Source organism: Entelurus aequoreus, linkage group LG17 (genome assembly GCF_033978785.1).
Source record: "Entelurus aequoreus isolate RoL-2023_Sb linkage group LG17, RoL_Eaeq_v1.1, whole genome shotgun sequence".
In the NCBI taxonomy this organism is placed as follows: Eukaryota; Metazoa; Chordata; class Actinopteri; order Syngnathiformes; family Syngnathidae; genus Entelurus; species Entelurus aequoreus.
This window is the reverse complement of record NC_084747.1, coordinates 27,283,598-27,355,686: the sequence shown is the minus strand read 5'-3', so window position 1 is coordinate 27,355,686 and position 72,089 is coordinate 27,283,598. Positions and strand designations below refer to the sequence as shown.

Genomic DNA, 72,089 nt, shown 5'->3' with positions numbered 1-72,089 from the left:
GTTCTTTTCCTCTTTGGTCCGGAGGACACGACGTCCACAGTTTCCAAAAACAATTTGAAATGTGGACTCGTCAGAACACTTTTCCACTTTGTATCAGTCCATCTTAGATGAGCTCAGGCCCGGCGAAGCCGACGGCGTTTCTGGGTGTTGTTGATAAAGGGTTTTCGCCTTGCATAGGAGAGTTTTAACTTGCACTTACAGATGTAGCGACCAACTGTAGTTACTGACAGTGGGTTTCTGAAGTGTTCCTGAGCCCATGTGGTGATATCCTTTACACACTGATGTCGCTTGTTGATGCAGTACAGCCTGAGGGATCGAAGGTCACAGGCTTAGCTGCTTATGTGCAGTGATTTCTCCAGATTCTCTGAACCCTTTGATGATATTACGGACCGTAGATGGTGAAATCCCTAAATTCCTTGCAATAGTTGGTTGAGAAAGGTTTTTCTTAAACTGTTCAACAATTTGCTCACGCATTTGTTGACAAAGTGGTGACCCTCGCCCCATCCTTGTTTGTGAATGACTGAGCATTTCATGGAATCTACTTTTATACCCAATCATGGCACCCACCTGTTCCCAATTTGCCTGTTCACCTGTGGGATGTTCCAAATTAGTGTTTGATGAGCATTCCTCAACTTTATCAGTATTTATTGCCACCTTTCCCTACTTCTTTGTCACGTGCTGCTGGCATGAAATTCTAAAGTTAATGATTATTTGCACAAAAAAAAATGTTTATCAGTTTGAACATCAAATATGTTGTCTTTGTAGCATATTCAACTGGATATGGGTTGAAAATGATTTGCAAATCATTGTATTCCGTTTATATTTACATCTAACACAATTTCCCAACTCATATGGAAACGGGGTTTGTACTTCAATATCACTAATCCTTGTCTCCATGGAGACAAATCAAGTACGATTATTTCAAGTACCAACCCTGTAGTGCGTGTGATAGCTCTACATGCTTCACTTCACACAGCAGCACATTGGAGCCATAATAGTGGATGAGTATAAACGTATCTATAGTTGACAAAGTCAACACAAGATTTCATTATGTCCTATCATTAAGACAACCATATTAACTTTGAACACACTGATCACATGTGAATGAAGGGCATACTCAGTCAACAGCCATACATGTCACACTAAGGGTGGCCGTATGAACAACGCCAACACTGTCATAAACATGTGCCATAGAGTGAAACCACACTAAACAACAATGACAAAACACATTTTGGGAGAATATTTGGACCACAGCATAAACACTACAGAACAAATTCCCAGAATTCTCTGCAGCACCATCTCTTCCGGGACGCTACAATATAAACAAACGCCATTGGTGGATCTGCACCTAACATCCACTGTGATGATACCAAGTACAATAGCGTATCTAGTCGATACTACTATGATTACATCGATATTTTTTATCATCTTAAAATCTTTTTTCCTTTTTTTACAATTCATATTATGTTTATAAACTCAGGAAATATGTACCTGGACACATGGGGACTTTGAATATGGCCAATGTATGATCCTGTAACTACTTGGTATCGGATTGATACCCAAATTTGTGGTATCATCCAAAACTAAGCTAACAATAGCGTGCTTACAGTTAGGATTAGTGAAGCACCAAATGAGGAGTATACCTGCTAAATTATCTAAGAAAATATAGCATGCTAATGTTGGCATGCTAAAATGCTAACTGTAACATACAACAAGTAACACAAATGTATTACTCTGAGGTGTGTAAACTACCTGAAAAAGGTGTTCAAAAATGCTAGCCTGCTAACGTAAGCATGCATCAAGTACCAAAATATGACTCAGGTGTTAGCTTAAAAAAAGCTAGCATATTAACATCAGCATGCTAACTGGTATCATTCGTCAAGAAAAAGTGTTTGACGCTGAGGCTGCAAAACTAGCCAAAAAGCTAGCATGTTAATAACAGAATGCTAACAATTGTGCCGCGGTACATTAAATCAGTGTTTTTCAACCTTTTCTGAGCCAAGGCACATGTTTTTCATCGAAAAAATCCAGAGGAACACCGCTAGCAGAAAACATTAAAAAATGAAACTCAGCAGCCAATATTGACAATAAAAAGTCGTTCTCGCAATTGTTGGATATGAATTTGAACCATAACCACCCATGCATCACTATAGCTCTTGTCTCAAAGTACTGTCACGACCTGTCACATCACGCCGTGACTTATTTTGAGTTGTTTGGTGTTTTCCTGTGTGTAGTGTTTTAGTTCTTGTCTTGCGATCCTATTTTGGTGTTGATTGTCATATACGGATGTACTTTGTGGACGCCGTCTGCTCCGCACGCTGTAAGTCTTTGCTTTCGTCCAGCATCCTGCTGTTTACTTTGCAGCCAGTTCAGTTTTAGCTTCGTTTTGCATAGCCATCCCTAAGCTTCAATGCCTTTTCTTAGCGGCACTCGCCTTTTGTTTATTTTTTGGTTGAAGCAGTAGATACCTTTTTACCTGCACGCTGCCTCCCGCATGTTGTGATCAGGACAAACCGTGTTCCCGACATCTATAAAGCAATTAGCTACCTGCTACCACCTACTGATATGCCGAGCTCCAGACAGTACAGACACTCAACAACGGCACATTATTTGCGGATTATAATTACTGGTTTGCATAAAATATGTTTAACCCAAATAGGTGGAATTACGTAATGTCCCACGGCACACCAAACAGTATCTCATGGTACACTAGTTGAAAAACACTGCATTAAATAAATAGCTAGGGGCCACAAATGGCCCCCGGGCCACAGTTTGGACACCCCTGTGCTATTGTGACAAATATAACAGGCTTCCCATAAGAATGCCAATGCTAATAGCTAGCGAGATTGGTTTCTACGAATCGAAAATATAGCACGCTAATGTTGGCATGCCAAAATGCTAAATGTAACATACAACAAGTAACACAAATTTATTATTCTGAGGTGTGTAAACTACCTGAAAAATGTGTTAAAAAAGGCTAGCCTGCTAACGTAAGCATGCATCAAGTACAAAATGTGACTCAGGTGTTAGCTTAAAAAAAGATAGCATATTAACATCAGCATGCTAACTGGTATCATTCGTCAACAAAAAGTATTTGACGCTGAGGCGTATACCTGCAAAACTAGCCAAAAGGGTAGCATGTTAACAGAATGCTAAAAATTGTGTACCGTGAGATTATGTTATTTCACCTATTTGGTTTAAAAACATTTTTTGCAAACCAATCCGCAAATAATGTGCCGTTGTTGAGTGTCCGTGTTGTCTACAGATCGGCAGAGTAACCGTATAATACTCTTCCATATCAGTAGGTGGCAGCTGGTAGCTAATTGCTTTGTAGATGTCGGGAACATGGTTTGTCCTGATCACAATATGTGGGAGGCAGCGTGCAGGTAAAAAGGTATCTAATGTTTAAAACAAAAATAAACAAAAGGCGAGTGCCGCTACTAAACTAAACTAAACTAAAACTGAACTGGCTGCAAAGTAAACAAAAACAGAATGCTGGACGACAGCAAAGACTTACAGCGTGTGGAGCAGACGGCATCCACAAAGTACATCCGTACATGACATGACAATCAACAATGTCAACACAAAAAAGGATAGCGTCCGCACAACTTAAATACTCTTGATTGCGATAACAAAGCAGGCGCGGAGAATAGCGCTCAAAGGTAGACATGAAACTGCTACAGGAAAACACCTACAAAACAGGAAAAGCCACCAAAAATAGGAGCGCAAGACACTACACACAGGAAAACACCAAAAACTTCAAAATAAGTCACGGCGTGATGTGACAGGTCGTGACGGTACACCTACTTTGAGACAAAAGCTATAGTGATGCATGCTTGGTTATGGTTTAAATTCATATCCAACAATTGCGAGAACGTTTTTTTATTTGTCAACATCGGCTGCTGAGTTTCATTTTTTCAATGATTTCTGCTGGTGGTGTGCCTCCGGACTTTTTTTTATGAAAATAATGTGCCTTGGCTCAGAAAAGGTTGAAAAACACTGCATTAAAATTAGAGATGTACGATAAATGCTTTAAAATGTAATATCAGAAATTATCGGTATCGTTTTTTTTTATTATCGGTATAATTTTTTTTTTTTTTTTTTTTTATTAAATCAACATAAAAAACACAAGATACACTTACACCAACCCAAAAAAACTCCCTCCCCCATATACACTCATTCACACAAAAGGGTTCTTTCTTTCTGTTATTAATATTCTGGTTCCTACATTATATATCAATATATATCAATACAGTCTGCAGGGATACAGTCCGTGCTGCTGGTCCACTAATAGTACTAACCTTTAACAGCCCTTTGAGACTTTTGTGATTTAGGGCTAAATAAATAAACATTGATTGATTGATTGATTGATTGAACCTTTAACAGTTAATTTTACTAATTTTCATTAATTACTAGTTTCTATGTAACTGTTTTTATATTGTTTTACTTTCTTTTTTATTCAAGAAAATGTTTTTAATTTATTTATCTTATTTTATTAATTTTTTTAAAAATGACCTTATCTTCACCATACCTGGTTGTCCAAATTAGGCATAATAATGACTGCATATATCGGTATCGGTTGATATCGGTAATTTTTTTCTGTCTTGCCTCTGGTGAGGGCGGTCGCATCTTTCTCCGCTCCCTCCTTCCCTGCTTGCTCTCTTTGTTTTTTGTCTTGTCTGAACTATTTTGAAGCCTCTTTTCTTGAGCTGTCCTCAAATCTAAACATCAAAATGAATTTGATCAACTGGACTCTCGACGCAATTGACACAGTCTTTTCGACAAGGAAAAGAGGCTCGGGGGAGCCTGGCTGCCCTGATGGAACCATTGCTGCGGGGTACGTGAGAGATTCCTGGAATACTTGGAGAATCATGTGCCTCTCAGTCCTTTCCATCGAGGACGTGGAAGACATCTACCTATTTGGAGCTGTGATCGCAGGGCATTTGCTGATTGGGCTGGGCATTGCTCTGGTGTATCGTCAAATTCGGAAGACGATGGCAGCCACTCAAGGGGCCAACAGGCTGTTCAACGCAATGGAAGGATTGGGTCGTGCTGTGGGATCACAGACTGGAGCGATTGCTGATTTGAATCGCAAGGTAGATTCCATCTTGATGATGTTACAGAAAGAATAAATTGGAATTGTCAGAGCCAGCATATAGAGCAGGAATGTCATTGTTTTGACTGCTCGAAGAAAAAACAACATCTTAATCTACGATTTGACTCCCTCGAATGGCCTTGAGGAACAGGCTGTTTGAAAACACTCCCCCGAGGACTCCTCAAAGATGGACGCTTTTGACCTTTCCCTTTTTTTCAAAAGCACCTGGGTCGGACTCTTGAACTCTTGAACTCTTGGGGCCGGCCTCGGCCCATAAAGACAATCCAACATCTCACCCAAGTTAATTGGGCATACATGCACGCACATACCCCTCCCCAAATCAACGCCTTCACCACTGCTTTATTCCTCCGGGGTTGTGGGGGCTGAGCAGCGCTCAACAGCAGCTGCTGGCCTCCAAGGTCCTGTTGGATGACTCTGTTGCGAGTTGTTGTGATTAAATGTACCTTGTTTATGTGTGCCATGCTATGTGAGGTTTTTTTCCTCGGACTCAGTCTGGACCATTCCTGAGGGTCCAGCCTCAGACTGATATTTTTTTTTACTTCCCCCCTCCCCCAATGTCACCTTTTTCCCACCTTTTTAAGGAGCGCCTAAGTGAGGCTGATCCGTTGGCGGTCCCGTCTTGTCTCCCTGTAACGTATGTCTGCTCTTAGCGGGATTGTGCCGAAAATGTAATTTCAGTTCTTATGTGTCTTGTACATGTAAGAATGGACAATAAAGCTGATTGATTGATTGATTGATTGATAAAGGCCTACTGAAATTAGATTTTCTTATTCAAACGGGGATAGCAGGTCCATTCTATGTGTCATACTTGATCATTTCGCGATATTGCCATATTTTTGCTGAAAGGATTTAGTAGAGAACATCGACGATAAAGTTCGCAACTTTTGGTCGCTGATAAAAAAGCCTTGCCTGTACCGGAAGTAGCGTGACGTCACAGGTTGTGGAGCTCCTCACATCTGCACATTGTTTACAATCATGGCCACCAGCAGCGAGAGCGATTCGGACCGAGAAAGCGACGATTACCCCATTAATTTGAGCGAGGATGAAAGATTTGTGGATGAGGAAAGTGAGAGTGAAGGATTAGAGGGCAGTGGAAGCGATTCAGATAGGGAAGATGCTGTGAGAGGCGGGTGGGACCTGATATTCAGCTGGGAATGACTAAAACAGTAAATAAAAACAAGACATATATATACTCTATTAGCCACAACACAACCAGGCTTATATTTAATATGCCACAAATTAATCCCGCATAACAAACACCTCCCCCCTCCCGTCCATATAACCCGCCAATACAAATCAAACACCCGCACAACACACTCAATCCCACAGCCCAAAGTACCGTTCACCTCCGCAAAGTTCATACAGCACATATATTTCCCCAAAGTCCCCAAAGTTACGTACGTGACATGCACATAGCGGCACGCACGTACGGGCAAGCGATCAAATGTTTGGAAGCCGCAGCTGCGTACTCACGGTAGCGCGTATCCAACTCAAAGTCCTCCTGGTAAGAGTCTCTGTTGTCCCACTTCTCCACAGGCCAATGGTAAAGCTTGACTGTCATATTTCGGGAATGTAAACAATGAAACACCGGCTACGTGTTTGTGTTGCTGCAGCCGGCCGCTAATACACCGCTTCCCACCTACAGATTTCTTCTTTGCTGTCTTCATTGTTCTTTAAACAAATAGCAAAAGATTCACCAACACAGATGTCCAGAATACTGTGGAATTTTGCGATGAAAACAGACGACTTAATAGCTGGCCACAATGCTGTCCCAAAATGTCCGCTACAATCCGTGACGTCACGCGCAAACGTCATCATACCGAGACGTTTTCAGCAGGACATTTCCCGGGAAATTTAAAATTGCACTTTACTAATCTAACCCGGCCGTATTGGCATGTGTTGCAATGTTAAGATTTCATCATTGATATATAAACTATCAGACTCCGTGGTCGGTAGTAGTGAGTTTCAGTAGGCCTTTAGTTGGACAATATCGGAGTATCGGATATCGACAAAAAAGCCATTATCGGAAATCCCTAATTAAAATAAATGACCCCCGGGCCACAGTTTGAACACCCCTTGTGCTATTGTGACAAATACCACAGGTTTCCCATTAAGAATGCCAATGCTAATAGCTAGCGAGATTGGTTTCTACGAATCGATAGAAGAAATATAGTCAGGAATAACTGAACTGTAACACCTTACGGCTGTTAAATGGATTTGGAAGCATTTTGGGTAATGAGCTAGCTTACCTGGCATTTTTTGGGGGGGGGGCGGCGGGGTAGTCACGTGACCATCACGTGACAAACACTTTTCACTTAAAAGTGTTTGTCACGTGACGGTCAAGGAGTTAAATAAGGAGTCGTGTACTCACCTCAATGCGGGAGAAGATAATAACTTGAATTATTGATGATGAATCCACAACAGGAGGCAGCGATGTTGTCTCTCTCACTTTGCCGGGAAAGTAGGCTGTCGCGCGGGTGAACGTCTCATGTTGTCCCCGGGAGAACATCCATCAACACGACTAACACAAACAGGCTGGGACGCCACTCCTCCCGCCGTGCGGGTGCGCGCGCGCGTCCGCGAGAACTGTTGCATTGTCGGGAGTGGGCGGATGGATGCAAATGTCGACACTAGCATCGACACCGATGGCAGTGTCAGTATTGGATATAGAATGGTATCGCATGTTATATGTATAAATATGTTTTTTTCTTTATTTATCACAAATACTGTGGGTTTGTTTTTTTTTCACAAATATGTTGTTGTTGGTTTTTTTTTCACAAACATATTTATTTTTTTACAGAGGTTTTTTTCCCCACAAATATGTTTTTTGATTCCAAAAATTGTTTCTAAAAAATGTGTTTAGTTTTCACAAATACGTTTGTATATTTTTTCACAAATGTTTTTTTCACAAATATTTTGTTTGATTTTCACAAATCTGTTTTTATTCTCCACAAATATGTCGTGTAAATTATTTACAAATAGTATTTTTTTATTTCCACAAATATGTATTTAAAAATGTTCAAAATCATGTTTGTTTGTTTTTTTCCATAAATAGGCTTTTTAAATTCACAATTTTTTTGGTGTTTATTTTTCACAAATAGGTTTTTATATTTTTCACAAATGTTTGTTTCACAAATATTTTGTTTTTTCACGAATCTGTTTTTATTCTCCACAAATATGTCGTTTAAATTATTTACAAATATTTTTTTATTTATTTCCACAAATATGTTTTTCTAATGTTTTACAATTATGTTTTTTATTTTTCACAAATGTTTATTTTTTTACAGAGGTTTTTTTTTGCCCACAAATATACTTTTTAATTCCACAATTTTTTTTGTGTTTATTTTTCCACAAATACGTTTTTATATTTTTTCACAAATGTTTGTTTCATTTTTACCGACATGTTTTTATTTTTCACAAACGTTTTTTTCACAAATATTTTGTTTTATTTTCACGAATCTGTTTTTATTCTCCACAAATATGTTGTGTAAATTATTTACAAATAGTTATTTTTTTTATTTCCACAAATATGTTTTTAAACTTTTTCACAATTATGTTTTTTTATTTTTCACAAATATGTTTTTTATTTTTCACAAATAGGATTATTTTTTTACAGAGGTTTTTTTTTCCACAAATATGCTTTTTAATTCCACAATTTTTTTGTGTTTATTTTTCACAAATACGTTTTTATATTTTTTCACAAATGTTTGTTTTATTTTTACCAACATGTTTTTATTTTTCACAAATGTTTTTTTCACAAATATTTTGTTTTATTTTCACAAATCTGTCTTTATTCTCCTCAAATATGTTGTTTAAATTATTTACAAATATTTTTTATTTTTTATTTCCACAAATATGTTTTTCAAATTGGCAGCACGGTGGCTCAGGGGTTAGTGCATGTGCCTCACAATACGAAGGTCCTGAGAAGTCCTGAGTTCAATCCCGGGCTCGGGATCTTTTTCTCCCCGTGACTGCGTGGGTTCCCTCCGGGTACTCCGGCTTCCTCCCACCTCCAAAGACATGCACCTGGGGATAGGTTGATTGGCAACACTAAATTGGCCCTAGTGTGTGAATGTGAGTGTGAATGTTGTCTGTCTATTTGTGTTGGCCCTGTGATGAAGTGGCGACTTGTAGAAATGGATGGATGGATGTTTTTCAAATTTTGTACAATTATGTTTTTAATTTTTCACAAATACGTTTATTGTTTTACAGAGTTGGGTTTTTTTTTCCATAAATATGCTTTTTAATCGGGTAGCACGGTGGAAGAGGGGTTAGTGTGTCTGCCTCACAATACGAAGGTCCTGGGTTCGATCCTGCGCTCGGGATCTTTCTGTGTGGAGTTTGGATGTTCTCCCCGTGACTGCGTGGGTTCCCTCCGGGTACTCTGGCTACAGAGGGTTTTTTTCCCACAAATATGCTTTTTAATTCCACAATTTTTTTGTGTTTATTTTTCACAAATACGTTTTTATATTTTTTCACAAATGTTTGTTTTATTTTTACTGACATGTTTTTATTTTTCACAAATGTTTTTTTCACAAATATTTAGTTTTATTTTCACGAATCTGTTTTTATTCTCCACAAATATGTCGTTTAAATTATTTACAACTATTTTTTTTTATTTCCACAAATGTTTTTCAAATTTTTCACAATTATGTTTTTTATTTTTCACAAATATGTTTATTTTTTTACAGAGCTTTTTTTTTCAACAAATATTTTTTTTGATTCCACATTTTTTTTCACAAAAATGTGTTTATTTTTCACAAATATGTTTTTGTATTTTTCACAAATGTTTTATTTATTTTTGATAAATGTTTTTTAAAACATTTTTTACAAATGTTTTTATTTGTATTCTTCACAAACATGTTTATTTTTGTTTTGTTTTTTATTTAATTTTACAAAACTGTTTTGTAATTTTTCCACAAATATGTTTTTAATTTTTGACAAATATTTTAATTTTTTGACAAATATCTTTATTTTTGACAAATATGTTTTGTATGTTTCTAATTTTTTTTTCCCACAAATGTTTTTATTAAATGTTTTTTTTTCACAAAAGTCTTTCGAATTTTTTGCAAATGTGTTTTTTTTTATTATTCACAAATGTTTATTCTTACAAATAATATATATATATTTTTTCACAAATGTTTATTTCTATAAAGGAGTTTTTTTATTTTTCACAAATATGTTTATTTTTAAAAATAAGTTTATTTTTCACAAATGTTTTTTGTTTTTTTTCACAAGTACGTTTTTTCTTTTTTTTCTTTAGTGATTTGTTGTTTACGTTGTTACATTATTGTTGTATTGCAAAGGTGTCCAAAGTGGGCACTGGGGGCCATTTGCGGCCCGCAGTTCATTTTTTATCGGCCCGCGGCATATTTTAAAAATACTATTACAAAAAAGAAACAGAAAAAGAGCAAACATGTGAAATGTAACTGGAAAAGTTGCAATATTAACTATATTAGACACAAATCTGCCATGCAGTTTTTGGTATTGCTCAAAAAATAATAAAAATGTATAATTGACGAATAGATCTGAAGTTGATTTTGACATTTAAACAATGAAAGTAAAATAATATATATTGATACGTGACTTAAATTTAACACTTTTATAAATGGGGGCCTTGTCAAGACATGTATTAAGTCTGATTTTTTTTTATGTCATTGTTTAAAAAATAAGAAATTAATCAAATTCAATGTTATGAATTATTGACCTATTTAAAGCTTCAATTACTTCAAGTCAAATATTCCACTTTGAAATATGTTTTGCCCCACGACCCCGAAAGGGACAAGCGTTAGAAAATGGATGGATGGAAATATGTTTTGGGGAAATATTACATATTTTGACATAAAAAACAGGGTTTCCTTTGACAAAAAGGGCATAAAACTTTAAAAAAAATAAACTCTATCAATGGTTAATAGATCTGAAATTGCGCTATGGTGCAGGATCTCCTCCCCAACACAGAGGTGACACTCCACCCTTTTACGGGCGAGAACCATGGACTTGGACTTGGAGGTGCTGATTCTCATCCAGGTCGCTTCACACTCGGCTGGGAACCGATCCAGTGAGAGCTGAAGATCCGGGCCAGATGAAGCCATCAGGACCACATCATCTGCAAAAAGCAGAGACCTAATCCTGCAGCCAGCAAACCGGATCCCCTCAATGCCCAGACTGCGCCTAGAAACTATGTCCATAAAAGTTATGAACAGAATCAGTGACAAAGGGCAGCCCTCACAGAAAACGGATCCGTCTTACTGCCGGCAATGCGGACCAAGCTCTGACACGATCACATAGGGAGCGGACCGCCACAATCAGACAGTCCAATACCCCGTGCTCTCTGAGCTCTCCCCACAGGACTTCCTGAGGAACACGGTCTTAAGCCTTCTACAAGTCTACTAAACCATGTAAACTGGTTGGGCAAACTTCCATGCACCCTCAAGGATCCTGCCGAGAGTATAAAGTTGGTGCACAGTTCCACGACCTGGCCAAAAACCACACTGCTCCTCCTGAATCCGAGGTTTGACTATCTGGCATAGCCTCCTCTCCAGCACATCTGAATAGACTTTACCGGGAAGGCTGAAGAGTGTGATCCCATGATATTTGGAACACACCCTCCTGTTTCCCTTCTTAAAGAGAGGAACCACCATCACGGTCTGCCAATCCAGGGGTACCGCCCCAGATGTCCATGCAATGCTGCAGAGTCTTATCAACCTCGACAGCAACCACAGCATCCAGAGCCTTAAAGAACTCCGCCGGATCTGAGCCACCCCCGGGGCCCTGCCACCGAGGAAATTCTTAACAACCTCAGCCCCAGAAATAGGAGAACCCACCGTGAGTCCCCAAGCAGTGTTTTCCATTGGAAGATGTGTAGGAGGGATTGAGGAGGTCTTCGAAGTATTGCTTCCACTGATCCACAACATCCCCAGTCGACATCAGCAGCACACCATCCCCACCATATACGGTGTTGACAGTGCGCTGCTCCCCCCTCCTGAGGCAGCGGATGGTGGTACAAAATCGCTTTGAAGCCGTCCGGAAGTCGTTCATGGCTTCTCTGAACTCCTCTTTTGTCCGGGTTTTTGCCTCTGCAACCGCCAAAGCCGCACACCTCTTGGCCTGTCTGTACCTGTCCGCTGCCTCCAGAGTCCCATGAGCCAAAAGGACCCGATAGGACTCCTCCTTCAGCTTGACGGCATCCCTCACCGGCGGGTTCTGGGATTATCGCCACAGCAGGCACCGACCACCTTGCGGCTACAGCTCCGATCGGCTGCCTCGAAAATAGAGGCATGGAAAATGGTCCACTCGGACTCAATATCCTGCGCCTCTCTCGTAACATGTTTTCAAAGTTCAACCGGAGGTGGGAATTCAAACTCTCTCTGACAGAAGACTTTACCAGACGTTCCCAGCAGACCCTCACCAAGCGTTTGGGCCTGCCAGGAATGTCCGGCATCCTCCGCCACCATCGGAGTTGACTCACCACCGGTTGAAAGCTCCGCCCCTCTCTTCACGCGAGTGTCCAAAACTTGAGAGCCCAAATACGATAATACAACCACAAAGTCGATCATCGAACTGTGGCCTAGGGTGTCCTGGTACCAAGTGCACATATGGACACCCTTATGTTTGAAGATGGTGTTTGCTATGGACAATCTGGGAAGAGCACAAAAGTCCGATAACAAAACACCACTTTGGTTTAGATCAGGGCGGCCGTTTCTCCCAATCACGCCTCTCCAGGTCTTACTGTCGTTGCCAACCCTAAGTCCCCCAGTAGAACAAGAGAATCACTGGAGGGAGCACTTTCCAGTACTCCCTCTCGAGACTCCAAAAAGGGCAGGTACTCTGAACTGCTGTTTGGTGCGTAAGAACAGGCAACAGTCAGGCCCCATCCCCTCACCCGAAGGTGGAGGAAGCTACCCTTTTGTCCACCACTCCAACATGCAGGTTCTGAGCTACGGGGTAACAAATATTGCCAAACCTGCCCGTCGCCTCTCACTGCTGGCAACGCCGGTGTGAAAGAGAGTCCAGCCCCTCTCGAGAGGACTGGTTCCCGAACCCTTGCTGTGCGTCGAAGTAAGACCAACTAGATCTTCACTACCTCGCGCACCACCTCAGGCTCCTTCCTCTCCAGTGAAGTGGCGTTCCACGTCCCAGAGCTAGCTTCTGTAGCTGAGGATCGGACCGCAAAGGGCCCGGCCTTCAACTGCCGCCCAGCTCTCAGAGCACTCGACTTCTATACCCCCTCTTATGGGTGGTAAGCCCATTGGAGGGGATCTCCATGATGCCTCTTCGGGCTGTGCCCTGCCAGGCCCCAGGCCCTCGCCATCGAGCCCCCCCTCCAGGCCTGGCTTCAGGTGGGGGGGGGTGCCCGGTGACCCGCGTCCGGGCGAGGGAAACTTTGGTCCTCGAATTCGGATGTGAATCTACCTTTTTGTGCAGCCTACATATCGTTAATAGGATCAAAATTTCAGCTTTTTATCATTACATTACATTTTTTTGTCCTTCTGGGCCGCACTTTGGACATCCCTCTTCCAAAAGGATTCCAACGACCGACAATGTTAGATTTTGCTCAAACAATTTTATTCAATAAAAGGAAAATACATTTGTACATCTTATTGCCTAAAACCTTTTCCCGCTTTTATTCTAAATTACAATCATGGTCAACAAAAAATAATAATTCAATTATTTTAGAAAAGTTAACATAAATGATCAGTATTGGTATCGGCACCTTTGCCCAAGTTTTCCCCAGCAAGAATGACTATTGTTTCAAATTTAAACTCTCATGCAAGGACAATATGAATAAACAAAGGCAAGAACTGAAAAATACCCGTCTCATCACGCCAGTGTCGATGCGATACGGACAGTCGCCTTGATATCAATGCTGTGGATATTTGGGTCCAATTACTGAAGCAGAGATTCAAGCCTGCAGACAAATGTTTGGTGACTGAAACGGATTAGACTCTTCGAGAAAATACATGTGTTGATGAGATGTGTCTAGACAACACAGCACACGGTTGGAGGGGTGTGTGTGTGTGTGTGTGTGTGTGTTCTTGTATTTCTACACTTCTTGAGACATCAAGAAGGAAAAGTACCTTCCATTTGAGGACCGGTGAACTAGTTAGGACATAAATCATAGTCCCAATACGGAAAACCATTACATCTAATAAAGAATGGCTCATTTGCACCCCTGGGTGTGAAATCTATCAAAACGAGGGTGGTCCCAAAAAGGAGGGATTTTTCAAATTGACTGCGTGTCGGTTTTAAAAGTGCTCCCCCGTCTGGTCAACATATAAAATGACAAGTGTGGACAAGTCGCCACCTCATCACAGGGCCAACACAGATAGACAGACAACGTTCACACTCACATTCACACACTAGGGACCATTTAGTGTTGCCAATCAACCTATCCCCAGGTGCATTCCAAAATTAATTAAAAAAAAAAAATGTATATAGAGACATACTGTAATAACTTGAAGTGAATAATGAAGATGAAAAACCAATTACAAACAAAAAATAAAAAAAATAAAAAATAATTAACCTAAAGCAGTCTTTTCCTCACAATGTGTCGACTTTTTTTAAAATAAAATTGGGAACAATTTCTCATATTCTTTCTGTTTCTGTAATATTGCAACATTTTTTCGTGAAATTATTACTTTTTAATGTAAAATTATTACTTTTTAATGCAAAGTGGTGACATTTGTCATCAAAAATTCTGACTTTTATCCCAATATTGCCAATTTTTTTGGTTGTTCTCGTAAACTAGTGACATTTTTTGAGCAAAATGATGACTTTTGTCATAATTTTGCCAAGTAAAATTCAGATTATTATTATAACATTGCCAAAATGCTAGTTTTCTTATAAAATTGTGACTTTTGGTCGAGTAAAATTACGACTCTTTTCATAACATTGCCAAAATGTTAAGCTTTTCTTGTAAAATTGCCACTGTTATCGAGTAAAATTCCAACTTTTATCATAATATTGCACAAACGTTCAGTTTTTCTTGTAAAATTTGGACTTGCGTTGAGTAAAATGACGACTTTTATTGTAATACTGCCAGAATTCTAAGTTTTTCTTGTGAAATTGTGACCTTTTTCTTGTGAAATTCCAAATAATTTTTCACAACAAGCTGTTTTATATTTGCATAGTATGTATATATTATTAATGTTGTAAATACTAATCTTTATATATCTAGAAAGGGTGGTCCTAAAGAGGTAGGCATTATTCGGAGGTCTCAAGAAGGTAACAAATACAAGAGTGTGTGTGTGTGTGTGTGTGTGTGTGTACGTTCTGGCAATGCTTACTTAATGGGGACGTCGCTCTGTTTACAAAGTCACCTTTAGGGGACCTTTGACGCATACTTGCCAACCTTGAGACCTCCAATATCGGGAGGTGAGGGGTAGGGGGGGGTTGGGGGCGGGGGGCGTGGTTATTTACCGCTAGAATTCACCAACTCGAGTATTTCATATATATATATATATATATATATATATATATATATATATGTATATATATATATATATATATATATATATATATATATATATATATGAAATACTTGACTTTCAGTGAATGAAACCTTTTTAAATAATAGTCGGATCCATTCTGAAGATGCCTAAGTGATTTTTAAGCTTTGGCCCATAAAACATGTTTACTGGTTAGTTTGAGTGTGAGACATTTGCACAGCAGCCCCCTCATCGGGCTGTAGCTGGTACTGCACTCGCTGTTCTGCTCATATCCCTTCCGTGATTAGTTATCACTTCCACCTGGTCCCCATAACGAAGGAGGTTTGACTGCAGGAGATGTCGGCTGATGGGACACGGAAATAAGCTGTTTAAACCAAAAGGTGCAATTTGTTCATAACCAAGTTAAGCCAAAAAATGAGGTAAGGTAGTTGCGTCTTGTGAGTTAGCATAGCACGATAACTAATTCGATCTGATTCGCTGGAGAAGCTAAGATAAGCTAAGTATAGCTCGGAAAATAAGCATGTTTTATCAATATATATTTATATATTTTACTACAAAGAGTTAAGGATGTATTTTTTGGGGGGCACCTTAGAGAAACTTTACCAACAGGTGCATTTAATTAAGAACAGAGGTCCCCCAAACTACGGCCCACGGGCCCGCCAGCGTCCAAAATCAGGCCCGCGGGAAGTACCAAGTATAAAAAAATTTTTTTTTAAATTTAAAGAATAATAATAATATTAGTTTTTTATGTCTTTTCTTATCCACTTTGTACCGCTTGCTACTCACGGTGTCTCCTAGCCGCTCAGGCAAATCATATTGTCTAAAAATGCATTTTCACATCGATAACGTGACATCATCGCGCGCGCGGAAAGTGCGCTATATACACTACCGTTCAAAAGTTTGGGGTCACCCAAACAATTTTGTGGAATAGCCTTCATTTCTAAGAACAAGAATAGACTGTCGAGTTTTAGATGAAAGTTATTTTTTTCTGGCCATTTTGAGCATTTAATTGACCCCACAAATGTGATGCTCCAGAAACTCAATCTGCTCAAAGGAAGGTCAGTTTTGTAGCTTCTGTAACGAGCTAAACTGTTTTCAGATGTGTGAACATGATTGCACAAGGGTTTTCTAATCATCAATTACCCACTCGACATCCATTGCTTTCGGTCTCCCCTAGAGGGGGGGGGGGGGGGGGGGGGCTGGGGGGGGGGGTACCCACATATGCGGTCCTCTCCAAGGTTTCTAATAGTCATTCACATTGACGTCCCACTGGGGTGAGTTTTCCTTGTCCGTATGTGGGCTCTGTACCGAGGATGTAGTTGTGGCTTGTACAGCCCTTTGAGACACTTGTGATTTAGGGCTATATAAATAAACATTGATTGATTGATTGAATTAGCCTTCTGAGCCAATGAGCAAACACATTGTACCATTAGAACACTGGAGTGATAGTTGCTGGAAATGGGCCTCTATACACCTATGTAGATATTGCACCAAAAACCAGACATTTGCAGCTAGAATAGTCATTTACCACATTAGCAATGTATAGAGTGTATTTCTTTAAAGTTAAGACTAGTTTAAAGTTATCTTCATTGAAAAGTACAGTGCTTTTCCTTCAAAAATAAGGACATTTCAATGTGACCCCAAACTTTTGAACGGTAGTGTATATCTAATATACAGTATATCTATATATATAAATATATATCTAGATATATATAAATATATATCTATATATATATATATATATATATATATATATATATATATATATATATATATATATATATATATATATATATATATATATAGATATATATATATATATTAAATACATATATATATCAAATATATATATATATATATATATACACACACACATACAGCCCGGCCCCCGGCCAAATTGTTTTAACCCAATGATGCGGCCCTTGAGTCAAAAAGTTTGGGGACCCCTGATTAAGAACATCAGCATTGCTCCTAGGAACCTTTTGAATCACTTTGTGTTGCTTTTTTTGTCATTTGTGTAACGACCTGGTTGCATCGTGGTGCGAGGTTGTTCTCCCAGGAATGCAGACGGCTTCGGACACAGCGTGCAGGTGGGAAAATTATTTATTTCAGCAAATAAATCAGACAGGAAAAAACAAAAACGTGCTCATAGCACGGAAGACAAAAAACAAAGGGACTAGCGTGGGAGCTAGCAAGCAAAAATAATATAGCATGAAAGCTAGCAGGAATCAAAGTGGTCGTTAGCTGTTGCATAAAAGCAAACTAGCAAGCCAGGCCGAGTGAGGCCCGGGCAAAGACTAAGACTAAATAGCTCTCTGATTAGCGCACGGGCAACAGGTGCGCGTCCCGAACGCTAACCAGAGGCAGGTGAGCACATACTGCCGTCATGGCAACAGAAACAAAAACAAGGTGCTGAAAACACACGTGACACTAAAAAGTAAACAAACTGTGATCCGAGCAGCGGATCCTAACAGTACCCCCCCTAAAAGGACAGATTCCAGATGTCCCTTGAAAACAAAAAAACAACTGGAACCCAAAAAAAACAAGCAATAGTTCATGAGTCAAGGGCGGGCGGAGGAAGGACTTGGTGGTGGGTCGCCAGGCCACGTGTCCCCGAATCCACCGGGGAAGGGTCAGGTGGCGGCGGCGAATGGAACACCGCCGCCGCTGGCGAGGCGGGCGACCACGGAAAGGCCACATTTGTGGCCGCCGAGAAGGTGGGCGTGAGTGGCGCCAGAAGTTCAGCAGCCTCTGAGTCCTGCAACAAAGTCTTGGGTGTCGCTGCTGTTTGCGCCACTGGCGTCCCTTCACTGACCTCGAGGGCTGCATGCGGGGCCCTGCTTTCCGCTTGCGCAGCCGGACCACTCGAGGTCGCAGTGACGACGATAAGGGCGAGGAAGGTGGCGGCGCCCTGGGAACCCACCGGAGACGAGGAGAGAGCAGACGTCGCCGTGGAAGCGGTAGGCGTCGTCGTCGCCGTGGAAGCAGGAGGCGGCGTCGTCGCCGTGGCAGCAGGAGGCGGCGTCGTCGTTGCCATGGCAGCCGGAGCAGGAGGCGGTGCTGGTGCGAGAACCAGCCGAGGAGTTGGTGCTGGTGCGAGAACCAGCCGAGGAGCTGGTGCTGGTGCGAGAACCAGCCGAGGAGCAGGTGCTGGTGCGGGAACCAGCCGAGGTGCAGGTGCTGGTGCGGGAACCAGCCGTGGTGCAGGTGCTGGTGCGGGAACCAGTCGTGGTGCAGGTACTGGTGTGAGAACCAGTCTTGGTGCAGGTTCAGGAACCTGTGGTGGAGTTTGATGTGGTGGAGCTGGTGCTAGCTTAGGTGCAGGTGGCCTAGCTGGCGGTTGCGGCTTAGCAGGCCGAAAAACCGGTGGTGGCGGCCGGGCAGGTGGTTGCGGTTTAGCACGCAGACGGACTGGTGGCGGTGGCCGAGCAGGAGGTTGCGGCTTAGCCCGCCGAAGGACAGGTGGTGGTGGCCGGGCAGGAGGTTGCGGCTTAGCACGCCGAAAAACTGGTGGCGGTGGCCGGGCAGGAGGTTGCGGCTTGGCTGAGTGTAGTTGTGCCACCCCACTAGCACCGCTCCCAGCACTAGCCCCCCCCCTCAAGAAGCGGATACCAGACGCGCTCCTTGCGGTTTGGAACCGTCTTCAAGGGTGGGTGGAGGGAGGTCAGGAGGGGGGTATACTCCTCCCCTTTAAAATGTCCAAAATGTCTATTCTCACCCCCCACCTGAGATTGGGTGGGAGCACAAGGGAAAAAAAGTCTGTGTAGTGGGCGGGGCAATAGACACTGGGGGTGGAGATTGAGTCCTGGAGGACATTGACAAACCAGGTGAGCGGGTTTGTGAAAAAATGTCCTGATAATGTTTTATTTTAGAATGAAAGTCCTTCGGAAGCGGCTGACAAAAAAAGAGTAGACGATGGAAAAAAATAATCTTGAATTTTGACGTCATCTGAAGTGGGCGGAGTTACCTCATCAGGGGGCGCAAATGGAATGACGTCATTGTTGCCGCTGTCCATGTGACTGACAGCCCAGTCGGAAAAATGTTTGGCGAAGTGATCAATTGGGTTGCCAAACATCTGAGGAGGGGTAGCTTGGGCTGAATGTAGCTTGCTGTGTACCGGTGGAGGAGTCTGAGGGAGTGGCGCGTCTTGGCAGCGAAGTGAAGACCTCTTGGGCGGCTTCCGTCTTCGCTGACGCGTCCGGTACTGCGGAGGTGTGGCAATGTCCTCGGGCCAAACGGAGTGGATTGGGACCAGCTTTCCGTTAGGACCCCATAACAGGTCCTCGCGCTCCGAGGGGGAATAGCGAAGAGTCTCCGCCTCCATCGCTCGCAACACCATCCACGTACCTTCGTCCATCTCCTCCATCGTGCTCGCTGCGGGAGAACCTTTTCTTGCTGGATTGCTACTGTAACGACCTGGTCGCATCGTGGTGCGAGGTTATTCTCCCAGGAATGCAGACGGCTCCGGACACAGCGTGCAGGTAGGAAAATGATTTATTTCAGCAAATAAATCAGACAGGAAAAAACAAAAACGTGCTCATAGCACGGAAGACAAAAAACAAAGGGACTAGCGTGGGAGCTAGCAAGCAAAAATAATATAGCATGAAAGCTAGCAGGAATCAAAGTGGTCGTTAGCTGTTGCATAAAAGCAAACTAGCAAGCCAGGCCGAGTGAGGCCCGGGCAAAGACTAAATAGCCCTCTGATTAGCGCTCGGGCAACAGGTGCGCGTCCCGAACGCTAACCAGAGGCAGGTGAGCACAATCTGCCGTCATGGCAACAGAAACAAAAACAAGGTGCTGAAAACACACGTGACACTAAAAAGTAAACAAACTGTGATCCGAGCAGCGGATCCTAAAAATTTGGACTGGTTTATAGTCAAAGTAGCTCTAATTTAATGCTAATTAGTTGTCTGTAAGGACTTCTAAGAAGTTATATGTATAGATATGATCGATGGACATTGGAAATTTAGGATATTTTAAAAACCTCACATTGATTTTGTTTCACACATTTTAGATGAAAGACAGATGTCCTGGCTCAATAAGTCCTCCAGCCTGTGACAGCACAACAGTAGACCACATGGACTTGGACATAAACAGCATAACACCTGATGTCACTGGAACAGAGGAATACTGCTCAAGTCAGGAAACAATTGACACCATAGTTGTTTGTGCTCCCCTCAAAAAACATGGAAAAAGAGTTTACAACAAAATACATTATTGCTTGTATTGCAGTAAGCCTTATGCCAAGATGGCAAGGCATCTAGAAAGTGCACACAAAAACAGATTGGAAGTAGCCACAGCTCTTAGCTTTCCAACGAGTTCCATGGAGAGAAGGAAACAGCTAGAGAATATTCGTAATAAAGGGAACAATGCTCACAGTGCTGCTGTTATGGAGTCAGGAACGGGTGAACTGGTGCCATTCAAACGACCACCTAAAGAAGCTAAAGGAAATGATTTTATGCACTGTGCACATTGCCAAGGACTGTTTACCAGAAAGATACTGTGGAGACACATGCCAAGTTGTCGCCTCAAACCTGCATCAGTCACCCGAAAACCAGGAAAGTAACGTGTCCAGTCCATGTGCACATAAACTGGGCCTGTGCTTTCAAGTGTATCCAAACAACTATGGGGAGTAATAAGTGCCATGATTCCTGATCCAATCACAGAAATAATAAAAGATGACCATGTCATCACAGATGTTGGGCAGCACCTGTTTAACAAAAGTGGTATGTCAGCAAAAAATCAACAATGTTTCAGAGAGAAGATGCGGGAACTAGGAAGACTGATTCATAATGCCAGGAGAGTAACTACCTTGAAAAAAAATGGAGGATTTTGTGAATCCTAAGAACTACTTGGAGATGGTCATAGCTGTCAAATGTACTTGTGGCTATGAAAGTGACACTAATAAATTCTGCATTCCATCACTGGCAACTAAACTTGGGAATTCCCTGGTTAAAGTCAGCAAACTCTTGAAAGCACAAGGTTTGATAATGAACAATGAAGAGTTGGTAAGGAATGCCACTCAGTTCCAAGATGTCCATCATGAGAAGTGGAATGAGTTGATCTCTGCAACAGCCCTGAGGAACATAGCTGAAGAAAAGTGGAATGCACCACAACGTATGTCCTTCACTGAGGATGTTCAAAAAATGCATCAGTTTCTCAGTCAAAAGCATGATGAGTACATGATGAAAATTCTTCCACAAAGGCCTGGTCAGACCTGACAAAAGTATGTTTGACACAGATCATCCTCTTTAAAAGACAAAGAGAAGGAGAGGTAGCAGCCATGCCCTTGTTGGCTTTTTTGTCAAGAGACACAACTGATCCTCATGAAGATGTTGACTGGGCACTCGCTGAAGTGGAAAAAAAACTGTGCAGATATTTTTCAAGGATTGTCATCAGGGGAAAACGAGGCAGACCTGTTCCTATTCTCCTGACTCCAAAAATGGTGTGTGCATTAGAACTTCTCGTTAAGTACAGGCAAACTTGTGGGGTTCTCAAAGACAACACTTACCTGTTTGAAAGACCCACAGCGATGACGCATTTCCGTGGTTCTGACTGCATACGAGACTATGCAAAAGCATGTCATGCAAAGTGTCCTGTGTCACTTACATCCACGAAACTACCAAAACATGCTGCCACCCTTTCAACTGTGCTAAACATGACAGACAGAGATGGACCAGCTGGACAACTCTCTTGGCCATGATATCAGAATCCATCGTGAGTTCTATAGACTCCCTGAAAAGACACTGCAGCTGGCAAAAATCAGCAAAGTTTTGATGGCACTCGAGCAAGGTCATGGCAAGAACTTAGATGAAATCACAATTGGTCCAAATGGTATGTTGTCATCTTTGTTGTTTCCTTTGTCTATAATTTTTTTCCATCCTTTTGTTTGGTTTGAACTCAATTATAAGCTTAACATGTTATGTGTACCACAGAAAGTGTTGTGCAAACTGAAGAGGAAGATCTTACCAGAGAGGACAAACACTATTCATTCCCTGATAATGGTATGTAATGTCAATACTCATTTTTGTGGTTTATTAAATGTGGCCTATGGTAAGCATGACACTGAATGTTTATAACATTGAACCCACAGAAGAGGTTGCCTTTCCAACTACTGAGGAGGAAGCAATCCCACCCTCCAAGAGACTGACACAACTTTCAAAAGACTGTGCTAAACATGACAGACACAGAGATGGACCAGCTGGCCAACTTTCTTGGCCATGATATCAGAATCCATCGTGAGTTCTATAGACTCCCTGAAAAGACACTGCAGCTGGCAAAAATCAGCAAAGTTTTGATGGCACTCGAGCAAGGTCATGGCAAGAACTTAGATGAAATCACAATTGGTCCAAAAGGTACTGTATGTTGTCATCTTTGTTGTTTCATATGTCTATGATTTTTTTCCATCCTTTTGTTTGGTTTGAACTCAATTATAAGCTTAACATGGTATGTCTTCCACAGAGTGTTGTGCAAACCAGTGTAGGGAGTAACGCGTTACTGTAACGCCGTTAGTTTCGGCGGTAACTAGTAATCTAACGCGTTATTTTTTATATTTAGTAACTCAGTTACCGTTACTACATGATGCGTTACTGCGTTATTGTACGTTACTTTTAATGTAGTATAAAGTGTGTTTTATCGGAGCGCTGCAGTGTCAACGTTCTTGTGTCATAAGCCGGAGAAGAGAGACGTGCGCTCTGTGTGGGTGTGGGTGTGAGTGTGGGGAGGGAAGAGAGAGAGGGGCGGGGGCGTGTCTGATCATGGCGGAGCCAGAAGTCGAGTTTGTTAACATGGAGATATTTTCACTACTTTTCTTTTGTCGAGCACAAAGAAAATAACATTTTAGTTAAATGTAAATTGTGCTTTGGATCAAAGATCCCATCTACTGCCCAAAACAGCAATTCAAATCTGCTGAAACAAGCTACATAAGCAACATGCTTCGACGTAGCTAGTAAAGAGAGACAGAGACTCCGATGCCACTTCACCTCCACCACCACCACTTAAGGATTAACTCTGCCTCTGTTCATCATTCAGCACTGAAGGTACACACTCTGTCAATCAATGTTCCCTCTAATTTTTCATGTGTGTGAGCAAAGGCAAAAACTCCCTGAGCAGTTAGTGGAGCCCATGTGAGCAACATCAGACGTGCACACTGTGGCTACACCAGCAGCACACCTGTCCCAAACTTGACTAAATAACAAGTTCCATCTCCATCAATCCATCCATTTTCTACCGCTTGTCCCTTTCGGGGTCGCTGGAGCCTATCTCAGCTGCATTCGGGCGGAAGGCTGGGTACACCCTGGACAAGTCCCCACCTCATCGCAGGGCCAACACAGATAGACAGACAACATTCACTTATTATTATAATCAAATGACAGCAGTCATTTCCATTTCTAATATAAGTGTTTAGGCCCACTTACAATGACAATAACAACAAATATTGTTTTTTCATGAACTGTGTACTTGTATTGTTTGTCTGGGTGGAGGTCCTGCTTTGGAAATAATTTGTACCCCTTTCAGACATTGCATTTAGTTACCATTAAAACATTCACATGTTGCACAATGAGATGTAAGCAGGGGATCATGTGTACATTCCTGCAACTTCCTGTTTGTAAAATATATATTTTTATTAGTATTTATTTAATATACTAACAGCATTTCATGATTAATATTTATAAATTAAGATTCCTAATAAATTACACTAGAATAAGTGCACATTTGATTGGTAAATCATAGTGTAACGACCTGGAATGACACTTTATGTGTGGTGTTGGAGTTGTCCAACTTTTTGTGTGGCTGTAAACGCATCACTGGCTAAGTGCCATATGTGCATGTGTTGGCGCAAGTGAGAAAGAGCGAGCGGCTGCTGTTGATATAACAAAGTTGCTTTTGGTCTGGTTTGTACTGCAGAAAATGACCAGTGTTGCTTGGTATAATTTTTTTACTAATGCTTTGGTGATGTGTTTATGGCCGACAATAAAGAGTTTTGCTCAGTAAAGTGATCGATGGAATTCATGTCCTCAAAGCGTCTCGACAGACGTTACAATATTTGAACAATGATGACGAAAAGTGTTTTCTCTGTCGTGTCCGTGTCGTGTCGAAAATTGTTATGCGCTTATTTTTTTTATTTTATTTTGTGCGTGGCATAGATTTGCCGTGCGCAGAGGACGCTTGAGCAGTGCGCAATTGCACAGGCGCGCACCTTAGAGGGAACGTTGCTGTCAATTCTCTTATATACTCTTACATTCTAGACTTCTAGAGTGTTTGATTATCACATCACTCTGAATGTATAGACTATAAAGTTCACAAACATAAAGAGGGATCCTAGTGGGCCAGGCCAATCTTTCCTTATCGCTAAACTAAAACTGGGGAAATGTGTAGAGTGTTCTGGGCTTCAGACATGATTTTGTGTCAGAATTCCTTGAGGAAAAAATGCCTGGTTAGGCTTTGTGTATGTAGTGTGTGCCTTTCTTGCTTAACAGCTATGTTGTTATTATGCTGTTTGTTACGTATGTATGTTATGTTGCAGCTATTTAAAATAGTTTTGTCAATTTGTTCTGGCTAGAAACAAATTGGCCTTTGTAACATATCTTTGTCTTTGTGTGTTGTATGTAGAGCACGTTGCTTAACAGAGTTCAGTGATGCAAATGCATGTCAAGTTGATCAACACATTGCATTATTCCCCAGTGCAATAACAGTACTGAAATGAAGGCTAAAAGGGCATTATTGGGAGCCTTAAAAAAAAGAAGAAAAAAAGAAGTAACTAAATAGTTACTTTTCACAGTAGCACATTACTTTTTGGTGTAAGTAACTGAGTTACTTTAAATAAAGTAACTAGTAACTGTAACTAGTTACTGGTTTTCAGTAACTAACCCAACACTGGTGCAAACTGAAGAGGAAGATCTTACCAGAGAGGACACTATTCATTTCCTGATAATGGTATGTAATGTCAATACTCATTTTTGTGGTTTATTAAATGTGGCCTATGGTAAGCATGACACTGAATGTTTATTACATTGAACCCACAGAAAAGGTGGCCTTTCCAACTACTGAGGAGGGAGGAATCCCACCCCCCAAGGGACTGACACAACTTTCAAAAGAAGGGGAGGTATCATCAGGAGATCGTGCAGTGAGACATTCTTCCAAAGGTAAACTATATACATAAACTGTTTTTTTTAGTCAAGTTTTATCAGTCTGTTTTCTCACAAATAATGCAAATGCATATGTATGCATTGTCTGTGGGTTAAGTAGAACAGTTTTTTATGTTCCTTATGTTCAATGTTGTTAAAAATATAAAAGTAAAAATAAAAGTTTAAATGAGTTTGTATTTTATTTCTGTGGTTTAAGGTAAAATAAGATAATCCTTTATTGATACCACAAAAGGGAAATTTGGGTTACTTTGTTTACGTGTTTCAAATATTGGTAAAAAAGAAAATGAATTTTCTTGAAAAGTGAAACATGTTATCCTGGCGTTAATAGTACTGTAATTCTGTATGGTATCCATCCTTAGTTGAAACTAATATATTTTTTCCCTTGTCCCCACAAGGAATGATCAAAAACTTGGTCCCCATTCCAAATCAAAACCAGTATTCGTGTGTGTGTGTGTGTGTGTGTGTGTGTGTTGTGTGCGTGTGTGTGTGAGAGCGAGAGAGAGACAGTGGCCCAAAGTATTAACTCCCACTCAGCCATTGTGTGAAACAGAGTCCAACACAAAGCACGTGATGAATAACAGGACACTGTGCAGACTGTAAGAGAGCAAAGGAAGCATAACACAATATTAATTAATAACATATTTCAACTTTGATGGCAATAATTGAAATTATTACAATTATTAGTTATAATAAATTAAAGTAGCAGTAGAGTGGATGAACAAGTTGCCTCTATATTGAAGCTATTATCATGTATATCTGAGTAAATAGATACGATCAAAACAGTATCAATCTCATGGAGATTCCCAGGCCATGTTGAGAGTTAATGAGGAGGAACCACAGATCCCTTCACCATCAACAACAATGCTAATCAAGCAGACTTTGAGAGCCAACAATGATTACTTTGGAAAAAAATCATGATCCAGGACCTTATATTTTTGACCCCGAACACAAAGAGGATGAGCAATAACTGTTAGAAGCCGAGTGCTGAACAGATGTAGCTTTATTGTGACACATTAGCAGCATTGCTAGGTGCTAAACATACAAACGAACCATATAAAATCAAACACTTACTGTAATATTTCCACTCGCACTGGGATGCCGAACCATGGGACGCTCACATAATTCCGTTTAGATGAAGAGTTAATCACAATCCTTCTGAAGGGTTAAAAAAAGGTGTCGCAACAAGCATCTTTTCGGCCATCTGGGGCTATGTGAACGTGGACCAGCCTGTCGGTCCACGGCCACATTTGCCTACTAGCAGGTGAGAGATGCATGAATTATAATCTAGAATGTACTTCTAGCAAGTTTGAGACCAAGCAGAGGCAGCCGCCGGCTCAGTGTGTCCACAATAGCAGCGTAAGCTAGCGTTAGCTCATCGCTATCAACGTGCCGCTAAAATAGTCCGTCTGCGTTTGCGCTTATAATAACAATATCACTCATATTTGGTTCATTTTCAGGTCCCAATATGTAAATGGAGTATTGTTGGCACTTTATGGATGTTTTTAGAGAGTATAATGCGAGGACCCGCCCTCTGTTGACTCAATTGTTAGATATTTATTTACCATTTAGAATGCATAAAAAAATAAAAACACGTGTCTTACATAAGGATTGTGATTGATAAACATCACATCTCTTTACAATGTTTGCCTATTTTCTGTATGGCTGCTCTAATATTATGGTCAGAGTGCAGAAGTGTTACTACAAATGTCATTAGTTGTGAACGACATCATGGATGTAACATCAATGTACAAACAATCATACACACACAACACTTCTCATGTGCTTGTGTTGTTGTGAATGACATCATGGATGTAACATCAGTGTACAAACAATCGTACACACACAACACATGTCATCTGTTGTGTTGTTGTGAACGACATCATGGATGATATATGAATAGACCCCCCTTTTAGACCAGTTGATCTGCCATTTCGTTTCTGCTTTGCCCCCCTCTCCTTCGTGGAGGGAATATTAATATATAAGCAATATTAATAATCCAGCTATTAAAAATGGTGAGAGAAAAATCCATCTTTATTTACACCAATTACATATAGTATCGATAAAAGTACCAATGAATACCGGTATCAATAATCAATATTGATAATGGTGTTGGTATTGATTAAACCCTAACGATATACATCCCTACTTGAGAAGCTCTCAGTCATCCGCTTGAAGCTCAGAACCGCCCCTTCACAATAACAGCGCTGCGCCACATCCAGTCTGACTGCGCTAACAAAATAAAGGTTTCAAAAAAGTGCCTTTATTAAAAAACTTTACTTAAAAAACTCACTGATACATTTACAAAATTGTTATGCTTTCACTTAAAATACTGGTCAAAAATGTCCAAAGATGTATTGCACCAATAAATGTCAAACAAACATGGTATTGCATTTTATTTATGACAATAAAAAAGCACACTATCAAAAGTTTAAAAAATTAAATAATTAGGAATAAAAACTGATTTGTATTGTTTTTTTCATAATGTTTTTGTAATTTATTGTTGTTACTATTATTTTACATATTAATTTCTCTCTAATTTATATCACAATGTTATTCTAAATTGTAGTTCAAGTCGAGTTTTGGTGGTGCAAAAGTAATGAACAATCGTGCTGTGAATGGTGATTTCAATATCAATCAAAACTAGATGAGGCAATTCCTGAAGGAATTGCGTGTGAATGATCCAATGCTAACGTTGAACTAAAATCCTGGAATTTTTTCCGAATTGTTGAAGTAGAGCACACAATTCCCAAACAGACTGAATATTTTGAAGTTGGGACAGTTTGGATCGGATGAAAAATGTGGGAGTTGTGGAACTTTGAAGAATGTCCCATTAATTTTAATGGGACATTCGTCAAAGTTCAAAATTTGGGAATTTCGGGAAAAGCGGGAATTTTAGAAAAAAAAGAAAAGGTAATGAACATGAATGGTCTGAATGAGTTGAAATGGTTGGTGTTGGAATTTTTCAAATCGGTCGAGAAATGTTGATGTAGTAACATTTTTAATTGAGAAATGGTAAAAAGGAATTCCTAGAATTTCGGGAAAACCGGGAATTTTTCCAGGTCAAAAAACAACTTAGTTTTATATCCTAATTAAGAGGAATGTTTTGACGGTGGAACGGTTGAAGTGGGTTGAAAAATGTGGAAGGAGTAGTCGCCAGAAAAAAAGAGTGAAAAAAAGGGTTTGAAAAAAACAGGAATTGTGGGAATTCCTGGAATTTTTTTTAACTTGGAAATATGATAGTTTGAATGTCCAGGGTGGGTGGAATATGTTAAAGGTGGAATGGTATGAATAGGTTGAAAAATGTGGAAATGGTGGAAGTTTGAAAAATGGGCAATTCATTTTGAATGGGAAAAATGTCCCGTAAAACCTGGAATTCTGGGAAATCTGGGAATTTTGGGACATTGTCAAGGGAAAGCCTGCGATTCCCGAATAGGCTGAACAGTTTGAAGTTGGAACGGTTTGAATCGGGTGATAAATGTGGAAGGTAGAGCTCGCCAAAATCTGGAGAAGTTGAAGAAGTTGAATTCAAAATTCATGTGTGAATGCTTTGGAGCATTCACACAATAACCGTGATTATTTTTGTCATAATCGTTCAGCCCTACCATTAAGTAATACAGAGGCTGGGTTTAGAGAAGGAACAAATTATTACTTTCTCACACGGTAGTTTGGTCTCGGGTTCAACACGTCCTGCAAGTTTGCTCGTTAAACGACCATTTAGCGCCGCCCTCGAGCGTTTTCAAAAATGTGTGAAAATGGACAAAAGATGAGGGAAAATATGTATTTTTAATAAGGTTTCTGAAATCCCACTGTTTATGTTACACATGTTTCACTGATGAGCGTATTTGGCGGGCGCCGTTTAGTCCTACTAAATTCGCCGGTCCTTGAACTCACCGTAGTGTGTTTACATGTACAACTTTCTCCGACGCTGCCACAGAAAGACGTGTTTTATGCCACTCCTTCTTTGTCTCATTTTGTCCACCAAACGCTGTATGCTGTGCGTGAATGCACAAAGGTGAGCTTTGTTGATGTTATTGACTTGTGTGGAGTGCTAATCTCAGTGCATGACTGCAAGCTAATCAATGCTAACATGCTATTTAGGCTAGCTGTATGTACATATTGCATCATTTTGCCTCGCTTGTAGGTATATTGGAGCTCATTTAATTTTCTTTACTTAAGTCCTCCGTGTATTTAATTTATGTTTGCATGTCTCATGACACATTATCTTACACATTGTGTGCCATGTTGTTCCAGACCACAGCAAACGTTACCCAGCTTGCAAAGATTGTAATAAATCCATTAGAAGAAGACAGACAGTTTTCCAATGTTGTAAAAATGTGTAGAATAAATATTACATTTAAACATTTCTGTCAATGAAGATTTGCCACACATAGTAATTTTGATAGAAGGCTAATATAGACACTGACATCATGTGTTGCCTTCACTATAACACTTATATAAAACTTTTAAAGTCATTTTGATAGTAGGCTAATATAGACACTTATATCATGTGTTGCCTTCATTATAACACTTACATAATACTTTTAAAGTCATTTTGATAGTAGGCTAATATTGCTAATATAGACACTTACATCATGTGTTGCCTTAATTGTAACACTTATATAACACTTTTAAAGTCATTTTTATAGACTAATATAGACACTTAAATCATGTGTTGCCTTCATTATAACACTTATATAAGGCTTTTAAAGTAATTTTGATAGTAGGCTAATACAGCTAATATAGACACATCATGTGTTGCCTTCATTATAAGACTTACATTAGACTTTTTAATTTTTTTTTATAGTAGGCTAATATAGCTAATAGACACTTACATCATGTGTTGTCTTCATTATAGCACTTATATAAGACATTTAAAGTCATTTTGATAGTAGGCTAATGTAGCTAATATAGACACATCATGTGTTGCCTTCATTTTAACACTTATATAAGGTTTTTAAAGTCATTTTGATAGTAGGCTAATATAGCTACTATAGACACATCATGTGTTGCCTTCATTATAACACTTATATAAGACTTTTAAAGTCATTTTGATAAGACGCTAATATAGACACATAGAATAGAATAGAAAGTACTTTATTGATCCCTGGGGAAATTCAGCAATAAGTGTTATAATGAAGACAACACATCATGTGTTGTCTTCATTATAACACTTATATAAGACGTTTAAAGTCATCTTGATAGTAGTCTAATATAGACACTTACATCATGTGTTGTCTTCATTATAACACTTATATAAGACTTTTAAAGTCATTTTGATAGTAGGCTAATGTAGCTAAAAGACACTTAAATAATGTGTTGCCTTCATCATAACACTTTTAAAGTAACTTTGACAGTAGGTTAATATAGTTAATACAGACACTTCCAACAGGTGTTGCCTTCATTTTAACATGTATATAAGACTTTTAAAGTAATTTTGATAGTAGGCTAATATAGCTAATATAGACACTTACATCATGTGTTGCCTTCTTTATAACACTTATATAAGGCTTTTAAAGTCATTATGATAGTAGGCTAATATAGACACTTACATCATGGGATGCCTTCATCATAACACTTTTAAAGTCATTTTGATAGTAGGCTAATATAGCCAATATAGACACATCATGGGTTGCCTTCATTCTAACACTTTTGTAAGACTTTTAAAGTCATGTTGATAGTAGGCTAATATAGAAACTTAGATTATGTGTTGTATTCATTATAACACTTATATAAGACTTTTAAAGTCATTTTGATAGTAGGTTAATACAGCTAATAGAGACACTTACATCATGTGTTGTCTTCATTATAACATAGAAGCACTTAAGTCCCACCTTAAAACTAATTTGTACACGCTAGCCTTTAAATATAACCCCCTTTTAGACCAGTTGATCTGACGTCTTTTTCCTGCTCCGCCCCCCTCTCCTGCGTGGAGAGGTTATTAGGTGAGCACAGATGACGCACCAGCTGTTCAAAGTCGGGACCCGGGGTGGACCACTCATATGTGCCTCAGTTGGGGACGTCTCTGTGCTGCTGACTTGTCTCCCCTCAATATGATCCCCTGCTGGCCCCACTATGGACTGGACTCTCACACTATTAACTAGATCCACTATGGACTGGACTCTCACACTATTATGCTAGATCCACTATGGACTGGACTTTCGCACTTTTAACTAGATCCACTATGGACTGGACTCTCACACTATTAACTAGATCCACTATGGACTGGACTCTCACACTATTAACTAGATCCACTATGGACTGGACTTTCGCACTTTTAACTAGATCCACTCGACGTCCATTGCACCGGTCACCCATCATGTGTTGCCTTCATTATAACACTTATATAAGACTTTTAAAGTCATTTTGAAAGTAGGCTAATATAGCTAATTTAGACACTTACATCATGTGTTGTCTTCATTATAACACATAATACTTTTAAAGTAATTTAGATAGTAGGCTAATATAGACACTTACATCATGTGTTGTATTCGTTATAACACTTATACTTTTAAAGTAATTTAGATAGTAGCTTAATAGAGCTGATACAGACACTTACATCAAGTGTTGTATTCATTATAACACTTATATAAGACTTTTAAAGTCATTTTGATAGTAGGCTAATAGAGCTAATATAGACACATCATGTGTTGTCTTCATTATAACTTATATAAGACTTTTAAAGTCATTTTGATAGTAGGCTAATAGAGCTAATATAGACACTTACATCATGTGTTGTATTCATTATAACACTTATATAAGACTTTTAAAGTCATTTTGATAGTAGGCTAATATAGACACATCATGTGTTGTCTTCATTAGAACACTTATAAGACTTTTAAAGTCATTTTGACAGCAGGCTAATATAGACACTTATATCATGTGTTGTCTTCATTATAACACTTATATACCGGTAATACATTTAGATAGTAGGCTACTGTAGCTAAAAGACACTTAAATCATGTGTCGCCTTCATTATAAAACTTATAAAGCTTTTAAAGTAATTTTGATAGGAGGCTAATATAGCTAATATAGACACATCATGTGTTGTATTCATTATAAAATTATATAAGACTTTTAAAGTCAGTCTGATAGAAGGCTAATTAGGGATGATACTCGAAACCGGTTTTCCCGGTTGTTTGATAAGAAAAGAACCGAGTCCTCGGACTCGAATCCCTTTTTGAGAACCGGTACCCGTTATCGAGACCACTATAGTAAAGGAAAAGAGTTGATTCTTTATTCGAATCCCGTCCCGACCAGAAATGCTCCGTGGGACATCACAAGAAACGACGTCACGTAGCTCAGTCATTAGGCGCAGATAGCGAAAGCAGGAAAACAATGGACGGGAAAAAGCGCTCCAATGTGTAAGAAAGTTCAAAACAAAAGCTATAATCCATCGAATAACTTTACTGAGAGACTTTAGCAGGGTAAAACACATGACGAACACTTTTACGACCAACCGGAAACATAGCAACGCACCTCCTTTACGGCAGCTGTCGCAACGTTCTTAAAACAACCGCAGCACATACATATATATACAACATATCTCCCTTTTTTAACTTTTGTTTTTCTTTCCTTGTAAACAAAACAAAATCACACTGTAGACGTGTTGTGTGTCTAATTATAAATAATGCAGACGAGGCGTGTTGGCTGAGTTCTTGACGTTTACTTTCACAGCGTGGCAACATGCAACACTGTTCGGGGCTACCGCGCATGCTCGTAACTCCCGTTGCATGCTGGGTAGTGTAGTTGTTATATTCTCTAGCGCATAACATTTTCCCCCCATAAAGAAATAATGTTAACTCAATAAAGTGTATTTCTTTTTTTAGCTTTAACTTTTCGTTTATTAGCATTGTAACCACATTTGCAAAGAACTTTTCTCTTCATAGAATGTTCTTTCAATAAAGAAATAAAGTGCAAAAATGTCAAAGCATCATAACAAACAGTTATGTCAAATAGCAGCAGAAGTGCACTTTTTGGAGAGCTGTATTATTTCCAGTTTTGTGCCCAAGGGACTGATTTTATTTAACACTATATTATTATTTATACACCTATAGTGATCACAGAGACAGGTTGTTTTTGTGTTACTGTATACATTTGTTTCTCTGAAAAATCCCACTTAATATACTTTGGGTAACAACAGTCAATATTTATTGATTTTTTATTTTTTTTTAGGTGGGTAACAGTCAATATTTATTTATTTATTAGATTTTTTTATTTTTATTATATAATAAAAGTGAGCTTTTGTTAAACCAAATATTGTGTGTTTTTTTCCATATACAACAACCTATCTGGACTCGATAAGAGAATCGATAAGGAATCGGTTCGATAAGAGGATTCGATAATAGGCTCGAACTCGATAATTCCTTATCAAACATCATCCCTAAGGCTAATACAGCTAATATAGACACATGTGTTGTATTCATTATAACAATTATACAAGACTTTTAAAGTCATTTTGATAGTAGGCTAATATAGCTAATGTAGACACTTACATCACGTGTTTCCTTCATTATTACACTTATATAAGGCTTTTAATTTTGTGTGGCTCCAGACAGATTTATTAATTTTTTTTTCTTCGTATTTTCGGTCCAATATAGCTCTACCCACATTTTAGGTTGTCTACCCCTGACTTGGCTTCACTTCTGGATATGTATTTGGAATGATAAATTGCCAGTGGACACGAGTGGACACAAAATGACAGCAAAAAAAAAACACCTGCTGGGCCGTATTCTTGTTGGATGAACGACAAACCACAGTTCCAAACTCTGTCGTTATTTTATTGACGGATGGAAACAGAATTCCGTGCACGGTTGACATAAAGTGAACAATCAGCAGCAGAAACAGAATAAATAAAACAGATCATGATAAAGTAACATGCTTTTTTAGCACTGCGTGAAGCCAACTATAGTTAACAATACAGTGCAACTATCTTCACAAATACATTTTCCTGATGGGATGAATATTGTATCCCTTGTGAGCTACATAAGGTACTTTGGTAATTGCTATAGTCTCAGTAGCAACGGCAATAAAGCAGTTTAAAGGCAAAAAGAGGTTCAGTATGTAAGACGCACAAATCACTCAGCAGATTTTCAGATCAACCCTGCCACCAAGTGGCCAAAGAGTGCAAGAGCAGCACAGTGTATGACACCTGTTGCAACTGACTGGTCAAAGTTGAGGTTGTCGATGACGTTATTCGTTTCGCTTACAAGAACACAAGTTCAGCAGGCACTGACGGTAAATACAGCAGAACTGCAGCAATACTGCTACTCCCTTTGGTACTCTACCAGAAATTCGGGTCAAGGCGCTAAAAAAGTGCACATCAGTGGAAAAAGCTCTGACCAGATCTCTATTCCTCAGGCTAGCAGCTATATTTAAAGTTGGAATAGATTCATGAAAATCAAATATAATCCAAATTACAAACATGTTTGCCGAAGTCAACACAATCATGGGACTGCAGTTAAGAACTTTCTTGCACGGAATAGTCTAACGTTCTTTTTTTAAGTCAACAGAACACAGAACCGCAATCAAACATACACTTGTAAAGGACATAATGTCATGGCTGTCTTGAGTTATAATTTCTACAACTCTTATTTTTTTGTGATAGAGTGATTGGAGCTGTCACGCCAAATTTCTCCCCCTTACAAAAACCTCCCCCCCATTTACTTCCGGGGTCATTTCCTCTTACGTCATTTCCTCTTACTTACGTCATTGACAGTGATCGAAGTTAACCCTGAAGTAGTGTTGACCCGTGGAAAACAAATCAAAAATCGTTTAATTCTCCGTCCTGTACGGTAGTCAAATGTGCAATGAGTATTTGTTCACATATGCATTCCCAAAGTAACACGATTTATGGGAAACATGAGGGCTGACGTAAAAACAACGAATGAAACTAAAAAAATTTAAGTTCACATAAATGTCATTTTAATTTAGTTCACTTACACAGAGAACTTACGTCATTCCCTCTTACGTCATTGACAGCGATCGATAGCACTTCGGCTTTGACTGCCCGTCGCTGGAAGGATACTTGTTTTTTTTATTTTTTATAATATAGCGTTAACAAAACGCCTGTATTAATCGGACAAGTATTAATCGGACAAATTAACTTGAGGATATTCCTGACTGCACATTTGACTCGTGGACATATGCGGAAATGAATAACAGTGTACAATAAGTTAATTCATTATCAATCAACATTATCAAACTTTATTAAAACTAAATGTATTCGTTAAATTCTGTTTTTTTAGTTCTCTGTGTAAGTGAACTAAATTAAAATGACATTTATGTGAACTTAAATTTTTTTAGTTTCATTCGTTGTTTTTACGTCAGCACTCATGTTTCCCATAAATCGTGTTACTTTGGGAATGCATATGTGAACAAATACTCGTTGCACATTTGACTACCGTACAGGACGGAGAATTAAACGATTTTTGATTCGTTTTCCACGGGTCAACACTACTTCAGGGTTAATTTCGATCGCTGTCAATGACGTAAGAGGAAATTACATAAGAAAGAGGAAATGACCCAGGAAGTAAATGGGGGGGAGGTTTTTGTAGGGGGAAGACATTTGGCGTGACAGAGCACATACTTGTTGGTCACAAAAAACATTCATGAAGTTTGGTTCTTTTATGAATTTATTATGGGTCTACTGAAAATGTGACCAAATCTGCTGGGTCAAAATTGGCGCAGTTCAGCTAAATGTGTTGGTTTTCTGGCATCATCTGACATCACATGGACAAAGATAAGACCTTCTGTAGTAAAGCTCTATAGTCAGATGAAACAAAAATTGAACTGTTTGGCCACAATACCCAGCAATATGTTTGGAGGAGAAAAGGTGAGGCTTTTAATCCCAGGAACACCATTCCTACTGTCAAGCATGGTGGTGGTAGTATTATGCTCTGGGCCTGTTTTGCTGCCAATGGAACTGGTGCTTTACAGAGAGTAAATGGGACAATGAAAAAGGAGGATAACCTCTAAATTCTTCAGGACAACCTAAAATCATCAGCCCAGAGGTTGGGTCTTGGGCGCAGTTGGGTGTTCTAACAGGACAATGACCCCAAACACACGTCAAAAGTGGTAATGGAATGGCTCAATCAGGCTAGAATTAAGGTTTTAGAATGGCCTTCCCAAAGTCCTGACTTAAACGTGTGGACAATGCTGAAGAAACAAGTCCATGTCAGAAAACCAACAAATTTAGCTGAATTGCACCAATTTTGTCAAGAGGAGTGGTCAAAAATTCAACCAGAAGCTTGTGGATGGCTACCAAAAGCGCCTTATTGCAGTGAAACTTGCCAAGGGACATGTAAGCAAATATTAACATTGCTGTATGTATACTTTTGACCCAGCAGATTTGCTCACATTTTCAGTAGACCCATAATAAATTCATAAAGGAACCAAACTTCATGAATGTTTTTTTGTGACCAACAAGTATGTGCTCCAATCACTCTATCACAAAAAAACAAGAGTTGTAGAAATTATTGGAAACTCAATACAGCCATGACATTATGTTCTTTACAAGTGTATGTAAACTTTTGGCCGCGACTGTATATATATATATATATATATATATATATATATATATATATATATATATATAAAGTTCCCATGATTGTCACACACACACTAGGTGTGGCGAAATTATTCTCTGCATTTGACCCATCGCCCTTGATCACCCCCTGGGAGGTGAGGGGAGCAGTGAGCAGCAGCGGTAGATATATGTGTGTATGTATATATACATATATATATTAATAATGAATACAGAGATTTTTGAATTGCGAAGTCAATTCCAAGCAAGAACATTGTTTGTGGAGTTGTGCAGCAACCAAACAGGTCTGACCACCTGCAACTGGTCCAAGAAAGGACGACCGTGAAAAACTCCTTCCTTCCTCTTCTTCTTCTTCTTCTTGTTTATTAGAATACATAACAGCTTTTATATCCTTGTGAGAAATCCTTCCAGGCGTGCAGAAGTTTCGAAGAATTAAAGCCGTTGACAAGAACCCGTCTGGCAAACGAGCACCTGTCGTACTCCAGATCGCGGACTTCAAACAAATTCCCGAACGTCAGCCAGCTCCTGGAGTACGCGGGTCGGACTCCCAGCACCCGCAGGCACAGTCCCACGTACACGTCCTCCAGAGGGACGATGCGGACGAACCTGGACGCCCGGGAGATGGCGGCGGCCAGGTCTCCTGAGAAGACGTAACCGGCCCCCGAGACGTACGGAGGGAAGCTGTCCTCTGGGTACGTCTGCTCGGAAATTTTCCACTTGTGTTTGGGGTCCCTCTTCGGTTTTCCGTCGCTTATGACCGACCCCGTGATGAAACGGCGCCTCGGAGACCTGCTCAGAAGAGAAAGCAGGTGGAAGACATTGACGAACATGTCGGAGTCCACCTTCATGGCGTAGGACACGTTGGGGCAGTGGACGGCCAGCCAGTTCATAATCATCACGGTCTTGATGGTCAGGTTCTGGTAGGTGTCCAGGAAGTCCATCTGGATGACGTCAGCATGTGTCCTGCTTTCCTCCTCCAGCATGTCCTGGATGCTCCTCAGCCGGCCCCCCACGGGGAGTCCCATGTAGAACAAGGTGAGGGTGTCCTGGCTGGCGGCCCCCCATGTCATCCTGATGGCCTCCCGAGCTGAGGACGCATGAGGGGCCACCGGGACCATGAAGACCAGGAAGGGGCTTGAGCGTTTGCAGGCGCCAGGCTGGTTCAGGAGGTACTTGTACGTTTCCGGGGACAGAAGTCGGTCCTCTGCCGGACTCGGCGTCGGAAGTTGTTGAACGGACGCATTTCTATCAAGCAAGCCGTACGCGGAGAAGAAAATCACTAGAGAGACGACGAGTGGCTTTACATACCTTCTTAAAACATGCGCCCTCATAGTCTTTGTCCACTTCGTCTGCCGTGTTTTCGGACACGTTAGCCCGACTAGCTTTTTCCTCCGTCAACCCGGAAGTGAAGACCCGGCCATTGCAGTTTTGTCTGGTCGTAGCCACCGAGGGGGTCACGTGATCACGGACTGGACCTTTGCCAAATAGTTTTTTCTTTAATGTAAATCCGACGCATATACGACCTCAAAATAGTTAAGAGAAAATGTCGCCGTCCACGTTCAACTGTAAAGTTTTTTTTCTTTTCATCAAATGAGTAAAGTGTCACATGACTTACACCCCCACCTAAAAATACAAAATGGTTCACTCCTCTTGGACGCGAAAGACCCGGCCATTGCGGTTTGTCTGATCGTGACAGCGCCGAGGGGGTCACATGCTCACGGACTGGACCTTTGCCAAATGGGTTTTTTCTTTAATGTAAATCTGACGCATACACGACCTAATGAAAGGTAAGAGAAAATCTCGCCGTCCACGTTCAATGATAAGGTGTTTTTTTTTCATCAAATGAGTAAAGTGTCACATGACGTACACCCCCCCAAAAATACGAAATGGTTCATTCCTCTTGGCAGCTGAAAACCCAGCAAACATTCACTTTTCACCCACCGAGAAATGGTTAATATTATTCTGTTGATAAGAACATTATTAATACAAACAGGTTGATTTTATTACATTTCATAATTATTATATTATAATTTTAATTTTGATAATTTAATAATTAAAAATTTCTCTCATTGGATTAATGATTTTTAAATTAGTTTAAACATTCAACGAGGGGGGGAATTTATATATATATATATACACACACACACACACACACACACACACACACATACCTCCAAACACATACATGCATGGTGGTGGTAGTATTATGCTCTGGGCCTGTTTTGCTGCCAATGGAACTGGTGCTTTACAGAGAGTAAATGGGACAATGAAAAAGGAGGAATACCTCCAAATTCTTCAGGACAACCTAAAATCATCATATATATATATATATATATATATATATATATATATATATATATATATATATATATATATATATATATATATATATATATATATATATATATATATATATATATATATATATATATATTAGAGATGCGTGGATAGGCAATTATTTCATCCGCAACCGCATCACGAAAGTCGTCATCCACCCGCCATTCACCCGAACCAACATTTTATCAAAACCACAACCGCCCGCCACCCGGGCGGTATTTATCATTATTATAATATTATTGTCATTTCCGTTAAGAAAGTGTTGACTATTGTTGCCAGGAGTGCGTTCCTCACACTTTGTGTGCGCAGTTGCAGCAAGCAGAACGATGCTTTTAAGAAGCTAAAAAAATTTAAAAAAACAAGGCCTATATTTTCGTTAGGTAAAAAAAAAAATCTGAATTTATTTCAATGAATATTAACTTGTTAACGTTAAAGTGCTCAAATAGGGACGAGGGCAGGGTGCACAGTGAAACAGTGAACAATTTTGCGACAAAGATAAACCTTTATTGATTGATCTGCAGCCATGACAAAATATCAGACAATCTCCATTGTCAACGACAGGCAGGAAAATAAAGATGAACACATAGCCTATGTTGTAGGCATAGGCTCATACGTTTTCAAGTTGAAATGAAAAAAATAATAAAAAATTTGCCTATAAGCCTTAGGCTGTCAATCACGCGCACAAACTTAAATTATACAACAACATATGTATGTCATCCCTATTTAAACAAAAATAAATTACATACATAATAATAATTGAATTATAATGAAAATAGACGGTCGCAACAAACAAAGCAGGCTAAATAGCCTTACATTGTAGCCAATCGGAGATGCGCTTCACTTGAAAGCGAGGCCAAATAATTAACACACAGTAGTATATCTCCAATAGAAAAAAACCCACAATAAACAACACAATTGCCTTAATTCCTTTGCATTGTAGTGCGCCCAAACAACATATAACCATCAAAATTATTCTGCTGACCGAACTCAATATATGTTAGACATGGTCTTATTTGGTATAGCCTAGGTAACGTAGACTAATTCGTTTAACATATCCAACCGTATGTCTACTTACTTTTTTTTTGTAGCACTATGCAGGAATAAAATGGCATCTACAGTGCCAGGATTGTTGCTGGGACACATAGGATTCTCTTTATACATTTACTATGTATATATATTTCCGAATTGGTTCAACCGCCATCCGCCCGAATCTATTTAAAATCAATTTTTTTCGTCATTCATCCGCCCGACCCGCGGATTACCCGTGGACACCGCGGGTGTGTCCGCAAACCGCGCATCTCTAATACATATACCGGTATATATATATATATATATATATATATATATATATATATATATATATATATATATATATATATATATATATATATATATATATATATATATATATATATATATATATATATTTATATATAGAGTTAAGTTAAAGTACCAATGATTGTCACACACACACTAGGTGTGGTGAAATGTGTCCTCTGCATTTGACCCATCCCCTTGTTCACCCCCTGGGAGGTGAGGGGAGCAGTGGGCAGCAATGGGGCCGCGCCCAGGAATCATTTTTGGTGATTTAACCCCCAATTCCAACCCTTGATGCTGAGTGCCAAGCAGGGAGGTAATGGGTCCAATTTTTATAGTCTTTGGTATAGCCGGGGTTTGAACTCATGACCTACCGATCTCAGGGCGGACACTCTAACCACTAGGCCACTGAGTAGGTCACCGTGAGCTTAACATGCAAAGCCAAGGGGCCAAAATCAACAGGGGGGAGCTCACAGGTACCACGTGGTCCAAACACTATTACTTCTGTCTTCTTTTCATTAAAATGTAAGAAATTTAGGGCCATCCAGGCCTTGATATCATCAAGACAAGCAAGTAGTGGCTGCATTGAAGAGGCATGATTTCTCCTTAACGGAAAATACTTTTGTGTGTCATCAGCATAACAATGAAAAGAAATATCATGCCTTCTAAGGATGGAGCCCAGGGGAAGTAAATCAATAGAAAACAGCAGTGGTCCTAAAACTGAGCCCTGTGGGACCCCACATGTCAAGGGAGCAACAGAGGATTCAGAACCAGCAACATTTACAGAGAAGGATCTGTTTGTCAAATATGACTTCAGCCAACTCAAAGCAGTACCACACATGCCCACTTGATGCTGTAGGCGGCTAATTAAGATATTGTGGTCCACTGTATCTGTTGAGAAATGTTGTTCTTAAACTGTTGGACAATTTGCTCACGCATTTGTTGACAAAGTGGTGACCCTCGCCCCATCCTTGTTTGTGAATGACTGAGCATTTCATGGAATCTACTTTTATACCCAATAATGGCACCCACCTGTTCCCTATTAGCCTGTTCACTTTTGGGATGTTCCAAAGAAGTTTTGATGAGCATTCCTCAACTTTCTCAGTCTTTTTTGCCACTTGTGCCAGCTTTTTTTTAACCATGTTGCAGGCATCAAATTCCAAATGAGCTAATATTTGCAAGAATAACAACGTTTTCCAGTTTGAACATTAAGTATCTTGTCTTAGCAGTCTATTCAATTGAATACAGATTGAAAAGGATTTGCAAATCATTCTATTTTGGTTTTATTTACCATTTACACAACGTGCCAACTTCACTGGTTTGGGGGTTTGCAAGTCAAGAACACGTTCTTCTTTCTTGTGCATTCTAAACAAACGTTAGTAAAAGTCAGTTAACAATGTAGCTATTGGGATTATATTTGCACAATTTATTGCACGTACAAAAGGGAGTAGGAAGAAGTGAAGATTATAATTCATGCCCAATAATCCTACTTACTTACACATGCTTACGCTTTGTTCACTTCATGTAAAAGAAAGAAAAAAACCTCAATAAGCAAATAAAAAGGGAGGTTGTGAAGACTAATTATAAATATTGGTCTAAAAATACATGAATTATTAACTTATTGATGATTGTCAATAAGTGCAATTTGGTCTTGTTTTTGCTTTAAAGGCCTACTGAAAGCCACTACTATCGACCACGCAGTCTGATAGTTTATATATCAACGATGAAATCTTAACATTGCAACACATGCCAATAACTTATAAAGTGACATTTAAAATTTCCCGGGAAATATCCGGCTGAAACGTCGCGGTATGATGACGTATGCGCGTGACGAAGTCAGTTTAACGGAAGTTATGGTACCCCGTAGAATCCTATACAAAAAACTCTGTTTTCATTTCATAATTCCACAGTATTCTGGACATCTTTTGCAATTTGTTTAATGAACAATGAAGGCTGCAAAGAAGACAGTTGTAGGTGGGATCGGTGTATTAGCAGCGGACTACAGCAACACAACCAGGAGGACTTTGTTGGAGAGCAGACGCGCTAGCCGGCGACCTCACCTTGACTTCCTACGTCTCCGGGCCGCCAAACGCATCGGGTGAAGTCCTTTGTCCTTCCGCCGATCGCTGGAACGCAGGTGAGCACGGGTGTTGATGAGCAGATGAGGGCTGGCTGGCGTAGGTGGAGAGCTAATGTTTTTAGCATAGCTCTGTGCGGTCCGGTTGCTAAGTTGCTAAGTTAGCTTCAATGGCGTCGTTAGCACAGCATTGTTAACCTTCGCCAGCCTGGAAAGCATTAACCGTGTATTTACATGTCCACGGTTTAATAGTATTGTTGATTTTCTGTCTATCCTTCCAGTCAGGGGTTTATTTTTTTTGTTTCTATATGCAGTTAAAGCACGATGCTATCACGTTAGCTCGTAGCTAAAGCGTTTCGCCGATGTATTGTCGTGGAGATAAAAGGCACTGAATGTCCATTTCGCGTTCTCGACTCTCATTTTCAAGAGGATATAGTATCTGAGGTGGTTTAAAATACAAATCCGTGATCCACAATAGAAAAAGGAGAGAGTGTGGAATCCAATGAGCCAGCTTTTTCCCTAAGTTACGGTCAGAGCGAAAAAAAATATGTATTTCACTGCATTCTAGTCCGTCACTCTAACGTTCCTCGTCCACGAATCTTTCATCCTCGCTCAAATTAATGGGGTAATGGTCCGAATCGCTCTAGCTGCGTTGAAAACAATAGGAAAATATGAGGGAGTGAACAACTGACAACGTCACGCTACTTCCGGTAGGGGCAAGGTTTTTTTTTTATCAGAGACCAAAAGTTGCGAACTTTATCGACGTTGTTCTATACTAAATCCTTTCAGCAAAAATATGGCAATATCGCAAAATGATCATGTATGACACATAGAATGGATCTGCTATCCCCGTTTAAATAAAAAAAAATTAATTTCAGTAGGCCTTTAACTAAACAACAATAAATTATATTATAAGCCAAATATATATATTTCAGTTATTCAGATATTTTATTGTTTGTTGGACAAATTGCTTTCAAAAAAATAAGCAAAAAATGTGTGAAACATCTCATTGGCGATTACCTCATTTTCAGCCATTTTGCGGACAAAACAAAATGCGTGTGCTGTTCGACTACACTTGCTTTACGGATGTTGTTGTTTTTTACAAGGATAATAACATCATGTTCACCTTGAAGTTGTTTTAGCCTCTAAAAACACCTAAAACTTCTATAAAAAAAAAACCCGACTGTCCATCAAAACGTTTTTTTTTTTGGAACGACTGAATTGAGTTGTGTCTTTGTCAATCGCTGACACGCGTGCAATAGTGCAGTGTGAACAGCAGAGGGCAGCAAAGAGTCACGTACATAATCAATAACAATGACGTCAACGTCAGAACACGTTTCACAGATAATGGCAGGAAAAACTCCTACTCCTACTAAGTTGTTTTTTATGAATATTCTGAATTGTTTAAATGTATTTTACATAGCATTTTGTCATTTTACTGAATCAAAGTCAAATATATTATACTTTTTTTTTTAAAAGAATAAAGTAATGTATTGAGAAAAAAGTTAAAATATTGCGAGGGGAACTCCAAACTATTTATCTATATATTTATTTTTATTTTTAGAAAAACGCAATATTGTGGAAAAAAATATCTTACAAGACATGTGTAGAAATATTTTAGGAAAAAATATTTTAAGACATTTTTATACATTTTTTAGAGAATAAAGTATGTCATTTTTACAGGATTACAGTCAAATATATCGTATTTTACCAAACAAATGTTAAAGTCAAATATATTATTTTAAAAAATGTTAGTAATGTATTGAGAAAAAATATGTCATTTTACAAGAATTATTTCAGAATATTGAGGAAAAAATAAAACATTACCAGAAAAAAAGAAGTTATTTTACAGGATTAAATTCTAATATTTTGTGGAAAAGTATTTTCTTTTTTTTCTTTTTTAGAAAAACGCAATATTGTGGAAAAAATATCTTACAAGAAATGTGTAGACATATTTTAACAAATTGTTTTACATTTTTTAGACAATAAAGTATGTCATTTTTACAGGATTAAAGTCAAATACATCGTGTTTTCCCAGGCAAATGTATTTAATTTGGCAAGATTAAAGTCAAATATATTATTAAAAAAAATATTAAAGAAAAATAAGTTAGTAATGTATTGAGGAAAAAGTTGTCATCGTACAAGAATTATGTCAGAATATTGTGAGGAGAGAAAAAAATCCAACAATCCAAACTATTTATCTATTTATTTATTTTTATTTTTAGAAAAACGCAATATTGTGGAAAAAAAATATCTTATGTAGAAATGTGTAGAAATATTTTAGGAAAAAATATTTCAAGACATTTTTATACATTTTTTAGAGAATAAAGTATGTCATTTTTACAGGATTAAAGTCAAATATATCGTATTTTACCAGACAAATGTATTTAATTTGACAAGATTAAAGTCGAATATATCATATTTTACCAGACACATGTATTTAATTTGACATGATTAAAGTCAAATGTATTATTTTAAAAAATGATAGTAATGTATTGAGAAAAAAGATTTCATTTTACAAGAATTATGTCAGAATATTGTGAGGAAAAAATAAAACATTACCAGAAAAAAAAAAAAAGTTATTTTACAGGATTCAATTCTAATATTTTGTGGGAAAGTATTTTCTTTTTCTTTTTCTTTTTCTTTTTTTTAGAAAAACGCAATATTGTGGAAAACATATCTTACAAGAAATGTGTAGAAATATTTTAACTAATAGTTTTACATTTTTTAGAGAATAAAGTATGTAATTTTACAGGATTAAAGTCAAATACATCGTATTTTACCAGACAAATGTATTTAATTTGACAAGATTAAAGTCAAATATATTATTAAAAAAATATTAAAGAAAAAGAAGTTAGTAATGTATTGAGGAAAAAGTTGTCATCGTACAATAATTATGTCAGAATATTGTGAGGAGAGAAAAAAATCCAAGAATCCAAACTATTTATCTATTTATTTATTTTTATTTTTAGAAAAACGCAATGTTTTTGAAAAAAATATATCTTACAAGAATTGTATAGAAATATTATAAGAACAAATATTCAAATACATTTTTATACTTTTTTTAGAGAATCAATTATACCATTTTTACAGGATTAAAGTCAAATATATCGTATTTTACCAGACAAATGTATTTCATTTGACATGATTAAAGTCAAATATATTATTAAAAAAAATGTTTAAAAAAATGTTAGTAATGCATTGAGAAAAAAGATGTCATCTTACAAGAATTATGTCAAAATATTGTGAGGAAAAAATAAAATATTACCAGAAAAAATGCTATTTTACAGGATTAAAATGAAATATTTTGTGGAATAATATTTAGTTTTTTGTTTTAAAAAAAAACGCAATAATGTGGAAAAAATATCTTACAAGAATTGGGTAGAAATATTTTAAGAAAAAATTATTTTAAGAAATTGTTTCAAATTTTTAGGGACCAAATGAAATGGAAAGTAGTTTATTCCCACCATTTTGAAATCATCGCGTTCACAAAGTCTTTCAAATAAGGCATTATTTTCAAGAATCATCGTTTCAATCATTTATTTAAAGTAAATAAGCATGTTTTTAATGTACCGCTGTTTTTTGTTTTTTATCTGTAATTGTAGAGTTCAGGGGGAAAGAATCAAGACACCAACGCGCAAAAACCAAATAAAAAAATGTGGAAAAGAAAGGTTGAGAGAACACGGAGAAAGAGTGATGGCTGACCCAGTTAACACCAAGAATATTTGAAGAAGGAAGAAGGAAAGTTTGAAGTCATCAACGATTTATCGGCCTGGGAGCAAAGGAGAGGCCTATATACCCCCGCTGCATGTATTTGGAGGTGGGAGCGGCCTATATACTCCTGGGTGCATGTCTTTGGAGGTGGGAGGGGCCTATATACCCCCGGGTGCATGTCTTTGGAGGTGGGAAGGGCCTATATACTCCCGGGTGCATGTCTTTGGAGGTGGGAGTGGCCTATATACCCCCGGGTGCATGTCTTTGGAGGTGGGAGAGGCCTATATACCCCCGCTGCATGTATTTGGAGGTGGGAGAGGCCTATATACCCCCGCTGCATGTATTTGGAGGTGGGAGCGGCCTATATACTCCTGGGTGCATGTCTTTGGAGGTGGGAGGGGCCTATATACTCCCGGGTGCATGTCTTTGGAGGTGGGAGTGGCCTATATACCCCCGGGTGCATGTCTTTGGAGGTGGGAGAGGCCTATATACCCCCGCTGCATGTATTTGGAGGTGGGAGAGGCCTATATACCCCCGCTGCATGTATTTGGAGGTGGGAGCGGCCTATATACTCCTGGGTGCATGTCTTTGGAGGTGGGAGGGGCCTATATACCCCCGGGTGCATGTCTTTGGAGGTGGGAAGGGCCTATATACTCCCGGGTGCATGTCTTTGGAGGTGGGAGTGGCCTATATACCCCCGGGTGCATGTCTTTGGAGGTGGGAGAGGCCTATATACCCCCGCTGCATGTATTTGGAGGTGGGAGCGGCCTACCCCCAGGTGCATGTCTTTGGAGGTGGGAGGTGTGCCCGGAGAGAACCCACGCAGTCATGGGGGGAACATGCAAACTCCCCACAGATGCTCTAGTGTACTTAGTCTAGTGTGACTCAACCAGTAATCTATGTTCCTAGGGAGAGTGATGGCGCCTTCCCCGTTAGGGTGAAGGCCGTCCCTCCTCAAGCCCGGTTTGCCCCAGAAAGAGGGCCAATTATCTATAAATGTTAATCCCTGTTCTCTACAAAAACTAGCCAGCCACTTGTTAAGCGAGACTAATCTGCTATACCTCTCATCATTGCCTCTCGCAGGCAGGGGGCCAGAGACAAGTACTTGATGCCTGGACATCTTTCTAGCGAGATTACAAGTCCCAGCTCTTTGTAATCTCTCACTGTCTCATCCTAGTGTCATTGGAGCGGCGTGTGCAACTATATTTGCGTAGCTAGTGGTGCGATTAGCCTGCCGTACGTGTTTACTAGGCCTGTTGTGAGTTAGCGCCCTAAGATTAGCTTCAATGTCGGGTGCTCTGGCTCCGGAAATACACTTAATTATGGCTGGTTTACTAAACTGTATATTTTGGGTGATGGAGTCCCCAATGACTAAGGTGTGTTGTCCGGTAGACTGGGGTGTGGGACTAGCTAAAGGGCTAAATATATTCTGCCTCTTAACTGGTTCCCCATTGCTTGTAGGCCGCTTAGGGCTGCTACAAGTTGGGCTAGTCGGCTCGCTACAACCAACGCTGGCAAACGTGTCCGCGACATCTAAAGTTACAAAGTTACTCTGCTCTAACTGGCGGACACGGTACTCTAGTAGGGCCAGCCTATCCAAGAGAAAGGTACGCAAAGAACAGGAAGCCATATTCAGGTTGTTTCTTTCATTGAGTCAAGTTCTTGCTGTCTTCAGAGCAAAGTAGCTTCGGACCGTACTTAGCTTAGCTTCGCTAGCCCAGCAGCTAGCTAGCTAAAAGGTGATCTATAAGACTACTAAATACATTATATTGCCAAAAGTATTTGGCCACCTGCCTTGACTCACATATGAACTCGAAGTGCCATCCCATTCCTAACCCATGGGGTTCAATATAATGTTGGTCCATCTTTTGCAGCTGTTACAGTTTCAACTCTTCTGGGAAGGCTGTCCACAAGGTTGCGGAGTGTCTTTATAGGAATTTTGGACCATTCTTCCAAAAGCGCGTTGGTGAGGTCACACTGGCTCTCAGTCTCCGTTCTAATTCATCCCAAAGGTGTTATATCGGGTTCAGGTCAGGACTCTGTGCAGGCCAGTCAAGTTCATCCACACCAGACTCTGTCATCCATGTCTCTATGGACCTTGCTTTGTGCACTGGTGCACAGCCATGTTGGAAGAGGAAGGGGCCCGCTCCAAACTGTTCCCACAAGGTTGGGAGCATGGAAGTGTCCAAAATGTTTTAGTATCCTGGAGCATTCAAAGTTCCTTTCACTGGAACTAAGGGGCCAAGCCCAACTCTTGAAAAACAACCCGACACCATAATTCCTCCACCACCAAATTTCACACTCGGCACAATGCAGTCCGACATGTAGCGTTCTCCTGACAACTTCCAAACCCAGACTGGTCCATCAGATTGCCAGATGGTAAAGAGTGATTCATCACTCCAGAGAAGGCGTCTCCACTGCTCTAGAGTCCAGTGGTGACGTGCTTTACACCACTGCATCCAACGCTTTGCATTGGACTTGGTGATGTACGGCTTAGATACAGCTGCTCGGCCATGGAAACCCATTCTGCGGACTGTATGTGGACTAATTGGAAGGTTTGGAGCTCTGTAGCAACTGACTGTGCAGAAAGTCTTTGCACTATGCGCTTCAGCATCCGCTGACCCCTCTCTGTCAGTTTACGTGGTCTACCACTTGGTGGCTGAGTTGCTGTTGTTCCCAAACTCTTCCATTTCCTTATAATAAAACCGACAGTTGACTTTGGAATATTTAGGAGCGAGGAAATTTGACAGCCCATTCTTTCACAAATGTTTGTAGAAACAGTCTCCATGCCTAAGTGCTTGATTTTATACACTTGTGGCCAGGCCAAGTGATTAGGACACCTGATTCTGATCATTTGGATGGGTGGACGAATACTTTTGACAATATAGTGTATGTTGGACAAGGAATCAAGAAAGCTGTCAAACAATTAAAAGCACACAGATATAAAGATGGTATTTAGTTTTGAACGGTGAACAGCAGCAGCGGGAGTGAGAGCACCGACTTAGAATGTATAAAAAAAAGAAAAACATGCTTTCTTGTCTTAAAAACCCTGTTTCCATATGAGTTGAGAAATTGTGTTAGATGTAAATATAAATGGAACACAATGATTTGCAAATCCTTTTCAACCCATATTCAATTGAATGCACTACAAAGACAACATATTTGATGTTCAAACTCATAAACTTTTTTTTTTTTTTGCAAATAATAATTAACTTAGAATTTCATGGCTGCAACACGTGCCAAAGTAGTTGGGAAAGGGCGTGTTCACCACTGTGTTACATGGCCTTTCCTTTTAACAACACTCAGTAAACGTTTGGGAACTGAGGAGACACATTTTTGAAGCTTCTCAGGTGGAATTCTTTCCCATTCTTGCTTGATGTACAGCTTAAGTTGTTCAACAGTCCGGGGGTCTCCGTTGTGGTATTTTAGGCTTCATAATGCGCCACACATTTTCAATGGGAGACAGGTCTGGACTAAAGGCAGGCCAGTCTAGTACCCGCACTCTTTTACTATAAAGCCACGTTGATGTAACACGTGGCTTGGCAATGTCTTGCTGAAATAAGCAGGGGCGTCCATGGTAACGTTGCTTGGATGGCAACATATGTTGCTCCAAAACCTGTATGTACCTTTCAGCATTAATGGCGCCTTCACAGATGTGTAAGTTACCCATGTCTTGGGCACTAATACACCCCCATACCATCACAGATGCTGGCTTTTCAACTTTGCGCCTATAACAATCCGGATGGTTCTTTTCCTCTTTGGTCCGGAGGACACGACGTCCACAGTTTCCAAAAACAATTTGAAATGTGGACTCGTCAGACCACAGAACACTTTTCCACTTTGTATCAGTCCATCTTAGATGAGCTCAGGCCCATCGAAGCCGACGGCATTTCTGGGTGTTGTTGATAAACGGTTTTCGCCTTGGATAGGAGAGCTTTAACTTGCACTTACAGATGTAGCGACCAACTGTAGTTACTGACAGTGGGTTTCTGAAGTGTTCCTGAGCCCATGTGGTGATATCCTTTACACACTGATGTCGCTTGTTGATGCAATACAGCCTGAGGGATTGAAGGTCACGGGCTTAGCTGCTTACGTGCAGTGATTTCTCCAGATTCTCTGAACCCTTTGATGATATTACGGAGCGTAGATGGTGAAATCCCTAAATTCCTTGCAATAGCTGGTTGAGAAAGGTTTTTCTTAAACTGTTCAACAATTTGCTCACGCATTTGTTGACAAAGTGGTGACCCTCGCCCCATCCTTGTTTGTGAATGACTGAGCATTTCATGGAATCTACTTTTATACCCAATCATGGCACCCACCTGTTCCCTGTTGCCTGTTCACCTGTGGGATGTTCCAAATAAGTGTTTGATGAGCATTCCTCAACTTTATCAGTATTTATTGCCACCTTTCCCAACTTCTTTGTCACGTGTTGCTGGCATCAAATTCTAAAGTTAATGATTATTTGCACAAAAAAAAAAGTTTATCAGTTTGAACATCAAATATGTTGTCTTTGTAGCATATTCAACTGAATATGGGTTGAAAATTATTTGCAAATCACTGCATTCCGTTTATATTTACATCTAACACAATTTCCCAACTCATATGGAAACGGGGTTTGTACAAAAGGATTGTGAATAATAGACCAAATTGCCAAACAAGTGCAGTTCCCTTTAAAGGGCCACATAATACACAATATGGTCAGTATTTTTAGCTCTTTGTTCAGTTCTTAGCAGACACTAAAAGACACCCATGAAGTCCATCTGATCACTATGTCCTTGTTTGGCTATCAATCACGTTTTTGTGACTAGAAATAATAACGACTAGAAATAATAACTATCATTGTCAGTTTTGCCGTAAACCTAGAGAAGCTCCAGCTGGAGGAGTCAAGCGGTCTTTGAAGGTGAAGCATCAAAGCCTTCAGGCTGTAAAACTTGTTATTGTTTCTGATACGACAATGACGCTCGGTTCCTTATCCTGTGAATGTTAGGACACAGATCGAGAACTGGTCTAAAGTCTACCAGTGCTCCTCTTCCACTTAAATCTGCACGTTTGGTTGTCATGTTCCGGAATGCTGAAACGCTCCACTTGGAGCAGCCTGTGGCTTTTCCCAAAGGTCAGAGACCACAAGGGGTTGTGTTTGAAATAGGTGACACACACCTGCGAGAACATCCCACATTCCGGAACGTTCTTGTCATAGCGGCACACCTCACAACGCCCTGGTTTCGCTTTGGTGTTTTCTCCTCGACTTTTCTTTTCCACTTTTTAGAAAACCAAGAATAGGGGGACATTGGCGTAGCAACGGCAACTGCTACATCCATTTTCTACCGCTTGTCCCTTTCGGGGTTGCAGGGGGTGCTGGAGCCTATCTCAGCTGCATTCGGGCAGAAGGCGGGGTACACCCTGGACAAGTCGCCACCTCATCACGGGGCCAACAGATAGACAGACAACATTCACACTCACATTCACACACTAGGTCCAATTTTAGTGTTGCCAATCCACCTATCCCCAGGTGCATGTCTTTGGAGGTGGGAGGAAGCCGGAGTACCTGGAGGGAACCCCCGCAGTCACAGAGAGATCCCGAGCCCGGGATTGAACTCAGGGCCTTCGTATTGTGAGGCACATGCACTAACCCCTGTTTCACCGTGCTGCCACCACAAGAACTTGAACGGGTTAATAGGTCAAAGAAGCCCAGGTGCAGTGATGGGCAGTAACAAGCGAGCTTAATTACATTTCACTACGTTTTGAACGAGTAGCTTAGCTCCTTTTAGAGCCACGGTGCGAGGTAGCTTACATCAAAGCTACAAGCTACAAAGCGAGAAAATGGACTGTGACTCCAGGCCCAAAAAATATGCAGAAAATACAAGACCTGGATGAATGAGAACATCCATACATGCGGAGAACATCCATGATGATTGGTTGGTGTTCGTATGATGAGTCACAATTGGCTAAGGTTCGGGTGAAACATTACGGACTGGCCAATCAGAGGCAAGATAAGGCGGGTCATAGAAACCAGGAAACAAAATCATAACAGACTCACGTCCATACTTGCCAACCTTGAGACCTCCGAATTCGGGAGATTGGGTGGGTGGGTGGTTGGGGCGGGGGTCGCGGGGGCAGCAGCCTAAGCAGGGAAGCCCAGACTTCCCTCTCCCCAGCCACTTCGTCCAGCGCCTCCCGGGGGATCCCGAGGCGTTCCCAGGCCAGCCGGGAGAGATAGTCTTCCCAACGTGTCCTGGGTCTTCCCCGTGGCCTCCTACCGGTAGGACCTGCCCGAAACACCTCCATAGGGAGGCGTTCGGGTGGCATCCTGACCAGATGCCCGAACCACCTCATCTGGCTCCTCTCGATGTGGAGGAGCAGCGGCTTTACTTTGAGCTCCTCCCGGATGACAGAGTTTCTCACCCTATCTCTAAGGGAGAGCCCCGCCACCTGGCGGAGGAAACACATTTTGGCCGCTTGTACCCGTGATCTTGTCCTTTCGGTCATGACCCAAAGCTCATGACCATAGGTGAGGATGAGAACGTAGATCGACCGGTAAATCGAGAGCTTTGCCTTCCGGCTCAGCTCCTTCTTCACCACAACGGATCGATACAGCGTCCGCATTACAGAAGACGCCACACCGGTCCGCCTGTCGATCTCACGATCCACTCTTCCCTCACTCGTGAACAAGACTCCGAGGTACTTGAACTCCTCCACTTGGGGCAGGGTCTCCTCCCCAACCCGGAGATGGCACTCCACCCTTTTCCGGGCGAGAACAATGGACTCGGACTTGGAGGTGCTGATTCCCATCCCAGTCGCTTCACACTCGGCTGCGAACCGATCCAGTGAGAGCTGAAGATCTTGGCCAGATGAAGCCATCAGGACCACATCATCTGCAAATAGCAGAGACCTAATCCTGCAGCCACCAAACCAGATACCCTCAACGCCCTGACTGAGCCTAGAAATTCTGTCCATAAAGGTTATGAACAGAATCGGTGACAAAGGGCAGCCTTGGCGGAGTCCAACCCTCACTGGAAACGGGTCCGACTTACTGCCGGCAATGCGGACCAAGCTCTGACACTGACCATACAGGGAGCGAACCGCCACAAGAAGACAGTCCGTTACCCCATACTCTCTGAGCACTCCCCACAGGACTTCCCGGGGTACACGGTCGAATGCCTTCTCCAAGTCCACAAAGCACATGTAGACTGGTTGGGCAAACTCCCATGCACCCTCAAGGACCCTGCCGAGAGTATAGAGCTGTTCCACAGTTCCACGACCAGGACGAAAACCACACTGTTCCTCCTGAATCCGAGGTTCGACTATCCGGCGTAGCCTCCTCTCCAGTACACCTGAATAGACCCTACATATATATATATATATATATATATATATATATATATATATATATATATATATATATATATATATATATATATATATATATATATATATATATAGTACACAGTAATGAAAACACAGTTGTTCTACTAACTGTACTGTACTTGCTGCTTACTTAAAAAAAAACAACACTTACCTTTCACTATTTGAGTAGCCTTTGTTCTGCCATTTGAGTACTGGTGAGCGATCTCTGAATCCGTGAACATATCCTTCACAAATTTGTTGAAAACATCCGCAAATGAGAACGGGATGTTGCTTGCAGCTGTCAGCATAGCCATCTTTGTCTCGGGCCATGACTGTCTCTTCTTCGTTCTTCTGCTTCGTCTCTGTTATGTTTTTGGACATTACTACTTGCCGTAGTTTTGAAGCAATGCATGATGGGAATCCGGATGTTGTGTGTCAGTGTATTAACGTGCCGGCTGGAATAAACATACGCTGAGGAATAGCTACGCGCCTGCCTACTTTATGGGTTATAGATAAACCTATGGATAATGGAGACATACTGTATATAATAGTCTCCTTTTCAGGTGAGAGAGGACGCCTTTAAGGCACGCCCCCAATATTGTTGTCTGGCTGGAAATCGGGAGAAATTCGGGAGAATGGTTGTCCCGGGAGATTTTTGGTAGAATCACTGAAATTCGGGAGTCTCCCGGAAAATTCGGGAGGATTGGCAAGTATGCTCACGTCACATGACGACGAGGGAGTCAGAGACAGAGGGACGCTTCAAGCTGACCACTCAAAAAAAAACAAAAAAACCCCCTCAATAATGAGTTTCCTTTGCCATATTTAGACACATGTATGTGTTTAAAGAAAACAATGGCCAAAACCTTAGTTTTAGTTGTTTACTCTGTAAACCAAAACCATAACTGCTCTCTTCATCCAAGACGTCCAACACAAATTTAGGAACACACATTATGGGGAGTTGACTTTATGAAAAGTTTTACTACACATAACACAACTGTTCCCAAACAACACACAAGTCATTATTTTCATTGTCAAGATATAGATAGATGCTGTTTTTTTTTACTGTAAGTAGACAACATTAATATTATTATAGGGGTGGGCCAAAGAAAAGGCAAACTAAATAAATACATAGAGAGGGGTGTGAGGTACCCTAGAGGTAGTTGTAGGGTGTCCCCAGTTAAATGACTGATAGTTAATAGTAATTTGTACACTCTCAGTTACATTAGCAATGATATTATACGTGTGGGCCCGTAGATAGAAATGCCCTTAAATTAGGGTCTAAAGTTTGATGCTTGTCATACTCGGGGTCATATACTTACATATATACAGTCGTGGTGTCACGTGAGGGGTGCGCTTGCTGCGCGGTTGTTCTTCCAATGCAAAGGAACGGCTCCGGACGACAGGCGCAAGGTAAGAGATGATTTATTTCTCATAAAACAGCGAACTACCAAAAAGCAGGCAAAACAACAAAAAGGCAAGCGTGCCTAAACCACATGAAGTCAATTACTTAGCATGGACTAGGACATGGCATGATCAAAAACTTACTTGGCATGAACGTGTGACAAACACAACGAAAGCAGGACGAGTGACTGGCAAGGGCAACTTAAATAATGCCTCTGATTAGCGCTCGGGAAGCAGGTGAGCGGGCGAGCACTAATCAGAGACAGGTGAACACAATAAGTCACCATGGTGACAAAAGCAAACAAGGAAGCCTAAACGGGAACTAAAGAAGTCCAAAACTAAGAGAACATAACTAAACAAAACATGATCCGGACCACGGATCATGACAGTGGTCAAAAGTTTACATACACTTGTAAAGAACATAATGTCATGGCTGTCTTGAGTTTCCAATAAATCCAATAAGATGCTTTTAGTAGCCATCCACAAGCTTCTGGCAAGCTTCTGGTTGAATTTTTGACCACTCCTCTTGACAAAATTAGTGCAGTTCAGCTAAATTTGTTGGTTTTCTGACGTGGACTTGTTTCTTCAGCATTGTCCACAAGTTTAAGTCAGGGCATTGGGAAGGCCATTCTAAAACATTAATTCTAGCCTGATTTAGCCATTCCTTTACCACTTTTGAGGTGTGTTTGGGGTCATTGTCCTGTTGGAACACCCAACTGCACCCAAGACCCAACCTCCGGGCTGATGATTTTAGGTTGTCCTGAAGAATTTGGAGGTAATCCTCCTTTTTCATTGGCCCATTTACTCTCTGTAAAGCACCAGTTCCAATGGCAGCAAAACAGGCCCAGAGCATAATACTACCACCACCATGCTTGACGGTAGGTCTGGTGTTCCTAGGATTAAAGGCCTCACCTTTTCTCCTCCAAACATATTGCTGGGTATTGTGGCCAAACAGCTAAATTTTTCTTCGTGAGGGGACGGATGGGCGAAGAGTTCACCAGATTAAACAAATGGCCTGGACCGAGTTCTGTTTCAGGACAACTTACTAATATACATATAAACACTGAAATGTATTGGTATATTGTTATTTACAGCTAAACACTGACATTTGTTATTGATATATTGTTATTTACAGATAAACACTGACATTTTTTATTGATGTATTGTTATTTACAGATAAACACTGACATTTATTATTGATATATTGTTATTTACTGATAAACACTGACATTTGTTATTGATATATTGTTATTTACTGATAAACACTGACATTTATTATTGATATATTGTTATTTACAGATAAACACTGAAATGTATTATTAATGTATTGTTATTTACAGATAAACACTGAAATGTATTATTAAAGTATTGTTATTTACATATAAACACTGAAATGTATTATTGATATATTGTTATTTACTGATAAACACTGACATTTATTATTGATATATTGTTATTTAGAGATACACACTGAAATGTATTATTAATGTAATGTTATTTACATATAAACACTGAAATGTATTGATATATTGTTATTTACAGATAAACACTGACATGTGTTATTGATATATTGTTATTTACAGATAAACACTGACATTTATTATTGATGTATTGTTATTTAGAGATAAACACTGACATTTATTATTGATATATTGTTATTTAGGGATAACACTGACATTTAAATTGATATATTGTTATTGACGGATAAACACTGACAGTTATTATTGATATATTGTTATTTACAGATAAACACTGACATGCATTATTGATATGTTGTTATTTACAGATAAACACTGACATTTATTATTGATGTATTGTTATTTACAGATAAACACTGAAATTTATTATTAATGTATTGTTATTTACATACAAACACTGAAATGTATTATTGATATATTGTTATTTACAGATAAACAGTGACATATTGATATATTGTTATTTACGGATATACACTGACATCTATTATTAATGTATTGTTATTTACACATAAACACTGAAATGTATTTATGATATATTGTTATTTACAGATAAACATTGACATTTATGATCAATGCATTGTTATTTACATATAAACACTAAAATGTATTGTTGATATATTGTTATTTACAGATAGACACTGACATGTTATAATTGATATATTGTTATTTACAAATAAACACTGACATTTATAATTGATATATTGTTATTTACAGATAAACACTGACATGTATTATTGATATATTGTTATTTACAGATAAACACTGACATTTATTTTTGATATATTGTTATTTACAGCTGAAATGGATTCAAAGGACTCACCTGACCCTCATGAATTCATCATTTACTGAGAGGACGACTTACTGACTGTTGGACATTACGGACAAAAGCCTGACTTATTTGTTTTAATCATTTGTATAAACTACCTGAATTGTGAAACGTGGTGGAAACACAAACCACACACTTATACAGGAACCTTTAGTTCCAGGAGCTCCGGGTTCCAGGAACCTAAAGTTCTTGAACTTTTGGTGGGCCTATTGTCGCAAATCCGTCAGAAAAGTTGGCGATAATGAATTGTCCTGAGAGAAGTCCACGGGGGAGTCCTAAAAAGTGACAGGCTGGCAAATCAAACCCCCCAAGTTTCCTTTTCCTCGACAACTAAGTCTGTCAGGCCTCAAGGGAAGAATGTTTTATACGTCTGCTTGCTCTAGAAAGCAGAATGGACATTTTGTACATCCCAGGACACTCATTGAAATACTGAAAAAGGAAACGGCAAGCGAGGTTTTTTAGGGCCCATCAGTCCATATGTTTGCTAAATGCAAACCATGATAAAACATGAACATCTCCTATTGCTTGTTTTGATCTTCAGTACACTTTAAAGAAGCCAGATTGTCACGCTCTTCCAGTGGCGTACATCCAGGGAGAAATAACACATGAATTATGGGAACATGAAAGTTTGTCTGAGAAGACGTTTGGCCTCTCATCCGTGTAGACTTCTTCAGTTCATGATCATAGACTTGGATTGGTCACATCTAGTCATAGACTTGGATTGGTCACATTTAGTCTTAGACTTGGATTGGTCACATTTAGTCTTAGACTTGGATTGGTCAAATCTAGTCTTAGACTTGGATTGGTCACATTTAGTCTTAGACTTGGATTGGTCACATCTAGTCTTAGACTTGGATTGGTCACATCTAGTCTTAGACTTGGATTGGTCACATCTAGTCTTAGACTTGGATTGGTCACATCTAGTCTTAGACTTGGATTGGTCACATTTAGTCTTAGACTTGGATTGGTCACATCTAGTCTTAGACTTGGATTGGTCACATCTAGTCTTAGACTTGGATTGGTCACATCTAGTCTTAGACTTGATTTGGTCACATCTAGTCTTAGACTTAGATTGGTCAGATCTAGTCTTATACTTAGATTGGTCAGATCTAGTCTTAGACTTACATTGGTTAGATCTAGTCTTAGATTGGTTGGGTCTAGTTTTAGACTTCGATTGTCAAACAAGATCTGACCAATCTAAGTCTATGAGCAACATCTTCTAAGACAAACCAAACCGATCTATTGAATGCCCTGAGAACACAATGACCTGGACGAACGACAACATCTATAGCAGTGGTTCTTAACCTTGTTGGAGGTACCGAACCCCACCAGTTTCATATGCGCATTCACCGAACCCTTCTTTAGTGAAAAATAAAATGTTTTTTTCAAATTCAAGACAAAGTTATATGTTTTTGGTAACACTTTAGTATGGGGAACATATTCTAAGTAACAAAGACTTAATTTAGAGTTTTTTTTGGCACTAGGGGAACATATTCTAAGTAACAAAGACTTAATTTAGAGTTATTTGATTAGGGTTAGGGTAAGAGGGTTAGGGCCAGGGTTAGGGTTATAATAAGGCCATGTCGAATAAGGCATTAATAAGTACTTAATAATGACTAGTTTAGAGCCAATATGTTACTAATAAGCAACTAATTAATGGTGAATATGTTCCCCATACTAAAGTGTTACCATGTTTTATTACTGGTGCACAAAATGAACCGTGCATGAATATCACCTTGTTCAAAGAACAAAACCAACACAGTGCATAAACTCAAAACAAATTACACACCTGCAAATCTTTGTGACTTCTGCTGTTGCCGTATCCGTAATACGCCGATAGGGAGAAGTTTTTATTTACATGATGAGTCGGGTGTGTCTTGACCTCTGCCGAACCCCTGAGCCAGACTCACCGAACCCCTAGGGTTCGATCGAACCCAGGTTAAGAACCACTGATCTATAGACAACATTAAATTTGTCTTTGTCATAGGAGCTTTCAGACTTTAATCTGATTTGCTACATTTGAGCCCTAATCGACGAGTAGAATTTGTTTCCGATACTTCTAGGGCTGTCACGTCTAATGCATTAATTAATGAGATTATTCACAACAAATATCCCATTAATAATGATAATAATAATAATAATAATAATGAATTACATTTGTAACGCACTTTACATTTGTTAAAATCTCAAAGTGCTACAAAGTATAGAAATAAATAAATAAATAAAAAAATACATTTGACGTCCAAAAAGAGTCATGATACGGGAAAATGGCAGGCGTGGAAGCTGCCGATGAAGCAGGCGTGGGTGCAGCAGACAAAGCAGGCGGCGAAGCTTGGCATGGTTCTTGGCTTGAGTCTTGGCGGCATGGTCCTTGGCTTGAGTCTTGGCGGCTTGGCGGGTCTTGGCTTGGCGGGTCTTGGCGTCGTGGAGCTGCGACTGGCGGCACTTGATCAATGTTTGAGATGGATCAATGTTAGAGATGGATCAATGGTGAAGATGGATCAATGTTGAAGATGGATCAATGTTGGAGATGGATCAATGTTGAAAATGAATCAATGATGAAGATGGATCAATGTTAAAGATCAATCAATCAATCAATCAATGTTTACTTATATAGCCCTAAATCACGAGTGTCTCAAAGGGCTGCACAAGCCACAATGACATCCTCGGCTCAGATTCCACATCAGGGCAAGAAAAAACTCAATCCAATGGGATGACAATGAGAAACCTTGGAGGGGACCGCAGATGTGGGGACCTCCCCCGGTCGACCGGTGCAATGGACATCGAGTGGATCTAGCATAATATTGTGTGAGTCCAGTCCATAGTGGATCTAACATAATAGAGAAAGTCCAGTCCATAGTGGATCTAACATAATGGTGTGCGAGTCCAGTCCATAGTGAATCTAGCATAATAGTGAGAGTCCAGTCCATAGTGGGGCCAGCAGGAGATCATCTTGAGCGGAGACAGGTCCATGAATTGATTTACGTGGACCCCGACTTAAACAAGTTGAAAAACTTATTTGGGTGTTACCATTTAGTGGTCAATTGTACGGAATATGTACTGTACTGTGCAATCTACTAATACAAGTTTCAATCAATCAATCAAGCAGCGCAGAGACGTCCCAACTGATGCACAGATGAGTGGTCCACCCTGGGTCCCGACTTTGGACAGCTAGCGCCTCATCTGTGGTCACCGAATCTGTGCCCCCCCCCCTTCACGAAGGAGAGAGGGGCAGAGCAGAAAAGAAACGGCAGATCAACTGGTCTAAAAGGGGGGTAAATTTAAAGGCTAGAGTATACAAATGAGTTTTAAGATGGGACTTAAACGTTGCACTTCTGTCGTATCGAAATGAAAAATGAATGACGCTGGTTGAAATCCCAAGATGTATCGTTAGTGCAAGTCTCCAAGTTTTCTGTTCCCTGCATTGCACACACTTGTTGATCACCTTCGCTGTGTACCAATAACGTAAACAATATTCCTTTACCACCAGTCTTCATAAGTTACGTTTATGTTGCTATGGTGATTGATCAGTAGCTTCTTTTCCACCAAATTCTTTCATATCTTTTTGTGTGCAGGTAAAACGTTTAATGGTCCAGATGGGAAAAACAAAAAAACAAAGAAACAAAACAAAGCATAAGAATAAATGTTGGTGTGTTGAGAGCACGACAACACGAACACAGTCAGTAGATTTACACTTAGCCTCAGCTTGTTGACCAGTTAGCATTAGCATTAGGCTCATGCTGCTTTTAGCTAACTGTATAACTTAAAACAAGAAGTCAATATTTGTTGGGACTTATCTTCGTTCCACTTGTTTACTTTTGGTACACAATGGTCGAGGTCTTTTAGAGTCACCTGTGTGAAGTTACCCATCAGGCCTAGTAAATCGATGTATGTATATGTATACTGTATGGACATACAGTATATATATATATATATATATATATATATATATATATATATATATATATATATATATATATATATATATATATATATATATATATATATATATATATATATATATATATATATAAATATATATATATACATACATATATATATACTGTATTATATATGTATATATGTATATATGTATATATATATATATATATATATATATATATATATATATATATATATATATATATATATATATATATATATATATATATATATATATATATACACGTGTATACAGTATATATGTACATACATGTATATAAATTATAAATATATGTATATATACATGTTTATATATATATATATATATATATATACATATTTATACATACATACATGTTTATATATACATGTATATGTATATACACTACCGTTCAAAAGTTTGGGGTCACATTGAAATGTCCTTATTTTTGAAGGAAAAGCACTGTACTTTTCAATGAAGATAACTTTAAACTAGTCTTAACTTGAAAGAAATACACTCTATACATTGCTAATGTGGTAAATGACTATTCTAGCTGCAAATGTCTGGTTTTTGGTGCAATATCTACATAGGTGTATAGAGGCCCATTTCCAGCAACTATCACTCCAGTGTTCTAATGGTACAATGTGTTTGCTCATTGGCTCAGAAGGCTAATTGATGATTAGAAAACCCTTGTGCAATCATGTTCACACATCCGAAAACAGTTTAGCTCGTTACAGAAGCTACAAAACTGACCTTCCTTTGAGCAGATTGAGTTTCTGGAGCATCACATTTGTGGGGTCAATTAAACGCTCAAAATGGCCAGAAAAAGAGAACTTTCTTTTGAAACTCGACAGTCTATTCTTCTTCTTAGAAATGAAGGCTATTCCACAAAATTGTTTGGGTGACCCCAAACTTTTGAACGGTAGTGTATATGTATATGTACATACATATACAGGTGTATATATATATATATACTGTGTATACAGTATATATATATATATATATATATATATATATATATATATATATATATATATATATATATATATATGTATATATATATATATATATATATATATATATATATATATATATATATATATATATACATATACATACATGTGTATACAGCATATATACATACATGTATATAAATAATAAATATATGTATATATACACATGCATATATATACATGTTTATATATATATATATTTATACATACATACATGTTTATATATACATGTATATATGTATACACATATATATACATACAATACATACACATGGTATACATATATACACATACATACATATATACATACACATGGTATACATATGTACACATACATACATACATATGTATGTAAATATAAATACATATATATACATATATATGTACTGTACATACATAGATACATACAAACATATACATATCTACATATATTCACACATATACATAAATGTACTGTATACACAAATACATATACACACATATACATACAGTATATGTATATATACATATATACATACATACATATACAAATTGTAATCAATCACAAATATCAAGTAGCTAAAATGAAGTGTTCCCCATCATGCATTGTGGTGTATTTATATGGCTGTAATTTTGAATTATGTATAGGACCTATTGGACATTTCTTTTTAATAATATCCACAGAGTTCTGTGAGCAGGTTATGTTATGTGTGACCATGTGTGTTGACTTCCTGTGTTGGTTGCAGTTTGCGGCATGAGTGGGAGAGGTTGCGTGGATTGGGCCATATAAGTAAATGCTGTGCTGGAACACTTCTAAAATTCATGGTCATTGCCCCAATTTACTCGTGTTGTCCTAAGCTATCAACGTGCCAATTATTTAAAGTGAAGATGTTGGCACTGTCACGCCAATTTTCTTCCCATTACAAAAACCTTCCTATCCCCCATTTACTTCCGGGGTCATTTCCGCTTACGTCATTTCCTCTTACTTACATCATTTCCTCTTACGTCATTTCCTCTTATTTACGTCATTTCCTCTTGCGTCATTGACAGCGATCGATAGCACTTCGGCTTTGACTGCCCGTTGCTGTTTTTTTTAATTTTTTTATAATATAGCATTAACAAAACGTCTGTATTAATCGGACAAGTATTAATCGGACAAATTAACTTGAGGATATTCCTGACTGCACATTTGACTCGTGGACATATGCGGAAATGAATAACAGTGTACAATAAGTTAATTCATTATCAATCAACATTATCAAACTTTATTAAAACTAAATTTATTCGTTAAATTAAGTTTTTTTTAGTTCTCTGTGTAAGTGAACTAAATTAAAATAACATTTATGTGCACACATGTACCTCAGTGAAGTCAGATGACATTTAACATTATTATATATTAATTAATATTAGTGAAATGGTTTCAACAATAATGTTGATTTAAAGTACAGACATTTAACAGTATTATATATTAATTCATATTTTTTGCACGTTACCACGAAGACAGAAGTGGATTCTATCTCAGTGACACCACCATTTTCAGGAGATTTGGATTCTATCGATCGCTGTCAATGACGTAAGAGGAAATGACGTAAGTAAGAGGAAATGACGTAAGAGGAAATGACCCCGGAAGTAAATGGGGCATAGGAAGGTTTTTGTAATGGGAAGAAAATTGGCGTGACAGCACCCTGCGGGGCCAGATTCCTAATTGGACACCATGACTCAAACCAACAAATATTTGTATTTATTCTCATCCATTAGTGCATATGTGTACTTTTTCCACATCAACACCCACCATCAAAGTATTTACTCTCATACTAGTATTCGTGTACACGCATGCTAAAATGGTATTTATTTCTGGTCAAATGTCCCAATGGTTTTTTGCAGACCTCAGCTGGAGCAGCAGTCAAGCAAAGGGAAGTGTTGAAAATACACAAAGAGTACCCGGCAAATACACGGCCAGTAAAAAGTCATACGACTGACTTATGACAGGAAAAAGTGCTACACAAATACCCTTATGGCAAAGCAATAGAGCTTATTTGAAAAGCTCCTGTTACGGTTTGAAAGCAGCCCTTTATTGTTTGCACATGGGCAGCAACACCCGGAGGGTCCCCCCCGCACTCCCTTGACCTAATTGTTTCACCGTCAGGGATTCAAACCTAGTTTTTAGTGTTTAAGACGTCTTATTTTCACACCCAACTGTGGACCACCACTAAACAGCGCCGTTAATATCGCAAACAATCAACCAATAGAAGTGTAAACACACACCTAGGGATGGGTTCCTTTAACGTTGGAACCCATACCAGTACTCAAGCGTATCAATGTATCACACAGCAGCTGTTTGACTGGAACGGTCCTCTTAGTTGTGGTTTGCACACACACTTTTGGAGGCCTTGAAGTCACCTTGTGAAAAACGCTAATGCTCATTTGTAGCAGTAAAGAGTAAGTGAGTGAGCACATATGGGATGAACGAGAAGATCTTTACTACATGTGCTGTGTGGGCAGTACACGTCAGTTCCAGGCTACACTAAAAGGCAACACTTTCTACATGTTCTACACCAGGGGTGTCCAAACTTTTTCCACTGAGGGCCACACACTGAAAAATCAAAGCAAGCGGGGGCCATTTTGATATTTTTTATTTTAAAAACCAATACAATATATGTATAAAAAAGATACATTTAGGCCTCCACTCAGACTTGATCCCGGGGACCCCAAAAGGTTTTGGTCAAAAAAAATATTACAAATGTGTCATTATTTAGTATTATTATTATTATTATTATTATTATTATTATTCAAGGTTTAAATCTCTAGATTAACATTAGGTCTATCTGTCAATATAACGCTTTTAAAGATTTAAGTTGTATGCCATTTTTGTCAAGGAAAACTGTGTTTTTTAATGAAAAAAAACACAAAATATGCAATATTTCCCCCCAATAACATTTTCAAGTGGAATATTTGAGATTATATAATAATTGGCAGGGCCGGCCCGTGGCATAGGCCGTGTAGGCAAATGCTAAGGGCGCCGTCTATCAGAGGGCGCCACACCAGTGCCACAAATGTTGGAGAAAAAAACAAAGAAAAAAAAAACGTTGGTACTATTATTTCTAAATACAAAAAATAACCCCCCCCCCCCCCCCACGGTGCGCCCCCTCCCTTCCCGTATCATGACTCTTTTTGGACGTCACCATATCAAAAAATTAACACAAGATGTCAAAACGGCCAAAACTGTCAGGTGCCCAGGGAAGAAAAAAGAGAAAAGAAGAGGAGAAACGAGAAAAAGACAGAGGTAGCAGGTAGGTAACGTTAGCCTACATGAAATTATTTGTCTGTTACAGAATGTGATAGTAACCTGGCTTTTTAGCATTAAGCTAATGTTACATGATTCGGCAATTGCTAATCAATAAATAGCCAGTTCTGTTTTAACGTCGGGTTAATATTGTGGAGGGGGCTAAATTGTTATGGAACATAATAATGTAACGTTAGGTAATTACAGTACTCCCACCTTACATTCCTCAGGGACATTTGTATTAGATCTTTTAAGCAGGTGTTTTTTGTTTACATTGTTATTGCCTTCTGGTTAGCTAATGTTTGCCCTGCAGGTAATAGTCACTTTTCCACCCCTTTATATATTAGGTATAGTTGTAAGCCTAGTTGTTAAAGTGCACATCATTAATGTTAATCAAGCAATATCACATGAGAGGGAATGCTGTTTTTTAATTTGAGCATTGCTGTGATTCGGTTAAAGATAATCATAACATAACATTCTCATATAATATGTTAATTTGCTTTCTTTAAGTAAAAAAAAAGGTCAAAGACAAAGCTATTCGGTTTCTTGTGAGTATATACACTTCACTGCCGATGTGGGGGGGCGCCACCTAAAATCTTGCCTAGGGCGCCAGATTGGTTAGGGCCAGGCCTGATAATCGGAGTCTTACAAAGGTCAATAACTCATAACAACATTGATTATCGTCATTATTTTTTTGAGCAATGACACTTAAAAAAAAAAAGTCCCACTAAAATTATTGGGGATCCAAAAGGGTACTGCTCAGTAAAGTTTAAAAAAATAAATCCAACATTTTTTTTAACTTTTACCACAATAGTCTCAAGATCAACTTCAGATCTATCCGTCAATTATACGTTTTATTGTTGTTTATGTTTTTTGTTTGTTCTTTTTAGGCCCTTCTTTAAAAAACTTAGTTTTTTTAAATGGCAACCAAAAGTTATGCAACATTTTCTCCCCCAAAATATCTCAAAGTGGAATATTTAATGTGAAGTAAATGGAGCCTTGAATAGGTCAATAATTCATAATGACATTGATTTTGATTCATTATTATTTTTTAAATAAAGCAACAGCCTGCATGGCAGCTTTGTGTTATTAGAGTAAATAATGCAACATTTTCTTGTTACGTTTCACCTGTTTGCTCTTTTATACCACTTTTTATGTTTTTTTTTTTTTTTTCATCGTATTTTAGAATGTGCCGTGGGGCCGTTGAAAAATTACCTGCAGGCCGCAAATGGCCCCCGGGCAGCACTTTGGACATCCCTGTTCTACACGTTCTACACGTTAAACATATTCTACACATTCTACAAGTTCAACATGTTCTACACATTCTACACGTTCAACATGTTCTACACGTTCAACATGTTCTACACATTCAAAATGTTCTAGATGTTCTACATTTTCTACATTATATACACGTTCTACACATTCAACATATTCTACACATTCAACATGTTCTACACGTGTAACAAGGTCAATTATGTCTTGTAAATAATGTATTTTGTAATGTTTTATTATTGTTATAATTACACAAAATGTGTAAGTTACATGTAAACGCCTGAATGTTGTTCAATGTTTTGTCAATGTGGAACCATTGTCTCGTTGTCCCTCCTACTGCAATAATTACTGTGACACCTGTCTTTTTATATGCGTTGGACACGCCTTCCAACTTCCCTTTTGTCTACGATAACGGGAGAGGTAGGCGTCCATGCGACGACAGAAAATGTATTGTCTTGTTAAGAACTTAAAGGCCTACTGAAATGAATTTTTTTTATTGAAACGGGGATAGCAGATCCATTCTATGTGTCATACTTGATAATTTCGCGATATTGCCATATTTTTGCTGAAAGGATTTAGAAGAGAACATCGACGATAAAGTTGCAACTTTTGCTCGCTGATAAAAAAAAGCCTTGCCTGTACCGGAAGTAGCGTGACGTCACCGGAGGAAGGACTTCTCACAATTCCCCATTGTTTACAATGGAGCGAGAGAGATTCGGACCGAGAAAGCGACGATTACCCCATTAATTTGAGCGAGGATGAAAGATTCGTGGATGAGGAACATTAGAGTGAAGGACCAGAATGCAGTGCAAGACATATCTTTTTTCGCTCTGACCGTAACTTAGGTACAAGCTGGCTCATTGGATTCCACACTTTCTCCTTTTTCTATTGTGGATCACGGATTTGTATTTTAAACCACCTCGGATACTATATCCTCTTGAAAATGAGAGTCGAGAACGCGAAATGGACATTCACAGTGACTTTTATCTCCACTACAATACATCGGCGAAGCACTTTGGCTACGAGCTAACGTGATAGCATCGTGCTTAACTGCATATAGAAACAACAGAAATAAACCCCTGACTGGAAGGATAGATAGAAAATCAACAAAAATATTAAACCATGGACCTGTAACTACACGGTTAATGCTTTCCAGGCTGGCGAAGCTTAACAATGCTGTTGCTAACGACGCCATTGAAGCTAACTTAGCAACCGGACCTCCCAGAGCTATGCTAAAAACATTAGCTTTCCACCTACGCCAGCCAGCCCTCATCTGCTCATCAACACCCGTGTTCACCTGCGTTCCAGCGATCGACGGTGCGACGAAGGACTTCACCCGATCACAGATGCGGTTGGCGGCCCGGAGACGGAGGAAGTTAAGGTGAGTTCGGTGGCTAGCGCGTCTGCTATCCATCTTTCAGTCATCCTGGTTGTGTTGCTGTAGTGTGCTGCTAATACACCGATCCCACCTACAACTTTCTTATTTGCAGTCTCCATTGTTCATTAAAAAAATTGCAAAAGATTCACCAACACAGATGTCCAGAATACTGTGGAATTTTGAGATGAAAACAAAGTTTTTTGTATAGGATTCAATGGGTCCGTATACTTCCGTACCAACCCTTGACGTCACGCGCATTTGTCAGCATAAAAAAACGTTTTCAACCGGAAGTGTGGCGGGAAATTTAAAATTGCACTTTATGCCGTATTGGCATGTGTTGCGATGTTAAGATTTCATCATTGATGTATAAACTATCAGACTGCGTGGTCGGTAGTAGTGGGTTTCAGTAGGCCTTTAAGTTCACTTTCTTGTTCATTATTATATTTGTGTAGGGGCTCGACAATGGCAGAAAATTATTGACAACAATTGTATTCTGTGTATTATCAGGTATGTTTTTATTTCACTGTTGTACGTAACTCCGCCCTTTTGTCTACGATAACGGGAGAGATTTGTGTAGGGGCTCGACGATGGCAGAAAGTTATTGACAAAAATTGTATTGTGTATTATCAGTAAAGCATACTTGCCAACCCTCCCGAATTTTCCAGGAGACTCCCGAATTTCAGTGCTTCTCCCGAAAATCTCCCGGGACAACCATTCTCCCGAATTTCTCCCGATTTCCAGCCGGACAACAAGTCCATGCAGACCTGAGTGAGGACAGCCTGTCGTCACGTCCGCTTTTCCTCCATATAAACAGCGTGCCGGCCCAGTCATGTTATAACATCTACGGCTTTTGGAGAGTGCACAACTGCACACACAACAAGAAGGAGACGAAGCAGAAGAACGAAGAAGAGACAGTCATGGCAACGACGAGTAAGAAGAAGAAGTACGCTTGCAAGTTCCAAAATGATTGGAAACAAGAATTTCAGTTAATCCAGGACAGCTCAAAGGGGAAGGGGTATGCTGCCTGCACATTTTGTAGATCAGACTTCTCCATCGAACACGGTGGCCGAATGGATATAGTCACTCATGAACGGTCAGAGAAGCACAAGGCGGCGGCAACGCAGCCCAGTATTATGGGCCACCTTGCTAAATGGAGACCCGAGGGTGTAACATATGCCAAGACAAAGATGGCTATGCTGATAGCTGCAAGCAACATCCCGTTCTCATTTGCGGATGTTTTCAACAAATCCGTGAAGGATATGTTCCCGGACTCAGAGATCGCTCGCCAGTACTCAAATGGCAGAACAAAGGCTACTCAAGTTTGTGCTGGTGACGTTATAATATCCAGCTGGTACATTTTATGAACATTTTTGAGATAGTCCTGTCATAGCAGGAAGAAAAGTGGTGAATGGGCAAGCCTGTTTGTATGAGTGTTTAGTGAAGCCTTTTGATGGTGTTTTATTTTCTGTTCATCTATTAATCAGTGTGGGCTTATTAGAGGCTTGCTACGCCCTAATAGCACTTGTGGGGAATTTTTAATGCTACAGTGCTTTGCTATGTATTGATTTGTCAGGGGCTATTTACGGTGGGCTTTACAGTGATTTTTTTTTTTAATGTGTCAACTTGTGTCACTATTGCCCTTGTTTTGCTATACTGCCTTCGTGGGGATTTCTCTTTGTTGTGTTAGTGAAATATTTGTGTATTATTTGAGATTCCTGCAATGGCTGGTCGTGGGCATAGTGTCACATTTGGAATGGGGAGGGGTAGGTTGGTGTCAAGCAGTCCTAGCTTCATGATAGACCAACCAGTTTTTAACCCGCTACTGACCCCCAATCCTTAGCTCTACGCCAGTTACTCAAGCAGTGCATGAGCTCACGCAAGTCATATCTGTTGATGCTTTTGGAGACATGATCACAACTTTAGCTAAACAGATAGGAGACAACATCTCTGCCAACATCAGCATGATGCACCAGCCAAGGGCCTTTCAGCCTCAGTCCACCGCTGTGAGCCCTTCCTCCGGGCATGATGGTTTGCCAGTCTGTGTTAAGAGGAAAGCTTGATTCATGTAGCATGTCATGCACGCTAAATGTGGAGGCGGAGTCAAAGCTTAGAGCTGTTGGGCTACTCCCTAGCCCTCGGCCTGTGCTGGAGAGTGGTCCTTGTTGGCTGTGGTGGCCTTATGACACAACCCAGGTGCATTTATGACCTTGAAATTGAAGTTTATGGGTCTAAGTTCATTGTGCCAACTTTACTTGTTCCAGGGCAGAAAGATGAGATGATCATTGGGACCAATGTCATAAGACCCATTATACAGGTAATGAAATCTGATAATAAGTACTGGCAGCTGGTCTGCTCCAATACTTCTGACCCCAATTGTGAACAGTTTCTTGGACTACTCAGCTGCATTACACACTGGTCTGGTCCCGAAATGCCTGAAAAAGTTGGTACAGTCAAGCTAAGGACCAGAGGTGTGGACTCGAGTCACATGACTTGGACTCGAGTCAGACTCGAGTCATGAATTTGATGACTTTAGACTCGACTTGACAAAATGTAAAGAGACTTGCAACTCGACTTAGACTTTAACATCAATGACTTGTGACTTCACTTGGACTTGAGGCTTTTGACTTGACATGACTTGCTACTTTCCCCAAAACCCAAAGATTGAAAAGTTATTTGGGAGCGCTCCGTATCTTTCATTTTCTACGTCTGTGTCTATCAGCGTGTGTGCTGCTTGTCAGCTGGTGTGCTGTCAGTACAATAGCCAATCAAATTAGTTATACGTTGTTTTCATCCCACAGCTCTCATCCAATCAAATTGCAGGACAACCACCGAACATGAGTTGTCAAACAACGCGGCAGTGAGAAACAATTATGCCAAAGTTGGTTTCGTTTGGGTATAAAAACTACGACTTGGTCAACAAAAAACGAATTGCCGTATGCAAATCACGCAGTTCGAATATTACAGACGGAGACGCAACAACTTCCAACTTCGTTCGACATTTGAAGTTCCACAAAGAAGGGTACGTTTTGAATGTAAGATAACGTTTATTGGCTAAGTAACATGACTTTTATTTGCTGTGTAGTTAAATCAGTGAGGCTGTAAACTCACTGCTAACGTTATAACCATAGACATCTTATAAGGGTATGCAGCATTGAGCGCTACTGCCTATTGGCACAGACGAGACGCGGCGCCGCCATCTTGGAGTGGTGATCCGCTCCACTCAGTGCAATTCATTTGGCAGGAGCAATGAACTGTCAGCGAATTTAATTCATCTTACCTCACTGAATACCACTGATTTTCACGCGCTTTTTTTGTCAAACGTGTAGCTATGATAACGGACACATGTTTTGGCGTTTTTATTATTCATAGTTTGCTTAACAGTAGTATAATATTCGTATACGCTATAAATGGCCAGACGTCCGAGATCAAAACTGGGAATATAATCCCACAGAAGGGGGAAAAAAACGGCCAGCTATTTTTAAGTTGAAGAAACA

The 72,089-nt window shown here is 39.5% G+C and overlaps 2 protein-coding genes across 4 annotated transcripts in view; both read right to left on the bottom strand.

The window, feature by feature from the left end:
- The window catches only part of zgc:162952 (PKc_LIMK_like_unk domain-containing protein), an 80,846-nt gene extending 73,218 nt beyond the window's left edge, over positions 1-7,628 (bottom strand). For 2 of the 3 annotated variants that reach the window (XM_062024188.1, XM_062024190.1), the window contains exon 1: positions 7,488-7,613. The gene's annotated coding sequence lies outside the window, so the exon portion shown is untranslated. Of the gene's footprint in view, positions 1-7,487 lie in introns of all 3 variants that reach the window. The other variant, XM_062024189.1, reaches the window with a different exon arrangement.
- A 29,641-nt stretch (positions 7,629-37,269) lies between these two features.
- Positions 37,270-38,666, bottom strand: b3galt8 (beta-1,3-galactosyltransferase 8). The gene has a single exon (XM_062024186.1). The coding sequence runs from the start codon at positions 38,583-38,585 to the stop codon at positions 37,620-37,622; it is 966 nt and encodes a 321-aa protein (XP_061880170.1). The 5' UTR covers positions 38,586-38,666; the 3' UTR covers positions 37,270-37,619.
- Between the last annotated feature and the right edge of the window lie 33,423 nt (positions 38,667-72,089).

Bases quoted from the DNA above. Each gene is read 5' to 3' on its own strand.
- b3galt8 (XM_062024186.1), bottom strand. From the start codon at position 38,585: ATGAGGGCGCATGTTTTAAGAAGGTATGTAAAGCCACTCGTCGTCTCT.